This window comes from Rissa tridactyla, chromosome 9, assembly GCF_028500815.1.
Source record: "Rissa tridactyla isolate bRisTri1 chromosome 9, bRisTri1.patW.cur.20221130, whole genome shotgun sequence".
NCBI lineage: Eukaryota > Metazoa > Chordata > Aves > Charadriiformes > Laridae > Rissa > Rissa tridactyla.
The window spans coordinates 1,322,134-1,392,754 of NC_071474.1; the positions used below are offsets into that span (position 1 = coordinate 1,322,134).

Consider the following 70,621-nt stretch of genomic DNA (forward strand, 5'->3'; position numbering starts at 1 on the left):
GCCCTGGCGCCAGAGCGGCGCAGCGCCTGCCGCGTGCCTCTGCCCCGCCCGCGGCGCGCCCCCTGGCGGGCGGGCGGCTCCGCACGGGGTAAGACCCCACGCCCGTCACGCCGCTGCCACCCACACCCACCTCAGGCGGCCTTTAAAACGAGGAAGTCCCTCCCCCCGTCACGCCTGGTGATTGGCCGCGGCGCCCGCGCGGGCGGACGGCTATTGGCTGGGACTCCTGGGGTGGGCGGGGCGGCGGGCTAGGGGTGCTGCGGCGGGCGGGGGCCAGCCCGTCCCGGCCGTGGCGGCGGCGGGTGCGCGTCGCGGGGCCGGTACCGCGCCCGCCCGCCCGGGGCCGCGCCATGAAGAGCCTCAAGTCCCGCCTGAAGAAGCACGAAGCGGTCATCGGGGGCAGCGCGGTGGGTGCCGGCAGGGCTGGGATGGGGGACAGAGGCTCCCTCCCGGGGGCGGGGGCCTGCGCTGGCGGGCCGAGGGCCCGGGGGCTCCTGTGAGGGCAGGCGGGACTGGGGGCTGCTGCGCTGTGGGAGCTGGGCCCCCCGGAGTTACCTGGGATGGAGCGGTGGGGCTGAGCGCTGCGGGCGGGCGGTGGGCGTGCAGCCCCGTGGAGGGGGTGGGCTGGGGTGGAGGGTGGGCTCTGCTGGGGGACAAGGCTGGGGGAGCTGAGGTGGGGTCTGAGGCCTCCGGGGGGTGGATGGGGCAGGAGGGCTGTGAGTCTGTGGGGTGTCCGGGAGCTGGGGTGAGAGGAGCAGAAGGGGCCGGGCAGCTGGGCGTTCCGGGGGGACAGAGCACGGGGAGCTCCGGCTCCCTGGGGAGCTGAGGCTTTGCCGGGGGACAGAGAGCATAGAAGAGCTGGCGTAGCCTTGGGGGAGGAGAGCCTCTGGCATCCGTGGGGAGCGAGCTCTGTGGGGCAGCCGTCGGGCAGCTATGGGGCGGCGGCACACTGGCACTGGGGGCTGCTGGAGGAGTGGGTCTCCCTCGGGGTTGGAGTGCCAGGGCAGGCGGTGCGCCCCGGGGAGCAGGCACAGCAGAGAGGGCATCTCCGAGTGGGATGAGAACATGCACTACACGCGGCACCCAGCCCCCTGTTCAGCCTCCCCTAGGTGACCTGCAGCTCAGAAGACAAGCCTGCAAACACGTTACCTCTGCATTCAGTTTTGCTTTCTGGCTTCATCAGAAATGAACGCTTTTTTTCTTTTTTTTTTCCTGTAAGAGCCTTGTGAGCTGGTGTTGAGCTCCGACTGGCAACCTGCCCTGGGGCTTGCTGAGATATGCGTGCATGGCATTGTCAGTAGCTTGTTCAATATTAGCAATTCCTGTGTCAAAATTGGAGCACTTATCCCAGTGCACAGAAGGAGGATTTGTGTAGAAAGTGGACAAAAAGCTTTCAAAGTGGCTAGTGACTTTACACAGTTGTGATTTCTGATCATCCAGTCTGGGAATACTGGGCCTGGGGGAGTTGCAACCTCTGGAAATGAGGTACCTTTGTGATGGTGCAATTTGTCTGTGTCTCATTCTCTACAGCTTCCAAGATCTAGGCTAGTGTTAGCTGGCTTTAAATGACTTTATTTGGTTTCATTTTTACTTCATTCATCTCTGCAGATGACTTTTGATGAGAGAGGCCTTTGTGACTGAAGAAAGCTATATTGGGGAATTACTTTGTGTGGTAAATCATTTTTAATCGTGACCATTCAGTAAATGCTTCCTTGGGTGTCTGCTGTGGAAGTTGCACTCCTAAGCTGCTTGCTGTCTTGTGTGCTGATTTGCTAAACTTGCCACTGGCTACGTGAAATAGCGGAAAAGGGCAGGTTAATACGGTACTCTGACTTTTATCAGTTGTCTTTTAAGGTATTAACTATCTTCAAAATACTCCTGCACATTTGTCTTGGATCTGAAGCTATTACTTGAAAATAATAGCTCATTTGAAAGATATGTAGATATTCAGGCTTGTAAACTGCTGACTGAACTCATCTGACAAAATGACAGCTCAGTGTGCAAGTGCATCACCGTGCTGAACATTTCACTGTGCAAAGAAGTGATTCAGATGTCTGTTATGATAATTTGTCATGTGTAGGCTGGCATCCGTTTATGTTATTCATTAATTGTCCTATACTTTAGACTGTTTGTTATTTTAAAATAAGCCTACAATAATTAAATTTCAACAAACACTTATAGTGCCTGTATTTGTTTTTGAATGGAGATGGAGATTTTTTACTTCCATAGGTGGAGGCTCAACAAGCCTTTCTTTCAAAGTAGGTTTGAGCATTCTTAATACTTTTCAGAGATGAGGTTATTCTAAAAAACAAGAAGGGAAATCACTTTCACTGAGATCCCTTACAAACTGGGTTTTGTACCCATCATGTTCTTATTTCCTCTGTTTATTACGTATTTTGGTTACATCATCACTCCACTGGCTAATCAAACACCAACTTATCTTCTATATGGGGAAAAAAAATCCATCCGCATGGGTGGGTGTTAATAGTGAGGCCGAAGTGGGGGATGACTGGGTAAAGCCAGGTCTGTGTTTCTGAGGGGAAGTGGGTGGGAATCCTGCCAGCGTGAACTTTATAGATCCTGGTTGAAACGAGTGTAAAAGAGTTGCCTGTTTGAGAAACTTCATCCCTCTCTCCTGTCCCCACCCAGTGCTATTTCCTGGGGGGTGGAGAGAAACCTAATCCCTTCATGCTTCTGAAAATTTTCCTTCAGGTTAAGGTAATAGTTACATGCCCTCTGTCTTCTGATGGTGACCTTTTGGAAATTGCTTTATTACCTGTCTCACAATGGAGGGAAGCCATGAAAGGCAGCAGAAAGTAAAAACAATTGTTATTACCAATTCTGCAATTATCTAGAATGCTGTGTTTGAAAATGGAGTTATCTGGTTTTGCCAACTCCAGCTGGCGGATGGTGCTTGGAAAATAATCTGAGCAGCCTGTTCAGTAACTTCAGTGCTCTGAATAGTGAGACAAATGCTTGTCATTTGCTGTAGTGTAGGCTGGAAACTTTAACACCAGATTCTGTGGAGCAGAAAGCCTTGGGGGCATGGTCCTCACTTTCAGTCAGAGATGGTGCCCCATCCACCAACATTTACAAGATAGATTTTAATTAATGTAGTCGTTCATATTGGGGTGACCACAGCAGCGTGCACTGCTAGTATTTCTGAGATTCCAAAATACATGCTGATACTTTAAATGCGTGTTTGTGATCTAGTTTGTGTTTAGAAAGTGTGTTCTTCCAGTAAAGTTAGAAATTCTGTCTGTAGCTCTGTGTACAAGAAGGAAATATGAAGTGCTCACTGGTTGGTTTTTCTTGAGAAGATGATTGGGGAAAGATTGATTTATTGTTCTGCAAAGTTATTTTTATTTTAAGCCTTTGCTAATCGACTTTCACCGGTGAGATTCTAACTGTTGGCCTCTGAGGGGGGGAAGGTTGCCTACTTCTTTAACACTTGGGAAATAGCTGTGGAGGTGTTCTGTTAAATTTGAGGCGTGTTATTTTATTAATGTGGGGCTTTTAACCTTTCTGTCCTTTGTGAAGAGGTCTGGAATTCAGGGAAGGGTGCTTCTGGACTGCTTGCCAGAGGATAGCTGCTTCCTGTGAAACACAGGGTTCTTGGCAGCGCTGGAGCACAGCTGAAGCTGTTATCACTGAGCAGTGGTGGGTCTGCATCTCTTGAGTTGTTTGCATCCTAAGATACTACATCAAAGACAGAGCTGGGGTGAGATACACACACGCTTCAGAAATTAGCAGCACTGCCTGGAGCACCTGCCAGTAATGAGAATGAGCAGATGTAAAGCCATGTGAAAACTTCTGTCAATCCTTTCTCCTCTGGGGAAAAATGATGTTGGATTTATTTTATTTTTTTTAATTAGGAGAAACTGCACATCATCTATAATTAGCGGAAATCATTGTGCAAGACACAAAGGTAGACATCTGAGCACTTGCTCTGGTATGATGATCTGTGATTATTAAATTAATATCTGAACAAGTTGTGTAGTTAGTGACAGCTGAACTTGTTTAAGGTTGTGTTAACGCTTTTTCCTGTGGAGACTGCCCAATTCTGTTAAATGGATGACTGTTCCTCTGTGTAAGGAGTGGAACTCTGTGGGTTGACCCAATACACAATTAAACAACTGCTACTGCCCTGTCAGCAGCAGGGAGGGGAGGTACCACCTCTCGTTCAGATTTGACTGCTTTTATTAAAGGAATGGAAGAATACTGTTTGTCTGAATTTGTGTGTACAGCAGAATAACTTTGTTTAAAATGACTTGTAGCACCAGTGTGCTGTAGAATGTACATTAGTAACTGAAGGAATGAAGTAAAAGATGGATGTTTTTTAACCTAGTTTTAACCGAAGATTTCAAGGTCACTTGTGTGTTGAACTTCTGAAACAAAAGAAAAAACTTTCATTGCTGGTGTCAACGAACAAGATTTTCATGGCCATTTAGTTGCGATTCTGCTCTGCAAAGACAAAACTTTTTTTGTCAGCCACGCTGATCACAATGCTATGACCTATCAGCAGAACTTTTCCAGTGTTGCTGCTGTTGACCAGAGCAAAGATACTCTTCCCTCTCCCCTACCTCCCTCCTGTCTGCTGTGGGCAACCTCAGGTGACTTTACAATGCCATCTTCAGGCAACGCAGCCAAGAATCAGCAACACTATAATATTCAAATGCCAAGTCCTAGACTGGCTGTGGTTGTTCTTTAGAGTATGTTTGCGTTCCAGGAAGCTTTATTAAAGCTCGTGCTAATGTGCGTGTTCCTTGGGGAAAGAAAAAACAAAACAAAACACCAAACCCTTTGTGATTCATTTGCATTTAGCTAAATAGAATTGGGTGCTTGTTTGTGTGATGTTTGTGGTTGATGTTGAAGAAACAGGAGGTTAGTCAAGACGGGCAATTTGTGGTTCAGCAAAAGCTTTGTGGTGCAGCCTATTTACAGGTGCATTGTAATTTTCAGGCTCCTTAAAAAGGAGTGCTTATCAATGCTTTATCATTTTGGAATGTAGCAATTAAAAATATTTTAAAAATTGGAAGAACAGTGAGTGCCTGTGTGCAAGTTAAATATCCTAGCTGATTTGCAGGCATAATTATGCAGATAAGGCTGTCTGGTTATCTGTTAAGTTTTTTCTGAACTTTTGTTCAGATACAACTTATGTAGTACTTTGTCAGTCATTTAAATATTAATATTTATCAGCAAGCAGATGCTTATAACATCTGAGAGACTGATGTCTCCATATTTTCATTACTTAATGGAAACCGAACAGGGTCGAGTCAGACTGTAACACGGAATTCCCTTCTCCATGCGTGTGTGCTTGAGGCTGCTTCCCTGCATGATGAATGTAATAGTCATATGGTGTTTCATCACCCCCTAATATTTTTCTGATGCTTTGTTATTAATAAATAGAATTACACAAATCAATCGGTCCTTGCCTGAGAGCTCTGTAATTTCAAGCTAATGGTTTGCCTGGAGTCGGAGGAAGGCAGTGTGATAATGCTGCTTTTAATGGCAGGCAAAGGCAGCCGGACTCTGACCTTCCTGCTGCTTTCTCCGCATTTAAAGGGGAAATACTTTCTCCTGGGCACCTGTGGGGGCGAAGCCGGGCTGCAGCAGGACCCAGGCTTCCAGGGCTCCCCGTCTCCCATTATGTCTGTGGTGAAAGCTGTGTTGTTCTCCTTACTGTAAAAGGGTGTTATGTTCTTTGATGTATGTAAGTCCAGCCCCGGTTCCCATAAAATTAACTTATCAGACTGTTGTAAAATGCAGCTGCAAAAACACTGGTATGTTTCCAGAGTGCATAATTAGTTCTCATCACTTTTATTGGTGTCCAAGTTGGTCTGTATCTCAGGACTGAGAATTTGAGGATGTTTTATCAATAAAGTGCACTTGAGTGGTATGTTAGCAATGAAACATGAGGAAGTTGTGTTTAAAAACAAAATTGATTTTTTATTTTTTTAAGTGGCTTTGCATCCTTCAGGAGCTGGACACAGTTCTTTGACACTTTCACAGTATTTTGTGTGCCGTTGTGGTTATGCTGGTGGTTTTTTTTCCCCCCTACTCCAGCCAAGCCGAAAAGAAACTGGCTATACTGTTAGGTACATGTCCCTCCTTGCAGGTGGAAATGTAGTTTGACACAGATTAGAGCCCTCATGATGGTTTTGAGAGGACTATTTGACATGTCACATAGTTAGCTAGAACTAGATTTGAATACTTTCTCGATACTTAATAATTTGATCTTGATGGGATGTGCTAACTTGTAGTAGGAAGGAAAATGCCTTAAGAATAGGGTAAGATCAGGAATGTTTATGTTGAGGCTTTAGATGGTTACTGTTTGTTTTGCTTTAACCTGTTTGTTAGGAGAATATTACCTATATTAATTACAGGATGCAGTTACGTATAAACAAGCCATGCGACAGCATAACTGTTGTTATGAATGCTTGACAGGAGCATTTTGAGAGCAGTGCAAAACCAGAGTGGTCCTAGGAAGGCTGTTATTTTTGATCTCTGTTTAGACTAAGCCTTGCCCACTCTGTGGCATCCGATGGCTTTTCCGTAGATGGAGAAATTGCAGTAAATAAGGTGGTAACATGACAAGTTTCAGCCAGCAGGTTCCCACATGCAGCAAGAGCCCTGTGTTCAAGCTGTGTCTGTTTTTCCCTTACGTAGCCTGAGCAGTACATCTTACTCTAGAACATTTGTATGTGAATACAGACATATCCTGATAATCAAGATAGGCTTATAAAATATAGATGCCATTTTCCCCCGCACTTGAGCTAACACTTTCGGAAGTGTTGTATCTGCAGTATTTTCTAGGCAACTGCAGGCAAGCCAAAGTCCACAAGGTAGGTGGGTATTAGCTGATTTGTGCCTGTACTGTAGGGGGAAAATACACCTGGTGCATATCTTTAAAAATAGTTTAAATAGTCTAACCTAGTCTTTCATTTTGTCAGTCTATGCAGTCTTTAAATAAATCAAACTACTTCAAAAGCAACTGTCGTTTTGTGCCATATAAAATCGCAGGGCGTGTCTGTTCAGATGTTAGTTATGATCACAAATGTACTCTGACCTCTGTAGAACGAGCAGGAAAATTAAATGCATGGGTTTATAGATGTGCCAAGCCTACCCTTCTCACCTGTGCGTGGCTTACGTGACACATGTATGTTTTTCAAGTAACTCTCCTTTGTCAGTGAGTGTCTGCCTTTCTCTGTGGGAAAACTGCCTGAGACCTAAATTGAAAAAGATTAATATCTTGTGACAAAGATGGGCCTAAAATTAATAATTCTTGGTCTCTTCTTTGACAAGAATTGATTTATCTGATTGTCTTCTCAGACTTCAGAAACTGCAGTGTTAGTTTTATAACTGTTTCCATAAAAGTATTATGTTAGTGGTTTTTGTCTAGGACCATTCATATATTTGTGAGCACTTGCTGTAAGTGGTGATGGCAGTGTTGTACCAGAGCTCTTTGCTCTCAGTATGTTATGTGCTTATGTCACCCGCTAATGGCATTAGAGGAGGATGTGTCCCGTTCGGTTTTTTCCATTAATAGGATTATCTGCCTAACCCAGCAGTGACGAGGAGCTGTGTTCACTTTCACAGGTTTATGTCAGCTTTCAGGCTGAAAGGTTTAAGAGCTGCTTTGAATTACAACTGGTACTTCTGAAGTCAGTTAGATGACTGCTAAAGATTGTCCATGCTTTATTTAAATAGGCTGGTTATTTATGGAGTCGGTGTTCTGCAGCTGTGTAGGCAAAAGTGTTTAGAGACTCTGGATGAGTCCCAGTTCAGGTGGAAGTTTCTTGAGCAATACTATTTCAGCAACAAGTTAACTTGTCACAATTTTTTTCACTGCAATATTAAGACCCGTATTTCTCGTGTCCCTGGCCCTGTACTGCCCTTTTTAAAAAAAGGTCATTCTCAAATGGGAGTTATACCTCCTTGATTGTGCTCAGACTGGTGACCAGAAATCTCTTCTTGCTGGCATGAAAAGTCTTGTGAGTTCCCTTCTGGCTACTAGGTTTTCACTCCAGAGAATATTTGGGTTGAGAAAAATCTCAGCAGAAGAGCTGCTGGGATTAAAGGGTATTACGGATTGCTCTCCAGAGGCCTTCAGGGTTGGGATCTTCATTTGTCTGTCCTGTTTGGGTCCCCATAATCCCAGTATTACTTTTTCTTCTTGCATCTCTTGGGATCCCTAATGGAGCACTTTGCTCTGAGTCCCTCGGTGGGGACACTTGGGCGGCAGGGTGGGCAGTGATACTGTGCATGGCTTCATGAACTCTACCTGCTTTTCTTTTTTTTGGTTGAGAGGGAGAAGATGCTCAGTAGCTTCAAGCTCAGATTCCCTAAGTATGATGCTATGTTTGTTTATTGATAAATATATATCCTATAACAATAATAAAATTTAAACATGAACTTTGCTAATTGCTTCTCAGTTTTTTAGCTGTGTACAAATATATATATTTTTTGTAGCCTATCAGAACTACCCTTGCTGATAGCACCCCATGGCTTTCATTGCCAGCAACGGTGTGCCCTTCCACTGCCTTCAGTAACTAGAACATCTTGTCTTGCTTTGCTCGGAACAGTGAGAGTAATTAGGCTGGGTACCAAACGTGCCCTGAGTGTAAATACCTCTTCTGGCAGTCATTAATGCTCTTGCTGCTCTCATATTTAAATACTTAATTATAATGATGGATGATGAACAGGTTTGTTTTCAAAGGTTGTAGTTTTAGAGTCTCCAATAAACTTTGACTCTGAACTATGCCATATATTCTTTTTAGTAAACAACCGATAGTGGTGATATTTTTTTATCTGCTGCCTGAATCAGTGCTGGCTGAGAGTATTGCGGCGTGCAGCATAGGAGGATGTAATGTTATGTGATGGTCCAAAGATATCTACCAGACAAGGACTGCAGATAGGTAAAGTAGCTTAACTTCTGATCTGCTAAATGTCTGATAAGACAAAGGGTTTCGGGTTCAGAGGGAACAGGAGGAGATAATTGCTCATGCAATGTGTAGTGAAGTTGTACAGTCCCTTACCAAAGGGTACTGAGGATGCTAAAAGCTTACCTGGACTTGAGGAAAAACTGGGTAAGTTAATAGAGCAATTCATTCAGAATTACTAAGCATGTAGGTAGAATCCCTCTAGCCCAGGAAGTTTAAATCATTGATTGAAAGCTAGGAGAGCTTTTGGAAGAGTATTCTGCGCTTGTTCAGTTTCTTTTTTTGAGCATGCTGGTGTGTGTGTGTATCTCTGCACCTCTCCCGAAGGCGTTACGATACCAGATGGAGGTACAGAGTGCATGCAGACGCCTAACATATCTGCTCACTACAAAGCCCTTAAGCTGAGAGCACACCAGATACAAGCTGATAGGAACAAGTACTGCATTTGATCCTAGCCAGATGGTGGAGATGGGATGCTCCCTTATCTTTGGAGACCTGGAGTTGGGAAGAGCTCCTGGCAGGCTGAGTTTAGGAAAAACAGGTGCTCTGTGCTAAAAGAAATGGGCAGCATTGGCCTTAGCTAGGCGTCTGTGGTATGTTTGGCAATTTAGCACCTCCAGAGATCTGTGCTGCTGGTGGATCTGATGATGGTCTTTGTTCTGAAAAGCCAAATACGAATTAAGTTCCAAACTTCGGTTACACTGAAGGAATGCAACCCAAGTACACTTCATTGGTTTCTACCCTCTGAGCTCTCTGAGATACAGCCACCTTGGAGAACTATTTATTTGGTGTGAGTTTGTCGCTGGGCTGTGTTTACCAAAGCTGCTCAGGCTGCTGGAGCCATGAAGGCCGTGTTTCCTGAGCACTGCTGTCTCTGCCTGGACTGAGCTGGGCAGGAGCAGGGAATGCGGTTTAGCAATCCTAAATCTTGTGGTCGAGACTGTCATGGGAGGATCCTCAGCATAAAGGATGAGTGCAGCTCACGAGTCATGAGGAATGTCTGCAGGCAGATAAAAATGGAGACAAGTGAAACTTTTGGGATAAATAAATTGGAAAAGATGGTTCACCTGGAAGGCGTAGTCTTACCTACACAGTTTCTCACCGAGCTAATGTCAGTTAAGTGGTTTGGGTCTTTTTTTTTGCTGTTGCTGTCACTTGTGAAGCGTATTTACTTTTTTTCCAAAAAATGCCATTATTAGCTTGAGGAGCCAGACTTGGTTCTGGTCAGAGGATAACTTGAGAGGACATAGTCATTGCACTTTTTTGGAGTGGCTTTGTCACGTGGACACTAATTGCAGCAAAGTCTTGGAATGCTCTTTTGAGAAACATGTTAGTGCTGCAAGGCAAAGGGCTGATGCTGGCAGCCAGTGATGTGGAATAGTTTAGAAGTTACTGGGAAAGGGTGAATTTGTGCAAATATGAATGAGTGAGTGATTTCTAGAATCTCTTTCCTGAGAAGACCCGTTTATGAGGTTATTTGCAGTCTCTTGTGTGTGTCCTCCAGGGTGTGCGTGTATGTGGTTTTTCTGGCTGTGCACCATGTTTCTCTTCTGCAGACAGAACAGCGCATTGCTTGTGGTGTTGACCTACTCCTCTAAATACGGCACTCAGGAGATCTCCATTTAAACTTAAAACTTGTGAAAGGAGAGTCTACAGCTTCCCTGCTGTTAATCATTATGCTGTCTATTTAATGTTTTGACAGTCTCTGTGACTCCTCTCCTTTAACATGTTGGGAGACAGACTGGCAGCAGCAGTAAGCTGAAACCAGCTTCTATTCAGAATGGGTTTCATCACTGTAAAAGGAGATATTTTTTTTAAAGCAGAGGCATGTGTGTTTTCTAATTTAAAATCGGTTACATTTCTGTCAAAATAGGATCTTGCATTCCATCTGCTCGGCAGTTGTAACTGTCTGAAGTCTGATCGCGAGTCTGGTTTCGGCTTTGTGGTGTGGTGGAATGGGAAAAAATTACTCCTGCGAGTATTTCAGTCCTCCTGTGTTATTAGTGGTGATAAGTATGACCTTCATTAATGTCAGTGGACAGTTAATTTGACTAACATGTTTGTTATTTTAAAGTGAGTGTTTGCATGTCTGCTGAACATAAAAACACCATAGTAGAGTTTCATGCATACTTGTCTCGTTAGTTAACATTAAATCTAAAATGCATTACTCAGGGCATGAGCATGCAGAGAATGTATTAATAGCTATTGCTTTCTATCGCTTGGCTATCAAGTACTGGGTTATCAGAAAATAGATCTGGGCTGATGAGACTGTCTACGTATTGTTTACAAGATATTTCAGATCTGGGCAATATTTACTTGTGAGTCTGACTTACTCTGGCAGTCTGTCACAACAGAAACAAAACCTCTGGGAGGGTTTTCCTGGGGACTGCTGGGGACAGGCTGAGCGGGCGGCCGGACCCACCAAGGGCTTCACCGCCTGGGCAGCCCCTGGCCAGGGGCAGCCCCTATTGTTTGAAGAGTTATGAAGTCTGAAGATGATCCTGAAGAGAGGGAAAATATACTTGGGGATCCCAGCTAAGTGAAGGATGGACCAAAATGAATTCAGGGCGGTGGAGAGAATACGTTTCTCAAAGCAGCCTGTTTGAACTCTGGCTTGCTGCTTTGTGAGCTGCAGTGGTTTGTAACTTGATGCGAGATAAAGTGATCGCTTCTGGCAGCAAGAAGCTACGACTTCTATGATGACTTGTTGGTTTTCTTGTGCAGCAAAAGACACGGTAGGTATCTTAGATTTCATATCCATGGCAGTAGTGCAAAAATGTAAAAGCTTGAATTTTGTAAATGTTTTGTAACGGTTTCTTTTTAATCAATGTGTGTTATATCTGTCATTTATAACTCTTCTTGTGTGGAATTTTCCTTAAATGTGAAATGCTTAGGAGACAATATTTGATTTAGTACATCATAGGAAATGGATATAATTTACTTAATTTTTTTCCCTTTGGTTATAACACTTAAGATGATAGTATTTTTTTTTTTAAATCATGCTCTTGTTAATCAGGAGATTTATGAAATGGAAGGAAGGAATGGCTGGTGAAGGGTTTTCTATAGATTTAGGTGAGTTTGTGCTAGCAGGTACAAGCTGCAAGTATGGAACTCGGCAATCCAAACCCAGTGGCAGAAGTGCAAGGTGTGATTGCTTTCCTCTAAGGGTGTGAGATGTGTCATATGCAAAAGAATTGAGAGGGAGCAGAGCTTGATGCCCTGCATGTACAGTTTCTAAGGTATTTAAAAATAAAACTTGCATAACATAATGTTATATACATAACTTGCTGTGAACGTAATGCCACCACAATGCAATGACTTCACTATGCCAACCAGGCTGGCTTGGCTTTTAAGCTAATAAATGTTTTAATTAATTGACAAATTGGTACTGCGCTTTAGCTGGGCAACACTAGTGATTGTAATTTCATTAGTTGTCTATTTTTATTCCTTCATGTCACTTTTAGCAAGTATTGTACTGAATAAGCTATTGCTAAGACTTCATGATTACCGTGAACTTGTTTATTATGAGAATGGGGACTAAAGATAATCATGACTACAACTCCATTATACAAACCATTCTACAGATGTAGGGTGGCGGTAGTGGGCTTTTGGTTTTGTTCTTTTTTTTGTTTCTCCTCTTTTTACCTAGCAAACCCTGGCTCTGGTGCAAGGTGAGACCTTGCTGCAGCTCTGGGCTCTCACGGCATTCAGAACTGGCGAATTGGCACTGGCTCTCTTCATTGTGGATCTTCCAGACTTTATTACATTAAATCTTGAAAAATGTTAGTCTTTGCTCGTAAGACAGTCTTAAGGGGAGGGTAGTTCTATCTTGATAGAATGTGACTGTTTTTTTTAACATGAAGATTATATAAAGTTGCTTTTTTAAAATCTACTGTTGTTCTTGCTTTCACACGAAGACTGCCAAGACTTTTGCGTAGTGGGTTTCATGCTTAAAGGAGGTGGAGGAGTGTGTTGTGATGAACCCAACACGAAGGACAAGGCATTGATAAGCTGCTTTCTCACTTCAGGAAACAAAAATGTTTTCAGCTACTCTAACTGCTCTATTTTGGAAATTATTAGGTTTACCAGTTTTAATGTTCTTTATTCAGTCAGGCGTGGAATTTGTGATCCACTGTGATAGTAACTTCATGCACCTACAGGCTGCTTATGTCTCACTATTATCAGTAAATTCTTTTGCTGTATAGAGTTAGATTTGAATATAATACTCCTTTATAAGCCTTTTATCTTCTGCTGAAAGCTTCTTGAACATGAAGTCATCGGTGTCCAGCTTGGCCATGCTGGCTCTGTCACAGAACAGAATTTCCTGAACAGTGTAAAGCAATTCAGAAAGGGTGGTTATAGGCAACAGAAGAGAACAAGCTCCCTCTTTTGGGGTGGGACGCTTGGCCTGTGGTCTGAAATTCTAAATTTGAAGTAAACAAGGCAAAAGTGGAGGGGGGGATGAATGTCTGAGACTGAATGCGTGGTGGTCTATTTATAAGTGACATGTACTTTCTTTGCAATCTACGTTGCTTTGGTAGTTGCAACTTGGTAAAGCGATAAACATTGAATTTCTTTCTTCTACAGCTGAATAGATGTTCATCCCTTAAATATTACTTTTAGTTGAATTTTGACCCATTGAACAGTCTGACACAGGAGAAACTGTCCTGTTGCATATTTTTAGTGCACCCATTTGATGTTAAAATTTGAAAACTGCTTGGGACGTAGTGGAGCTGGTTGAGATCTATTTTTAAGAATGGCTGAATTCAGTGAGTTGAATTAGCAAGTACGTTTCTCTGCTGATGTCGTGGGTACCTACACTGACTTGCAGCACTTCAGCACTGGGTTTCATGCCGTGCAGAGTTGGGGTACTGTCTGGTGTCGTATTGGATCAGCTGCTGTCCCCTGCTGTGGGCTTGTGCCTTTCCTCCCTTGGGACCTGGCTGCTGGTGGCTCAGATCAGCAGTTCTCTCTGCCGTGGTTCAACGGCAGTTCTCTCCATGGATTTTTCTTATGGATGGGCTTGTCGGGCAGCTGTAGGGCGAGCGTGCTCCCTGGCCCCAGGTGCATGAAGCAGGGGGCAAGTGGTTGGGGAGGGGAAATAGGGTCTCTGCTTCTTGCTTTTCTGATGTTCTTTCATCAATTTTTGTTATGCGTTGGGCATGAAAAACGGTGTAACTTTCAGTAAAGCTGGGAAGCTCAGCTGTTCTTGATAAATGTGAACTTGGCTTAGAGATGGCTAAATTTAGTACATATTTCATGTGTTGCTGACTGCTGAATTCATGAAAACTGAAGTCTGCCATTGATCACATCTCATAATTGCCCTATTCAAATATCTCTCACAGCTCAGTCTCACCTGTTGAGTTCTCCGGCACCTTTTACTATATAAGGGTTGATAGAGGGGAAAATTGTAGCAGCCGTGTCTTATCTGCCCACTTCCTTATGAAACAGTTTTCTTATGAATACTGAAAAGCTTATACTGGAGATGATTACTTAGATGGGAAGTTGTTAGCGGTGCTATTTTGGGCTCTGTTACTTGCAATTCCTCGCTTATCTGTTCCTTTGTGTTGCATTTTGTTTATTAATTTTTAAGTTTTGAGACATGGACAGATATTTAATATATATAGGAATTAAACGCTTGATTGTTTTATCTAGCCTATGTAATTCAAATGATTGACAATAAAGATGGTCAAGAAAACCTCCAGTTTTCATATAATTAATGGAGTTAATAGAGTTGCTGATGCGCCCTCCCTGAAGGGCATGAGACTGAGAAGAGACAGCTTTTCAGATATATAGGTGCTGCAGAGGAAAGGAAGGGGGAGTTCTTAATGTGGCAGATAGAGGGGCCAGGAGGAGATGTCTAAAGACAACCTGATATGAGAAACTCTCTGAAAAGCTCATTTGAAAATGACGGTAGGGAACTACTGTCTGTGGCTTTAGTTTTAGTTCTATTAGAACAAAGCAGAATGAGGAAAACCAAAGAGGTTTGATCTTAGAGGTCTCCTTTAGGAGCAAAGTGACTTAACTAGACTGTCTCAGAGCACTGTACATTCAACACTAACAGCCAGATTGAAATGCTCCAGTGATGTTATCCATAAGTAACTCTAAACGTCTTAACAGGTACAGCTCTGTCTGTAAACAAAGATATTTTTTGTTCCATCCCTCCCAGGTGCATATGATTCAGCCTTTTATTGAAGTTCTTTTAGTAGATCAGTAGTGTACCATAAGCTCACTTGCTTCTGTAATGCTCTTTTATACAGCTGAACACAGACTGGAACAAATATGATGACAGGTTAATGAAAGCAGCTGAAAGGGGTGATGTGGAAAAGGTTTCATCAATTCTTGCCAAAAAAGGAGTCAGTCCTACTAAACTGGATGTGGAAGGGAGATCTGCGTAAGTAACTTCCAATACTACAATAATGGTGTCGGGAAGCTACTGAAAGTTATTCAATTCCTAAATCTTGCTGCTGCTCTAAAAACTGTTTAATGTATAAGTCTATATGATGCATCGTGTTGGATTCTAGCCTCATCTAAACTGGACTACCAGATAGCTAGAACATGAAATTCTCATAAACTATCTTCTCTTCAAAGTGAAGATCAGTATTTAAATACTTGCTCTTGCCAAATTTGAATGTTAGAGAGAAATGGAAAACATGTTGGTTTTTCACCTGGCTCGCTGATTCAAGGTAAATAATGATTCCTTCTCCAAAAAGTCATCTTGTTCCTTACAGTAAAATCTGCAAAACTCTTAACTGGAGTTGGACACTGTCCAAAGCTGAATTTGTGGTGTGTAATGCTTTCAGTATGTAGCTGTTTGCTTTGACTTTCCTGATCAATAATACCCCTTTTTTTTTTTTGTATAAAACAGCTATACTTAAGCAAGGTATTTTCTATTTTTAGATTCCATGTCGTAGCATCAAAAGGAAACCTGGACTGCTTGAACACCATCCTCATTCACGGAGTTGATATCACAGCCACTGATGCTGCAGGTAGGTTTCCTCAACTAACTGCAACTTGCAAAAGTTCTCATCGTGTTTTTTAGTTTGGAGTGATATTAAGCTAAACTATAGGAGAGATGTTCTTCCTTTCTGTGGATTTCCCTGTGGTGGGCAAAAAAATTATCTGTGTGACTTGTTGCTGAAATTAGAGGAAACTGGTCATGTCCAGTAGCATAAGTTCATGAACGCCCCTGACGTGCAGCAGAACATGGGAACTTTGGCTTTGTGCTGCTCTAACTGTGTATATAGTCTGCTCCAGGCTCACTGGAGAGATCAGTATTCCTGGTTGAGAATAGCAGTATAAGAACTGTTTTAAATGAATTCATGTTCATTTAAATACTAAGTGTATTTTACTGAGACTTGTGAAGTACTGTGTGCAATGGGGATTAGAATTAAATGGTATGGTAGGTGTTGTGCACCCATACTGAGCCCTCAAAACCTCAGCGTGCCTCTCTGCTACCTTCTTGGTTTGTGTGTGTGAGATCAGAGCTTATGTGAAAGTGTTATGAAAGAGGTAATTCAAAATGGGTGCTAATTTTGCCTCAGATTGTTTACCTCATAATTTAACACACTTAACAAATACTGCTTTAATTTCAGCTTCATTACAGAAATAATCTAGCCTCCTTTTGTATGACAGATTTTTTTGAATGCTTGTGTGGAGTCATTTGCAGTATTTTGAGATTAATTTCACTATTCATTAAGCTGAATCCTTGGTTGCAGGTTGTCTAAAATAAGAAAAGACTGTTTAGCAAATAGTGAAGTATATATGAGATAGATGACTTAGATACAGTACTAGCGGAGTTAAGGGGGGAAAAAGTGACCATTGTATCTAAAATGACGTGGATGTTCATCTAAACTGTCTCTTGGGAAATCAGTCCAGCAGTCTAATGACATGTGTCTTGATGTTTCATACGTGTAACGTGTGAGCAGTAACGAAGTGTATGGAATTATGGAGGAGGCAGAGGACAGTTTTTTGTTGAGATGAAATAAACTGTGCTAATGCTTTAGTGAAGTACAGATCAATTTCTTATGAGTTAGCATTATGTGATTAGTAATAGACTTTGAGAAACAATATAAGAGTGAGTTTATTTGCTATTTCTAACTGCATGTTCAAAATGGATCCTGAATTGATGTTGATCTCTCTTTTTAGGTAGAAACGCATTGCACCTAGCTGCAAAATACGGACATGCTTTATGTTTGCAGAAGCTGTTGCAGGTACTGGAAAATACAACTTGTCTGTTATGGTTTTTATTCTTGAGAATAAAAAAGGTACTCTTAAATATACTGATTTGAAAACAGGATATGCCACTCATCTCCCTTTTTTTCTTTTTAAATAATTACATTCTCTTGAAAAAGTAAGATGGTCATGGGGAAAAGGCCTTTTCATATTGAATAAGAAGTTGTGGCTGAAAGAGTGCCAAAATAAAGAAAATAAGCATCTTTTCCCCTATACATACAGACCATCAAATCAAGTTGTAGTTTCTACCTCTTAAAGGAAAATGGAGTTGAATGTCTTTGAAAGACTAGTGTTCCTTTTCTGAATGCATTTGCATTTAGGAACAGTGACACTGAAAGGTCTGCTCAGGAGTAGTGTTTTCTTCAAAAGATGAACATTTATATCCATAACTAATCTTTCATTAATGAAACAACATTGAGGGGTTGTCTTAGGTTTGTGTGATTTTTATTTTTTTCTTCATTTATTCCTGGACAGTTTATGCTAATTTGATATTTATTTATTTTGTTTAACTTCTGCTGGGATCTCTTCTCTTTATTCGATGGATGTCTCCATGCAGATATAAATGGCACATTTTCTGTGGAATGCCAGAACTAGTAGTGATACTGGTAGTGGAGGAGTAATGCCACGTAGCGGAGAATCTTAGCCATAGTGAATGAACACTTGAAAGTGTTTGTGGAAAGTCTGTGATGAATTGCACGCATTTTCTTGCACAGTCTTAATTTAATTCCACAACTTTTGATCAGTGTGTTTAGAGCACTGAAGTGCACGTACCCTTAGCTCTTTCTTTCACCTATGTTGCTATATTTGTAAACAACCACCTTACTTATTTTTTTCTTAAATCACTTTTTATTGCTTTAATTCAAACCTCAAAAGATTGTAATGTTTTGTAAGTGCAATCTGAATCGTAACTGATAACCGGGGTTACTTATTTTAACAGTACAATTGTCCAACGGAGAATGTGGATCTTCAAGGAAGAACTGCTCTTCACGATGCAGGTAAAAGGTTTTACTTTTCTGGTATCTGTAGTATGAAATCTAGGTTCAATTAATGAATGAATTTTCAGAGGGGCCAAATTATTCTCTTTTAATTTTGGTGACTGTAGTAGGAGAAAATGTTTTATGTTGTCATGACATTTGTCCTCAATAGCAAACTCATTAACTGACTTAGAAGGGGTTATAGGTCTCAAAGTCTCTTCTGATGCCCATAAATTGTCTAGTAAAACCTTAAGCAAGTCTCATGAGCAGTGTTTCAGAGCAATGATGTTAGTAGGTTAAGGTACCTTACTCTGGATTGTCTGCATCCTCGTTACACTATGCAGTGGCTTGAACAGTAGTGTTTGATTTCTTTCACAGGCTTTTGAGACGGTTGTGTGAGAACTAAGTCATAGAGCCTTGTCATGCTTTACGTTCGTTACGTGAATTTTTGTGAAACAAATACACCCGAGGAGGTGTTTGGGGTTTCATGAAGGCGGATTTCGGTAGTATAACTTGCTCTTTCTTTTCTCTTGAAAGCTATGTCAGATTGTTCCTCTAGCATACAACTACTGTGTGATCATGGGGCCTCAGTGAATTCAAAAGATGGAGTAAGTTGCTGCTTATAGCTCTCCTGTACAAACCCCATCAGAGTTCTTGTGCTTTCTCTGCTTTCTTTCCCTTTCCTTATTTTTTTCCCCTCTTCCTCTCTTCAGGATGGGAGGACACCTCTAGTGCTGGCCACTCAGATGTGTCGTCCCACAGTCTGTCAGCTTCTGATAGACAGAGGAGCAGATGTTAATGCCAGGGACAAACAAAACAGGTAACGCATGCAGAGAGGTGTCAGAATGCCTGCTGACATTTAAAGGGTAGAAAGCTGTCCCTTGGCTTTCAGGCTACAGTATAAATATACTAAATTCAGTGGAAACCCATGACTCAGTTCAGAAGTACATGTGCCAATTCAATAATGCAGATAAGCCTGGCTTTTTCTTATTGCTTGTTCTTGCATATAAAATACCTATAGGCTTGTTACTGCCAGCAGAGGAACAACAGTCGGGTTTTTTTTAAAGGTTTCTCTGTACAAAGCTGCATCTTGTACCCTTTGGGATCAATAAGCAAATGGAGCTCCAAAGGGACCTAAAGGCCTTGAAATGTTGGCTTCTATATGCATGGAAGGGGGTCAGGGGAGGGGTTTTCTATTTGTAGCTGCTGCTTCTGCCAGTTACTTCTTGGAGGATGGCTGCCTGGTGGCCAGGGCGCGTGGGGCCACGGGGGGACAGAGCACGGGTACTTCCATTGCATGCTCCGAAGCTGGCAAGCGTTTGGAAGGCATTGCCAGGGCTTCCAAGCACTCGCCTGAACTTTGGCTAAACTTTTTGTCTTTTGTTTGTTGTGTCTATTGATGTTTGTATCTAAGTAGAGAGGAAGCCAAAGGTCACATGAGTTTTCAAAACACTGGGTAGTACTCAAAGACAGTGGGGTTTATGCTGAATTTCATGAAAGTATTGCTATATAGTGTTTCTGTTTGCTTGTTAACAAATATTTAAACATTGACTAAATGACTCTTTAAAGCTTAGTTTCCTCTCTTGATAGAGGAAAGATTCCTTGAGTCAAGTTTGCATGATTAGACCTAAGTGTACGAAGGATTATTTCTGTGACTGCTCCATTAAAGCATGAGATCCCCGAGTCTCTGAATGCACTCTTTCTCCCCATCCTCAGGACTGCCTTAATGTTAGGCTGTGAATACGGCTGCAAGGATGCAGTAGAAGTTTTGCTCAAAAATGGCGCGGATGTTAGTTTGACTGATGGCCTTGGTCATGACTGTGCTTACTATGCCAGAATTGGTGACAATATTGACATTTTGGCTTTAATAAAAGCTGCCGTTGAGGATTCCAGCAAAGGTATGAGGAAGGTGGCTGTAACAGTTTAAAATGTTCTTACATTTGAATTGTGTCTTCAGGAGCTGTTCTTTGGAGGGCAGCTGTAGTGCTTACTTAGGCAGTGATAAACTGCCTGTTTGGGAGGGAAGAGGCGGCTTTTAGTTTCTGTTTGGTTTTAGTAAAGCTTTTAAGGTTAATGCAGGCTCTGATGCCCCAAGGTATTAACATTGCTGATCCTGGCATTGCAGTATTGATCATAGGAATTACTTAGCCTTCTTTATGGAAAATCTTTGTACTTGTGAATGCTTCCAGATTTTTGGGGGGGGAGGAAGGAGAGAGTCTATTATCTAAATGAAATGCATTTTTAACTTCCTATTTTTGTGCTGCTTTTTTAGCAAGAGATACTATGAAGAGAGGGCAGCCTGAACACAAGGTAAGGCTTATTATACTGTCTCCTAAGGCTAGTTTCTGAAGAAAGTGTGAGAGGGCACACAGCATTAGTGAAATTTCATTCTTTTGTAGCATTATGCCCTCTATTTTCCTGTTGGGGTGAAAAAAGAGTTACGATTCTTGACTAGGGATTTTTGAGCCTGGTTTGGGGCCAATGTTCATCTTCATTAAACTTTCTGCTGTCTAGAGCTGGAAGTGAGCTACTGCTGAACAGGGAGCTGGCTTTTCGGGGTCACTGCAGCACATCCACAGCTTGCTGTTCTGCAAAGGTGGCCCCCACCTTATGTTCCCAACATACTGGGGCGGGGGGGGGGGGGGGCACCCAATGTTTCAAAAACAGACGGGGAGAATAAAACGGAATAGTTTTTAACTGACCTAGAGAGGTTTTTTCCAAGTTGTTTTTTTTTAAATTCAAATGTTCAGTATATGTCATAGAAAGAAAGATTGCAGGTGTCTGGTGTAAGTTTCACTGGGCGTTTGTCTTTGCTGTGAAGCTGGCCTATAAAGGCAACTTAAAAATTACCTTCTGTAAGCTACTGATGAACGTGTAGTATTTTCTTTTCCCAACATCAGGGCCTCGTTTAATAGAGGACAATGTAATAATTGTGAAATATATCAGGGCCTCATTTAATAGAGGACAATGTAATAATTGTGAAATATTTCAAGATTTTGTAATGTCAAGATTCAGAATCCTAACTAAAGGCCTGATGCTGCTCAGCAGGCCTGTTATTTTAATATTGATGCTACATCTGTGTACTGCAGGTCAAACAAAACCTTAGTACTTCTTTGTGCATACTGGCTCCTTGCCCTATCTTTATCCAGAAATACAGCACTAACTCTGAGACGTGATTGTAAGGTCTATTAAATTTGTTCAGAGAGGCTCCTAGTACAAGAGTACTATCATAGCCGTATGAGATTGAAAGAGGTAAAACGTAAACTGCTTACGTCTGGCCACTGAAACGCAGTATTGCGCTGGCATTGTTGAGAGGGGGATTAAGATTGTGCCATGATGCACAACTAGTTCAGTATCTTTTGAATTCTTAACTTCATATGTAGCTGCGAAGATTCCCTCTGTAATCAGATAGTGTGTCTGTTTCTATTTGGAAAACATTCGATGATGCGCACATTCAGGATTAGAGTTTTGACAAGCATCCCATTTACTGTCTGGATGAGCTCATGAGTGACCTCTGGCTGAGCAGCAATCTGCCCGAATGGGGGGGGTGGAAGTGTTGCCCCCCAGTGGAAGCTGAAACGAAGGCTGGGAGCAGCCCAGTGTCCCCAGGAATGGATGCCTTCAGAAAGGACCAGGAATATAAATTAATACTTCACTCTTGCAATAACAGATTACTAATATGTCACAAAAGTGGAACCGGCTTCACGCACAGGAGGAGGTGAATGTCAAGCTGTATCAGAAGGAACATAATGCTCAGGTAGGCGAGAAGGATTTCTGATTTGCGTATTCCCATATGCATAATGAACCAGATGTACTAAAGATGAGATGCGCTTGTAAAATAAGCTGTAGCATTTCCATTAAGAAAGGTCATATATATTGCTGTTTAAAAACCTAATTGCATGAATCTAATGTGGCAATTATACAGATAAGCTGTGAACTTTTTCATGACAAAAAAAAATACTTGTTTGTGTAACAAATAGTTGCGAGTCCCTTTGTGTCTTAACCCCATCCATCTCTTAACCTTCTGTCTGCTACTTTTGCCTGCAGTAAAATCATTGGGTCACAAACCAGGAAGGTTTATTTTTTTAATATTATCAAGAGAGATGTTTGTTTAAATCTTACTCAAAACAACCTGTATCATAACTGTTCTACTAACTAGTATTCATTTTCTCATCTTGTTACTATGTCATTACAGTTTTCAGAAAGGTAAACAATGTTTTAAGTGATGGGGAACAAACCACTGAAAAATTTAGGCCTTTGTTCTGAAATGCTTTGTAATAAAAGGATAAAGATCTCTAGCTCAAATCAGGAAATTTATGTTTAAAGTAGTTACCACAGTTAAGGCAGTGATTATCAGGCAATGCTTTATTGTTTGCATGTGAGCACTGGATGGCTTGGTGATGCAAAGACCTACCATTTTCACGTGTTGGATTTATACGTTATTGGAGTGATTCTTGTGGCCGCAGGAACAGTTAGCGCGCTTAAAGGTTGCTGTGCTTCGTGGCGGTGAGGCTTTCTCATTACTCTTTTGGCTGCAGTGTTTGGGCTTCAGGAACTATTTTAACATTCGTTATTTTTACTTGTTAACAGCCAGCAGATAAGCAGCCTCTTGAGTGCTGTCAGCAATGAGTGTAGTCTTACTCGGCTCATATTTTCAAAACCTGTATGGACGCTTAGACGAGAATGAGCTATCGAGAGCTGGAAAGCTCGAAGACTCGAGCTTGTGCTCATATAATATAAACCTTCAGAATGAAATGGACCTGGAGTAAGGCCACAAAATCATTCGGGGACTTGATAGGCAAGACTTGATGTTAATGACTGTTAAAATTGTTGGTTCAGATTCATTAGTTTTTCCAATGTGCATGTAGTGTGGTGGTAGGTTTTTTTAATTTTGTTTTATACTTCTTTTTAAGGAATTGGAGTTAGAAAATCAAGATTTGAAAGATCGAATGAGAGAAGTGCAAGAGGAGCAACGGATGCTGCTGGATAGAATCAGTGGGCTACAACTACAACTGAACGAGGTAAACTTCTAGTATTGGAAGAACCTGATGTGAAAGCTGTAATAACTACCCAACGCTGACAGTGAAGGCTGGTAGAAGTAGAAAGGAAAGCATGCATGTGTAATTAGGATGCAATCTTTGCTGCTTTCCTGTGAATTATTTCTGTATGTGTCGCTGTCACTTTCTTCTGCTGCAAAAGCCTTTGGTTTTGTGATAACACTCGAAATGTGAGGGGACCTGTTACAGCGTCACTCACTGATACTCATAAATTTGAGCAATAACATTTGTGGCTATACTTCACAATGTAATCTGAGCCATGAGGTGATCTGGCATGTTATAATTTGGAGATTAACCTTCATCTGCACAATTAAGCGTAGGTGTTGTGTGTCAGGACTCTATCATAGCCACTGCATATTTTCCAGTTGTTACTGTAAGTGGAAATACAGAGAAAAATCTTAAATTGGCAAAAACAGAAACAAAGGTTTTCAATAGGGAATTTCTCACTTAGATTTGAAACCCTGGTTTTAAAATTCTCTCCTCTTCTTAGAGGTCTAAATATGACCAGTACAATTGAGGAAGAAAATAAAACCAGGGTTTTTTTTTATTTTTTTTTCTTTTTGGAGGCTCACATTTGTTCCTTCACTGTATTTTTGTAGGACTTTATTTAAAAAGTGTATGCTGCTTCCCCTAAATGTAGCACATGGATAGAAAGAATATTTCTTCTCAGAATCATTGGCTTGTCTCAACTTCTCTTAAGCACTGCCTTTCTAAAACAAACTCACTCCTTAATTGTCACTTTCCAAAATCAGCAAACTTCTACTGAAAACCTCTACTCTTCTGTCTCCGTAGCGTATGATCTAGAGAGCTGAAAAGTTGTTGTAGTTTCCTAGAATGCATGTCAAGGGACGTTGCTCTGTCAAACATCCCTAACTTCTGTTTATCTTTATTTCTTTTGCCAGAGGTTAGACGGTAAATGAAAGGGGAACTGTCAGAAGCACATAGCGTTAGGAACTGGGGTAGACTTGTCAACTAATGAACTGTGTATGAGCCCCTTAAACATTATTGAAAAAATGATTTGTGGGGGAATTTTTTTGTTATTTTTGCAGGAGCAAATGTTTGCAGATGATCTTGAAAATGAGGTACGATATATCACCTTAAAGTGTAATAGAACTATGAAATAGGGGAAGTGGCTATCATGTTTAAGTAATGGTGTTTAAAACTATAGAGAAAAGAAAAACTATCTATAAATGCTGAATTAAATATCTCCTGATACGTACTCCATTTATGCAGCTGCACAGCATTTCTGTTACTACAAATAAATATCTGTAATCCCTATGGCACCTTTAAAGCAGACTTCACAGTATAAGTATCTCTTTGGTGACTTTCAGTAATGCAAAACGAATGAATGTAAATAAATTAATAGCAAATTATGTTGGTGACTATTTCCTCGACTCATTCTTCAAGACTTTTCTTGTAGAGGAGCAGTGCTGTAGAAGAACTTAAAACCCAAGAATTTAAGGATTCTTTCAGTGCTGATCTTAGTTGAAGTTCTCCCTAAACTTTTTGAAGAGTTGCTTGAGATCTTACCAATCTGGCCATTCTTGTGGCTTTGGCTATTTGGCACTCTTTCTCTTTCAGAAAGATGAGTTGAAGAAAATCCTAACTACCAAGGAAAAGCAGCAAGAAGAAAGCTTAAGAACTATTGAAGCTCTCAAAGCTAAACTCAAATATTATGAAGTACGTTAATTGATTTGAAATGTAATATAGAAGTTGATATTTACAGCAGTAAATACTTCAGCAATTTTAAATTCTTGAAATTCTTAAACTGTTATCTCATTGTAAAAGCTTTTCCCGCCCTTCAATCCGTAGCCTAACATATAGTAAAAATTTGAAGTGAATTTTCATCTTTATTTTTGTGTTTCTTGCTGTTTGCTTTTAGGTTGACTTTGTGGGATCTGGAAGTAACTTTGGTAATAGTAAGTATATTTAATTCTTAAAAGTTGCCATGCCTGATGCAGTGTTAGAAATAGACAAAGGGTGGGGTTTTTGCTGCCCTCTCTTCCTTTTGTTGGTCTTGACTCCAGCCAAGTGTGTGTGTGTGTCCACGCTTCCAACCTCACCGGCCCCAGCTGTGTTTGTGCCTGAGCGCTGGGGCACTGCTGATGAGTCTCGCTGACGCATGACTGTCTTGTGAAATGTGCATTGTAACTCTGCTACATCTTCTAATAACACGAAAAACAAGCTGATCGAGATCCGGGCTCCAGGTTGAGTCTTTCCCCTTTCCAATCTTCGTATTTTAAACAACACTTGTGTCGAGCTCATGACAAGAAAACTATGGTCATTGTGAAAACTGGGTGTGGGCAGGTTTGAAAGAGACTTTAAACACAAGACCTCAGCTTACGCGTCCATTAGGAATGATTCCATTTCCAGAAACTGAAATCTTTCGCATCCAACTTGGTTACAGGCCTGTCTTGCGCTTGGGTAACTTACAATGTTACTTAATCTGTCCCAAGCCGTGGTGAGAGCTGTTTGGCTGCCTGTCAGGAGGGGTCACTTATTTGGGGTGCAAGGGGATGCTTTTTCCTGCCGTGCTCCTGTGCAGACACGCAGCTAGCTCAGGGTGGCTTTCATGACTGTGTTGCGGAACAATTTATCTAGCTTGGTAGCATAGTAGGGGTGTTTCTTACTCAAAAGGAGTTTGTCCAGACTTCCTATGTGACTTAATTACGGTGGAGTTGTTTTAATACCAACCTGCAGCCTGGTGCGGTGCCACCGAACGCAATAAAATTAGGAAGGAAAAATCGTAGTTCTTGTGATTCTGTGTTACTGTTTTTAAATGGAGACTAAATGCTGTTTGCTTTGCAAATCTAGGAAAAGAAGATTTATTACTTAAACAAGGCCAAGTGTTTGCTGTGGAATCACAGGTAATAAATATTTTGCCACTTAAGATAATTCCAAGATAGTTATGCTTGGGAAAGCTAAATATACTTGTAAATTTACATATATTAAACGTTGCTTCTGTGTAGATTTTCAATACCACTTGCTTTGCGGTGTTTATTTTTAACTGCTAGTGCCCTCTGGAGTTACGTATGTGACATAGCTTTAAATGTGGTGGAATTGTTGGATGCTGAAGGGTCTGGTTTATAATGACCATTCTTAAAACTGAATCAACAGACTACTGGGTCAACTGTCACAGCGTCAAGTGCAATTGTATTTTCATCTCCATAATTTTTTTTCTGCTTTAAATTCAAATAAAATTCAGAAGACTTTATTTTCCTGCCAGCTATACAGTAATTTCCTGCCAGTTTTGTTTGCCAATAGGCAGCTGCCTTTTAAAGCAACAACTCAGTTATAACCAAGGTCCATCTGACCCTCACAGTGAGTAATATACGACAGGGATTGGTCCGAACTGACAGGCTGTTGTTACGCTTGAGTATTTGAGCTGTAATGCTTCCAGAAGTGAGTGATGGCTAGAAATCAATCTGTACCTCCTATGCTTTCCTGCCCGTTTTCACTGGCGTGTGTATTTGTGTGCTCTGCTGGTAACACAGGAAAATCTAGTCTCTTCTGCCGTGGTTTACATAAGGTTATCCCAGTGGCCTGAGGATTTTCTTTTTTATTCTTAGTTGAAGTTTAAAATGAGTTGATGTGCAATTCTTTTTTTTTTTACTCCTTTTTTTTTTTTTTAAAAGGGGGGGGAAGGGGGAGTTGTTGGCACAAAAAGCCGACCAACTCAAAAACGCCAAACCACGTCGCAAGCAGGAATTAAGTGGCTTTAAGCTGGTTGTGTCTGGAAGCTCCCTGCTGCTTTCTGGTCCTTGGAACATGAATGAGATCATTGGAGCAAGCCCGTGCCATGTAATAGCCATCGTGGCTGGTAGTGAAGAGCACATGGCAGGACACCAAAACTGTTTTGGGTGTTTTGTTTTTTTTCTTTTTTTATATAGCCTTTACTGGACAGTAAATGACTGTTTTTTTCCTTAGTCTTTTCAGAGAAAAGGTTCTGTTAACTGTGACATACTCTGGTCTGATTCCTTTTAAAATTATGCTCACGTGCCTGAGGGATGGGGGAATTCTCTTAAACAACTTCTAGCAGATGAGTGATTAAATATGAATACCAAGAGAAATGAAATGAATATACTATACTTGCACTCTAATCTCAGCAGGGTCTGATGATTGGGAAAACAGACTGTAAAGCTATATTCAAGATTTTTACTGTTAAAAGCTGAAATATCACACATTCTGTAATATGGGCACGAGTAGATTAGTGTGTTTCTAAGGGGGGGGGGGAAAGAAATCTCTCAGACAAATTTTATGCTCACATCAAGATAGGTTTAAGACAGTTATGTGTATGAAAACTCGTGTGTATGTGACTTGTCAAATTTCAACATGTATCCTTTTTTGTGCCAATTTATCTTCAGTCGAGGTCTATGCTGAGACCCCTGGAGCTCTCCCTGCCTCACCAATCATCCAGTTCAGAGAAGGAAGCTTTAAAGAAAGAACTTGACAACATGAGGACCTGCTATGGTGCAGCGAAAGAAGAAATTAGCAAATTGCAGAGAGAACTGTCTCACAAGGTATCCGAATGTAAAGCTTTGGCATCAGAGTGTGAAAGAACCAAGGCGGAATCTGATGGACAGATAAAACAACTGGAAGATGCTTTAAAAGATGTGCAGAAAAGAATGTTTGACTCTGAAGGCAAAGTTAAGCAAATGCAGACCCACTTTCTTGCTCTGAAAGATCACCTGACTAACGAAGCTGCTTCGGGAAACAGTAAGCTAACAGAGGAGCTGAAGGATCAGTTGAAAGAAATGAAAACAAAGTATGAAGGAGCCTCTGCTGAAGTGGGAAAACTGAGGAACCAGATTAAGCAGAATGAATTGCTGGTGGCAGAATTTAAGAGAGATGAAGGAAGGCTAGTGGAGGAAAATAAACGGTTGCAGAAGGAACTTGTTAAGTTGGAGATGGAGCGAGATAAAAGGGGAAGAAACGTCATGGAGTTGGAAGGGCAGCTCAAAGAAACAGCAGCAAAGTTAGCCCACTCTGTAACTTCAGAGAAATTTGAAAACATGAAGAGCTTGTTATCAAACGAAGTGAATGAGAAAGCAAGGAAGCTAGCAGAGATGGAAGCAGAGTATGAAAAACTGCAGGCAGAGATTCTGCTTTTAAAGAGGGAATCCGAGAGTCAGAAGGCTAAACTTGCTCAGCATGTAAAGCCAGAAGACCACGAACAAATGAGGAGTGGATTTGAGCAAAAAAATGAGGAACTTGGGAAGACAATTTCTGAATTATCACAGAAGAATCAGGCTCTGCAGAAGGAACTTGAAAGACTGCAGAATGATAACAAGACACTTAAGCAGCAAATCCAAATGCTGAAAACTGAAATTAAGAGCCAGAATGTGCCTTTAAAAATTCACGAAGAATTGAAGAAAACAAATGATTTGGCTGTTGGTGACCTGACCAAAAAGCTTTTTGAAGTAACGAAGAAGTACAATGAAAGCAAAGCAGAAGCTGAAAAGTTGCTGTCAGAGAAGAACACCTTAAGTGAGACCATTAGCCACTTCCAAGCTGTGTACCTGTCTCCAGAGCAGCACAAAAAAGAAATGGAAGCTTTAAAATCTAATGGTATTGAACTTGAAAAGCAGCTTGCTGAGCTTCAGAAAAAATATGATGAAGAACAAGCAAAAGTGTGCAAACTAGTCTCTGAAAATGCAGTCGTAAGAGAGACGCTCAGGGATCAGTATGTGTTGGCTACAACCCACGAGGAGATTAAAACGGTCTTGAATAACACGCTAGAAAAGACTAACAGGGAGCTGTCGGATCTGAAGGAAAAAACGGAAGAGATAAAGCAAGAATTCATGAGGGTAAATGAAGAAAATGGGACTCTGAAAAATAAGGTGAAACTCTTGCAGAATCAATTACAGACTGAGTATATAAGTTTAAAAGATCATGAAACTACAGTGACTGCTCTAAATAAAAACCTGCAAGAACTTCAGGAGAACAATGTTGCGGTTACGGCTGAATATAAGAGGGGTCAAGAAGAAATCTTACAGTTGCATGAAGAAATTGAAGCCCAAAAGAAGGAACTTGACACAATTCAAGAATGCATTAAGTCAAAATACGCACCCGTTGCCTCCTTTGAAGACAGAGAACAAAGCTTTGAAGCCACAGTGAAAGAATTAAAAGCACAGTTGCAGGAACAGGTGCAGAAGTGCAGAGAAAGTGAGGAGGAAAACAAGAAGTGCAAACAGGAGAATGAAAAGCTCAAAAGTGGTGTTTTGTCCATCCAGAACGACTTGCAGCAGAACTATATCCTTGCTGAGAAATCCCGCGAAATGGAAAAAACATTTGCAAGCAAAATGGAGGAGTTGAATAAGCAATTGAGAGAATTGCTGCGGAAATACACAGAGGAAAAAGAAGAGAAAGATGAGCTGCAAGAGAGTCCCAAGCAGCCCATAGCCACGCAGGCTCCGCATCTGTCGGCTGAGCAAATTGAAGCCTTGAAGAAGGCTCTTGGTCACACTATAGAGGACCTAAAGGAAGCCCTCAGAAGTAAGAAGGAATGTTACGACAAAGAAACACTACAAGTAGGAGAACTACAGCAGGAATTGTCTGGTCTAAAAAAGTCTTCGATACCTTTGGTAGAATATTCACAAATGAAGGAAACACTAGAACAAGAAATTGTAGCAATCAAAAACAGCTTGAAAGAGAAGGAAGAAGAAAACCAAGTTAAAAATGAGGAAATCTTGAAGTTGCAGTCTGAGATTCAGCTTACTCGGCAAGCTTTAACAGACCTGGAGAGCAAAGAAGTGATTGACATATCAGAATACAAATCCATGAAGAGTACTCTGGAGGCCCAGCTTAACAGCATAGCTGAAAACTTGTCCAATATGAATAAAAAGTATGAGGAAGCATGTGAGGAGGCTTTGCAAGCTAAGAAGAGCGAGCTTTCTTTAAAGGACGAGAAGGAGTTGCTTCAGTTACGGAGTTGCAGTATTGAGCAAGAAATTAAAGACCAGAAAGAAAGGTGTGATAAATCACTGACAACAATTATTGACTTGCAGAAGAGAATACAGGAATCTGCAAAGCAGGTGGAAGCCAAGGATAACAAGGTAGGATGTCGGATAGTTCCTTACCGCCGAGCTGCAGATGTCGGGAGCATTAGCTAGACTTCAAATGTAGCGACTGGAGTATACAAGCATGACTGCCGGTACTGAGCGTTGGGTACCCTGGACTGGCCCAGATCTGCGAAGATGAAGTCCTAGTTTCGTTAGTGTTATACTAAATTTTTCTAATTCCTTGTATGTTTCAAATGTCATACGTTGTACTTAAACTGTTAAAACTTCCAAGCTGGGTTTTAGACTTTTGGGGTATCGGCTCATTCTTCCACTGGAGCTGTTTAGCATCTCTGGCTTGCCTTCTGGTGCTTCATTGTTCTTGTCAGAAATGAGACCTAGAATATTTCTAGAGCACAACTCATTTATGTTGCTGCCCGACCTCCAGGGTCCGTACCTCGCGGATTTCAATGCTAGGAAGCAGAATGGGAACCAGTGGTAGCATGTCAGGAAAATGAAGTCCTGTCTTTGTGAAGTCTCTTAGCCAGTGTCGTGGCAAGCTAGGCCAAAGACCCTTCAATGCTTCCTCATCTTCATCAGTCTTTAAAGAATGTTAAAGAATATTAGTTTTTGGTGAGACGTCCTTAAATGAGGGGTTTGTGTGCTCTTTTTTTTTAAAAAAGATAACAGAGCTGCTTAATGATGTGGAGCGGTTAAAACAAGCTCTTAACGGCTTGTCTCAGCTTACATACACCACCGGGATTCCCTCGAAGAGGCAGAACCAGCAGGTTGAAATGCTCCAGAACCAAGTGAAAACACTGCAACAGCAGCTAGCTGTAAGTACTCATGCAAGGTATTGTCTGAAATGCAGTAGCATTGCTCACAGGTTCTTGTATAAACAAGGAAATATGTATGTGGCCACTGGAGCCCCGGGGTTGGCTGTAGACTTAGACTTCAAAGTAGAGCACTCGTGAAATTTTTTTCCCGTGCTTGCTTCTCTGTAAATTTGCCTGCTTCCTTCTGTACGTTAGAGTTGCAACATTTGGGAACTTTTCCAGATAAAAAGGATGCGATTTAGAGAGAATTTGTGCTTACAAGGTACGGTGCTATAGTTCCTGCCAAGCCCTTTTCTGTGTGCACGTTCCATGTTAATATTTTCTTTCAACAAACCCCAGTTGTGTATTTTCTCACTTTGAAAGAAAGTGAGGTGGTCCTTAATGGATTTGACTGTGTCCCCTTGTCTGCGAACGTTGTGAAGTGTATTGCTGACCGTTAAGTACTAACAGTAAAGGGGAACACTTTATGGCAAGTGCTCTGAGTTTGGGCACAAACATGTTTGCGGTCCCTCCAATGAAGCTCATAATTAAAGCTGTGTATGCGTGCAAAGTTAGTTGTTTGTAAATCTGTACAGAAGTAGACTACATCTTTAATAGTATTTGCAAAGTTGACCCTTATGAGGCAATGCATTCTTAAATGGGGTGGTTTTAAACAAACAGCTAATGCTGTTGATGAAACAAGATTTTAATCTTAGCACCTGGGCTGACACACTGCATCAGCCTCTCTGATAGCCTGTCAGCAAAATTGCTTTGCTACAAGTAAGCAATAAAGAAAGTGAAGCAGTGGCTTTTTTCTTGATTAATGGAGGCGATATAGCTAACTTTAACCTTGAAATTCTGCTTTGGCTAGTCTATAAGTGCACAAAACCAAGCCTACAAAGCTGGAAATAGGTAAGAGTAGATGTTAAAAATTTGATGACTTCACCTGCTCTTCCTGTCTTCTTTTTATAGGATGCTAAAAGGCAGCATCAAGAGGTAGTTTCAGTTTATCGGACACATCTTCTCAGTGCTGTACAGGTATGATAGTCCCAAGTTCAGATTGTTTTACTCTGTCATTTCAATGTAGAGATTCTTGAGACACATTTCTAACTGCCACACTGGAAGACCTCAAACTTGAAAGTAGCATCGAGTACCTGTTTTCACGTTGAGAGTTTTTTATTTAGAAAGGACTGATCCAACAAAAAAGCAAACACACACCAGAGCTGTAGTCTGATGGTGTCATCTTCTTATTACCATTTGTCTACGTGTAACTATGTGTAACAGTAACCTGCTCTGAAGGGCAGTGCTGTCTGGTGATGTGAGCGTGTTATTAATTCTGCATCAGCCCAGGTAATGCTGGAGAGAAGTCGAGTAGAAGTTAGAAACTTCATGCGCACTTATGCAGTGGCTCTCACTGAACAAAGAGCTGATCAGCTAATTCAAGTCTTAAGACTTCAGATACTTAAGATGCAAAAGAGGGACCGTTACTACAGCAGCAGCTGTGGGGTCCAGAGGATAGGAACAGTATTTTTTTTCTCACCCTGTATTTTCATAAAGGAAACTGCTGTGTTAGAGAGGCAGACCCTTCTCTCTCTCATGAGAAAAAAAGTAACAGGATTCCTAAAATATTGCAGCCTTTCCCAGAGAGTGGTGAAAATACAGCAATGAGTTAAGACTTTGGGGTCATTTTGAAGAATCTTCAAATGTTAGTGATGGATGGTTGACACTTTATGGGATTTTTAATTTTTCTTTTAACTAAGTGTTTGCTTGCTCTAGGGTCACATGGATGAAGATGTCCAAGCTGCTTTACTACAGATCATTCGAATGAGACAGGGACTGGTTTGCTGATGTGCTTAGTGCCATTGCTCTTGAAGGCTGCTCGTCTTGTAGGAGTGCTGTGATGACGGTAGTGATAACCTTCATGAGATTTATATAATTCTGATAATGCAGCTGCAATTAGAACCTCCAAATAGGAAACAATTTAGAAAGCTTCAATATTTTCTTCCTGTAAAACAGTAAAATAGGGCTACCAAGTTTCAAATCTGACACTACTTTCATTAGATTAATAAAAGATGCAGAACGTCTTTTAAAATTGGTATGCAAGCTGACTGTCAAAATGATGACATAGTAGTTAAATTATTTTGATGTCTGATTGACCACTTATTAAAGCAAGGCCTATACCCAGAAACTCCAGTTTATCCTATAACTTGAACTCTCATGGTATGGTTAAAAATAAACTGTGTTCAAATGAGCTTGGCTAAGTATTGTAGCTGTATATCTCCTTTAATGATTAAGAGAAAGTGGCTATTTTGTCACATAAGCTGATCAAGACATACTAAAACACACTTGGTAGATCAGCTGCAAAGGTAGATGAAAGGTATGTAGGTATATGTTGTAACTTGGCTGGCCAAGTTACAGACTTTATTTAAATATAAGCTTAAACTGTAGTGCCTTTGCTTTTTGCAAGACTTAAAAATAGGGTCTTCAATCAAAACACTAACACTTATGTTTGCCTCCCCTTTCCCCCTCCCCCAAGGTTTTTCATGAATGCTTTGTAATATTGATTACTGTAGGCTAAAGTAGTGGGACTGGAGTGTCACGGTTTGTAGAGCAGCATTTTGATCTAAATGCAATAGTCCTACTTCTTATAATTTCATTCTTCATTAGGCCTAATATGGGTGTAGACTGAGCAGCTCATTAAGCTGTACGCTAGCTAATTCAGGTATTGGATTTTCAAACACTATCTCATGGAAGTTTAAGGTATTTTCCTCTTAACTGTAAATGATGTACTATAATCTTATTTATGGGGAAAGATGCAAATAGTAAGGATTAATGAAATGAGAATTTTTATTTGCTTGGAATCTACCTATTAAACAAGACGGGGCTTCATTTTCAACTGAAGGATGATGTTCCCATAAGTAAACTTTATGAAAGAAAACAAAATTTGGGACTATTCAAAGGAAGTAATTGAGAAATGAGTCTGATAACGTATGTAGCTGTTCTACTAAAGCAAACAGCGTAAGTGCTGTCGGTAGCTGTGTTAACTTCAGTCTACTTGGTTGAAAGCATTTGCTTATAACTAGCAAGTAGGAATCTGGCATCCTGATGCAGAAAAGACTAACTTCGTCTTCCACGTTCCTGAAAAACAAGACTTAAGTCAGAGCGCAGTTCTCAGCTTTGTGTTACCTGGGCTTCCCAACAAGCTGTACCCCCCAGGCTTAGGTCTCATTTTTTAAAGTAGTGTTTTGTTTGTTTCCTTTTATGTTTTTGTTCCTTTTTGGGCAGTCTTGTAGAACTGAAGAGGCAACTGCCACATAGAGGAGGATGCAGACATAGTGATGAATGTGCAGGGCAGTTTTTAGTATATAAATACAGTTAATATATTTACTAAGTACGTGTCTGTAGTTAAACAGATCTACTGCTGCTTTCCTTTAATTTCTTAGAGGACTATTACAGAAAACATCTCAGTATATATATGTTACTTTTTAGCCAAATTCTTTTATGATTGCATTACTTGAAACTCTTATTAGAGAGAGTTTGTTTTGATATACTAACTCTGGCATATTTTGATATTGTATGTTTCCTTATTGAGGGAGTTCTACGTGTGTTTTTCTAAATTTCTCCCATATTATATTATCAATAAAACATTTTCTTCTTTTTATTGTCGTGGTTAATTCTGTAAAAGGTAAAGTAAATAGTTTGGCAAAATAGTATGTGTAGTGAGGGATGCTGAACACGCCTGAATGCTCTCAAATGTCAGGTAACACGTTTGGTTTTCAGATGCCTGCTGGCATTACTGGGGGGTTCTACCTATTTTCAGAGTTCACGGCTGGTAAAATTTTGGTGTCATTGATTGAGACTCAAAGCTTCTACCAGTTAGTTCTTCAGAGTGAATCCACTCTGGCCGGTCCTATGCCAAACAGGGCAAGCTGTCAGTTCTGGCAGTCGCTAGGTTTGGGGTGAGGCAGTGAAGTCTTCCCACTGCTTTTAATGGAAGCATAGTCACCTAACAGCTCACGCTGCGACCTGATTTCATGCTGAGCAATCTTTGCAGAACCATTTCTTGGCACTAGCAAAGTCCATTCACTTGGTGTGACTTTAAAGTGAAGGTCTCTCTAATTTTACCATTAGCTTAATTTAACTTTTGATTATTTGGGTATCTCGTCCAGCCAGTGGGACACGAAAATGAATAAGGCTGTTAAGTTGTTAGGGCATGAACAGTATAAGTGAAACTTTACTGATTTAAACAATGACCGGAACAATGGTTTCTTCCTTGGATCTGTGAAGGAGTCGCTTGTATTCTGCGTTAGTAAGCAGGAGCTCTCTCTGGGGCTCTAGTAAAGCTCTAGTTTGACCTTGGGGGGGAAACAAAAGTATATGAGTATATAAACATTTGAGTTTTTTCTGAAGAGGAACTAGCACTTAGGTAGAACTGTTTCAAGATTTGGTGTGTCTAAACCTTCCCTCTGACAGTGGATAGGTTCTGTCAGCTTTACTGAGTCAGTTAACCTACAGGGTATCCTGAAGTGCTTTTCGCTGATAATTTTCTGATAGCTTTATATGTTTCTCAGGTGTAGTGTAAGGGTATTTTGATCTCCAACCATGGTTTTTTTTGTATTTTGTGGTTGGTTTTTTTTTGCAGAGTGAGGCTAATTATTTAAAAGCTTTTTCAATTATATTTACATCCTGGTTTGGTTTTTAGTAGACAAAGTAATTTCTTTCTGCTAGAGTATTTTACTTTTGCCATCTTTGTTTTAAAGGGAGGGGGGGAAGATTAACATGCCACTTAAACACCAGCTTGAGACATCTTCAAAAGCAAGCTGCTAGGTGAAAATGCTCACTGGTATTCCATTCCTTGATCCATGCAGGAATAGATACCTGGAAATGCTGAGGTTGTACACTTTAAGTTTCTTATTGTGTTGAGACTTGATTGTTGAAACTGCTGTTCTGGCAGCTGAATTAAAGTGGCATAGGTCTGAGGTTTCTCATTATGTTAAATGACTTCAAGATCGCTTTTGCAGCTTCAACCCAATGTCGTGTTACTTGAAGCATGAGTACAATTACTGGCTTCATCCGTTGCAGTACATATATATATATTTAAAAGGAATAATTAAAATTACCATTTTTCTATGAAATGTGAAACCCACCAAGCCCAATTGCGTATCTTCTGTAGTAACGTTTCAGTTGCATGTCGAAAGTGGCTTCCTTTTGGCGGAGCAGTGCCCCAGAGCTTTTGCCAGCTTGGCGGCAGTTTTAATTGCGGTTACTTTGCCTTTTGCATAACACTGTTCTTAACAGCAGGATTGCACCTGGGAAGAAGGTCCTGCCTGGACCTTCAAGTACGCACCTGGGAAGAAAGTCCTGCTTTAGAAACAAATGCAAGATGAAGAATGTCATAGAAATGAGAAACTAAATCTGAATGTCCTTGAGAATGATGTAATTCAATATTTCGTGTAATACATTGTGGCTCAGAATCTTTTGTTACCTCAGTATTGGTGACACTATAAAATCATAGCATGCAAGAAAGTAAGCGTAATGTTTTGAGCTTTAATAGGTGGGGATTGTTTAAATACTGTACAAAGAGGGATGTCTCCAGGCGCAAACTGAATGAGCGAGTCCCTTGGCAATGCTGTATAGAAGTTTGGGGTTTTTTTGGCTTGGTTGATGCATGAAGGTGAAGGTTAAATCTGGTCTGTGTCCGCATATCGGGGAAGTTCCTGTGGCAGTGATAATCCATGTGTTTGGTAAAATCAGCCGTGAGGTATCACCTGCCGGTGAAGGAAGCCGTCAGTATTTATGCGTTCATGGACAAGCATCGCTGATAAGTGAAAGGAAGAAATGGGAGGTCACAAAAATGTCAACTGTAAATGAGATGCATCTTAGAGGTCTGAGGGGTGCTTTGAAGAGGTATTTTGTGATCCGTTCCATGAAACAGTAAAGCAACATTAATAAGGTAATGCGGCTTATAATTGATTGTTGGCACAATGTTCCTGTTATGGAATAGCACTTTTCAAAGTGAATATATAACTTCTTTTTTTGTTTTGAGTAGCTGACTTGGAAATATCTCTGAATCCTGTAAAGTTTATAGAGATTACTGCTTTTTTAATCTAATGCTTGTATTGCTCTGCCAACTCAGAAAATTAACTTTAATAGAAAAAAACATACATGTAATTCAGTCACAGCTATTAGATCAGATGGATTTTACATTAAGTGAAAAAGATGTTGAGCGTTTAAGGGCCATTAAATTGTGAAGCTTTTTATTGTTGGACTCGTAGCCTTCAAGCCAGCACTCTGCTGTGAAGAATATTTATTTTTACATTTGCGAAGTATGCTAGAGGATGGGAAGGGAATACATTTTAAAGGAAAATAGGACATGAAAATGTGATGTTTTTCCACTTTGTGAACAGCTAGTTTTATTTCATAATAATTAGTTTTACACTTCATTAAATGTTGGGGTTTTTGCTTATATGCTTTTAGAATACAATGGAGAAGACTAAAAATTCTCAGCAGGGCATCAAGTTAGAGTTTTATTATCTAATGTTGGGGGTATTTGAAAGTAAGACAGGATCTTTCTAAGGGTTCCCCTCATCTTGAGGGTCAGGCGTAGTACAAGAATTACTTTGGATGCAAAGACGCTTGTAGTTGGTGTCGTTGTCCTGCCATACTACTTACTGGAGTTCAGGTCTTGTAAGATATTGAGCAATGAACAAACTTAGAGATGATGAGTGTAGATGAAGTAAAGCTGTAGCGTCATCTGGTCATGACAGACTTGGACAAGTGACTCTCTGTCTTCAGGCAGCTCTGGGGCTCGATGGATAGGAATACTTCTGCCTTTGGTTTCAAAAAGTTGTCTATAAACATCACAGCTATGAAAAAGGGTGATGTAGTCCAACTTGCAAACTCCTCTGAAAGAAGTAGCGAGGGATTTTTTGAGCGAAGAAGGGATGGGAGAGGTGAAGTAGATGAGCTTTTTGTCAACGAGCAATTCACTAGGAAAAAGTAGGAATAGAACCTTGGGGGTTGGTGGGGAAGTACCAGTTGTGGGATACCAGTATAAGAACCCTTCCAGAATATGAACATGGCTGGAGCTTCAGGGAACGGCCAAAGCTGGTGGGTTGGTTTTTTGTGTGTCTATAGGACGCCAAGGACTTAAAAGGAATACTTGCTGCAAGCAGGAATAATGGGCAGGTTTTTAAAAGAAATGGGTTGGGAAATACCCATTAAGATTTATAGGCCTGAGTTGAAATTATGAAACTGGAATATGTTCCATCTGGTGAGCTGTTACAGGAATATACTGGAGATGGCAGAATGGGTGGTGAGGTATGATATTAAAGCTGCTAGTGTGTGGCCTAAAATCAGAGAGAACATTGCCCTCTGGGCTTGAAAGCTGCAGCAGGGAGAGCTCTGCCTGCAGGTGGACTCTTGCAAGTTACATCACACTTTGAAAGTTTTAATTTTAGCTCAAGAATGAATTAAAAGGCAGCGGGTCTTTCCTGCTCTGTCTGCGTCCGTGCAATCACAGCTGAGGTGAACCTGTGAAAACGCTGATTCCTGTTGGGAGTGGTTGGGTTAGGAGATATCAAGAGACCTGTCAAATTGTACTGAAGTTGGCAGCCTCTGTCTCTTGGAGAGGGCAGTGTTGGCTTGTCTGGCGAGAAAATGCAGCATTGCTACTAGTGTGGTCAAGCTGGAAAACCATGGAAATTCTCAGCTGAGTTTTACCCAGTAACACATGGAGACATACTGAAGTCTTCAGTTTCTTTCAGTAAGACAGGGAAGTACGTATGCTTGTCTTCCACTTCAGATTTGAAATACAAAAATTACTCCAGAATATCTGCTTCTGCTCAGAGGAGGATGCTGAAATGCTGCATGCATGAGCACTTTCTTATGCTTGTAGGACACGTATTGAAAACAGCTACAGACCAAACCGGTCTGCGTCATGCTGCGTGCTGGGTCGAGGCACAGAGCTGGCGGGCTGCGTTCCTGGGCGCTGCGTTCCTGACGGGCTGTGCCGCCTGACGAGGCACGGAGCTCCCCTCTCCCACAGCCGCGGTTCTGCACGGCACAACCAGCCCCATGTCTGCAACGCCTCTTGCAGCAGGGTGTGCATTATCACGCCTCCTGATGGGGGAGAAATGTGAAGAGCAGATTCTGGTTTGAAGTAGAGCAGGGAGAAAGCATACGGATAAAGAGGGAGCTGTGTTCTGATCTCCTGTGCCCCTACAGAAACCGGATACCTGGAACAACAATTCCTTGCTGCTGGCTGGGTGGGAGATTTGAAGCTTTTGCAGTGGATTGTAAGGGGACGTGTTTGGCTGCAGAAGTGCAAATTGTAGGTGGTAGGTGCAAGACCTTTAAATGCTGATCTCACAGGAGCTAGGAACTCCAGCGCCGACTGCAGTAGGGCCTGGATTTTCAGATGGTGATATTCATGTTGTCTGCTGCCTAGAGGAAGATGACCTTGTGTCCTTCTAGGAATCCTGCACTGCTGGCAGCTTGCTCTGATCTGAAACTCAACAGAGTTGTCAAATCCCTATAAGTCAGCATATAAGACAGCTGTCGTGTATGGATCTCAGCCCCGAGTCTGACGCTCCCAAGCTGTTGGAGGTTTTTCTGGAGGTGCTGTGTTGATATCTCCCACGCATACGAGGAGTGGGTGTGATGCTCTCGGGAGACGTGGGACCTCTGGTGTTCATGTGTATTTTTGTACGAGAAATCGGAGGCAGAGATACGGTAACCCTATTCCAGCAGTCTCCTCCCAGCCTCAGGCAGAGAAGTCTCTCGCATCCTGCTGTAAAATCAGGGGGCACTGAAGTAGTGACACACTGATAAGAGGGAGTTCTTTGGTAAAAAACCGAAAACTTGCAGGAGGTTAGGGCAGAGGGGAGAGCAGGGTCTGAAAAAAGGGTAACTGCATTCTCCTAGGGTTTCAGATTTTCCTGGGGAGAGTGAGGGAGGTACAAAAATACATTAATTTGGGCAGCTTTGAAGAATCCTGGCGGTCTTCTGCTGTTTTTCTCTGTTCTGAATGAGGGTATGAAAAGAACTGAGGGATGACGGTACACAGGAGAGGGCCCTTGAGATTCCCTGCTTCCCCTGTGTGCCCACTTTTGGCTGATGGGAAGGACAGACAATTGCTCACCTTCCTTAAGGACCCTCTTGGAGGGGAGAAACACTTTGCTGTGCTCTGTTTAAAGATTTGCCCCAAGTGGAAGGATGCAGACTTGCTGCTCGGACCTACCATGTTTCCCTGCCCTGATCCCGGTTTGCTGGCGTGGGGACAGTTTGCCCGCCTGCCTGTAAGGGGCAAGAGCAGGGTGACCGCAGGAGCTGGTGGCAGTGTCCCGGCAGCACAGGGGCTGGCCCTTCCCAGGAGGGCTGAAAGAACTCTCGATTTGCAGCAGAACAAAAGAGCTTTCACCTTCTTGTTTCTTCAGGTCTGAGTTTTTAATTGCTATGGGATGTGCTGTTGGGAAAAAGTCTTCTTCCGCGGTGGCTGACCAAAGCTTGCCATCCTGCGAAAGGGCTGCCTTGGGACATCAGTGACAGCTTTTCCATGGGGCAGAGGAGGTGCTCCGTGCCATGGCCCAGTCCTGTGGAGGGGTGCAGTGTGCTTCATGAGCCCCGTACGAGGGATGTTACAGTGCCCCAGGCTGGAGGGGTGAGGGAGAGCACGGAGATGTGACATTGCACAGCAAATCTGCAGCTGGGTATTAATTTCTCTGCAAGTGTTAGAAGAGTATTTAATCTACTTACTCTCTTGAGCTGTTCTAGAGCTAAGAACTTTGGGGATAAAGGAAGGGTGATGTAGAGCTTTAAACCTATTGGTGCTTCAGTAGATCACCAGCTTCAGCTTCCACGTGTCTGTCTTGTTCCGCTTCATAGATGCTTCCTCTGAATCTCAAACAGTCAAGGCTGGCTGCAGACATTCGCTGTTGTCCTTGCCAGAAATGTGACCTTGGAAAGCCGGAGTGGGATTATTTAAACCCCCCACCCCAGGGAGCAGCACAGCCCCCATGCCCTAATCCACACACCGAACTCCGGCTGGCCGAGGCCTCGCCTGTGGCATCTGATAGAGCGTGTGATTTAAAAACTTCCCAGGTCACCTTCGCAGTATCTCAGATGCAATTGATGGGGAATCCAGGGACACATTTTAAAGTAAATTACATGGAACAAATAAACCAATCTGCTTCTAAAGTGCTCTTGTGCCTTTGAAAACACTGACACTGACGATCTGCTGGGGTTTTTAAGAGTGTTTTTATTCATTCTAATTGAGTTGACCTTATGAAAAAAGGCAACAATGAACAAAAAAACCCACCTGTGATGTGGGTGTCTGTGTAGGAGATGTTTGTTTAATCTATGCCAGCCTGCTCAGACAGCCACAATGGTACAGACATTGCAATTACTCCCTCACAAAAGGCTTTGCCGTACCCCAGGACCCCAGTTCTGGGGGCAGCCAGCGCCGGCCGCTGTGGTGTGCGGGGTGCGCGGTCCTGCGCTGGGCCTGAGAGCAAGCGAGGAGAAGTCTCTTCAGGGCCCCTTCTGGCAGTTGTCCCCTTGCTAGCCTGGAAGGAAAGGAAGCCCATCGTCCTGGTCAGGGCAACCTGCTCTGCTCTGCTTTGTCTTCCTACCTGTTAAACCCACCCACGCTCTTACCCTGCGTGGTCTGTAGCAGAGGGGTCCGGTGATGTACACGCTTGTTAGTGGTGTCTCCTGGGATTAGGCAGAATTCACAGCAATAGTTTTGCACCGTGGGCTGTGTTCCAAGTGTTTCTGACTGCGGGGTAGTGATCATTAACAGCGTGCCTGTGTGCCATCAGATCACCTGGCAGGACAAATTTGTCTACCTCAAGCGTGATCCTGTCATCATATTTGTCAGACGAGCTAGAACAGGCAGTCCCGAGCTCCTGCTGGCTCTGTGGTTTTTGTGCCAGCTGTGGGATAACAGATGGTACCTGCTCTGGCATAACCTCTCCTCCGCAATCAGATAAAGCCGGGCTGAGGACAGAGGTTACCTGATCTGGCACAGAGCCTGCCAGGACAAAGTTGATGTGCCAACACTTCAGGAATGTGTTTGAACTGGCTCAGGGTGTTTATACTGGATCAGCACTTCTGGGCTACATGCTTACGGCATGTTTTCATCCTGTATCGGATACCTCGCAGCTGGAAAGTGGTTAAAACATTTAGGAGGGGCTCCAGTATGGTTCATCTCTGTTGTGTTGCGAGCTGGTTTTATTCCTGTTTTCTTCTCGAAGCTGGGTGCGATTTGGAGATGAGTTTTCTCCTGTGCGGGTCTGGGTTTGGCCACATGGTTATTCAGATGAGACTTTCTTATGCTGATGGCAGCTGGCTTCTCAGCATCCTCTCTGGGACAGCAGGAGGCTGGGGGGGCAGAGGGAAGGCTGTACGGTTTTCTAGGCAAGGTAAAGAACCAGAAGCGGCTGTAGACCCTGACTAGCAAAACTGCTGTTTTGGCGAGTGACTGCTGGGCTGTTAGGGGAGAGAAGGCATCTTACTTGTCATGTCAAGGTTCCTATCAGATTTGTCTCTGAAGGATGCGTACTTTCCCCTGTTAGTTTCAAATGCATTTAATTGCAGTGCACTTACAGAGCTTCTGCCTGTAGGCTCTGGCAGAGATGATGTTCTGCCCTGTGGTTCCGAGGTTTTTTGTGCCAGCTGACTTTCCTAATTGACAGTGTTCACTCTGCGCTGATACGGCAAGTCATAAACTGTATAACAAGTGTTACGGGGGAGGGAACACTGGTGAGAGGATTCTGGCTCTACCTTAATACAAAACACTTACCCAGGAACGTGCTTATCTGGTGTATTCCCATCTCCGGCATGAGATGCTCTTGTATCTCTGTTGAAATAGAGATGTGCAGGAGAGGTTCAAAATGCTGCGGATCGACTTTCCTCGAGCTACAAGAAGGTATAACATTACCTGTGTCAGCTGGCTTGCCTTATCGGGACAAAATATATATGTGACTGTCCTGGAATCCTGGGAACGTGCTCTAGGGGGATAGGAGAAGAAAAAATGAACACCACGAATAGTCAGGAGCTGGACAGTAAGACGGCTTTGAATTCTTAGGTGGGCCAGTGCTTGATGTGTGTCTGAATGTGGGACCCCCTGAGGCTCGATACCAGGGAAGTGCTGGGTGTTGAGCGCGCAGCACCCTGCCCTGTGCCGCTCCCGGTGCCGGCCTGGATGCGGCTCAGCTGCAGCTCGTCTGTGGGGCTGCAGCTCCTCCGCCTCCCCTGCCCCAGCGTAACGCTCAAACTGGGCTGCTGCCCTCCGCTGCCACTGAGCCCGTAATCTAATGGGATACCCCAAACTGTTGGGCCATCAAAACAAACTTGTATGTTAATACTGTTCGTGGGAGTGGAAAGAAAAAAAAAAAAAATTCTGTTCATTAATTGTGGGTCACGGGAAGCTCAGAGGAGCGAAGGCCTGGCTGTGCGTGTGGTTTCCTTGCTTAAAGGCTTCTGAAAAGAGCCAGGTGGTTTCAAGTGCTGTAAGCACTGCCGATTATGAATATCAGACAAATAACAAGGTGGCAGGTATCCTGACTTTTACCAGCATCCAGGGTGAATGAATAGGAAATAAATGCTGTTAGGCAGAGGCATTTATGTAGGAGGAAGAATGCCTGCTACATGGCAGGTTCTGTACAGCTGGTCAAAAGGTATTGTGAAGAGACATTTCTCCTCTGAGTGTTTGTGTGGGCACTACTTCAAAGCTTCCCCATGTTTGCTATGGAAATGTTGCGTGGCATGAAGAGAAAGAGGTGGAGAGTAAGTGGGAGATGCATTCTTTTAAAAGAAATAACTAATTCTAAAATTTATCTTAAAATAAGGATTTCCATAAATAAGCAATTTGGGGAAAGAAGGACCTCTAAATACTTATGCTTAGGGGAAGACGTTGCAATTAATTCTAATTTAAAGGTAGCTTGCCCTATCCTGGTAGGATTGAATTGCATTGAAAAATGAGGGTAGTCGTGCACTGAGTTGGCAGACGCGGAGCTGCTCAGCCCTGTGAGAAACCTTGTGCTTGGGGCTTACTCATGGTTTTTAACATTTGGACGTACTTAGCAGCTGAATTGCGCATGCTGTGACACGCTCCCCAGGACTGGGATTTGGACTCCCACAAACCCTGGAAATGCTGCTGGGAGGATCTCGCGGCTCCGATTCTGTCCAATAAACTCCGTACCGCTCTGATTAAGCCTCTTCCATGTGCAGTTTTCATTTGAACATCTCACGTGGGTAACTCTGCGTGGGGAGAGCTTAGGAGAGAGGCACTTTGCAAGAGCGGTTCCTGGCACCTTTGCCAGTAGGCGAGGAGCCCGTGCAGGCTCTGCTGGGGCTTGGATTTTGGCACGCCTGGCAACGTGACCATCTCCCTTGCAGCAGGAGCAGGTTGGGTGCCTTTGTCAGCTGCTCTCAGGAAGAGCTTGGTCCACTAAGCCTTGCTGCTTGCGTGGCGCTGGTGCTCGTGGCCTGTGGCCTGAGCTGGTCCATGGCCAGCATTGTACCTGTCGTGGTCTCACGCCAGTGTTGTCCTTCGGCGTAGACGCTGTTCTGCGTTCTCAGTGCTTCTGAACAGTGCTCTTTGGGTGGTGCGGCTCTTCCAGACTTGTGAAACTTTGTTCTCTCTGGGCGCTGGCAGGGACTCAACACCATCTCCTTGGTGTCTTGAGCGTGCACCAAACAACCTGGTCTCCGTTAACTTCTGTTGATCCTCAGACCGATCTGTGATGCTAGCAGCAGTCTGACACAGCCACTGCAACGCCTGCTCCCTGCTCCCCCCTCTTTTACGCATTCTTTATGCTGCCTTTTCCATCAAAGGGAAGTAGTTCCATGGAGTATGGCATCAGGTGCCTTCTGGAAATACAGCTGAGACTCCCCGCTGTCCTTTGTCGGATCAGCACACCTAAACCCGGCCCTGCTGGGGGGAAGCTCAGCGTGGCTCTGCTCCGCTTTCCCATTTATCCCCATCACATCCACTGGTCTTTGAAACTTGCTCTGGAGTCTCACAGGGGGGCTGCCCTGACCTCAGTACTTTTTCTCATGCTGTCACTTGTGGGTTTTGCTGTATAGGCTGGGCAACAGAAATAAAAGTGCTTTTTTTTTTTCCCCTTTTATTTTTTTTTTTAAATAACCAAAACACCCGGATTCTGTAATCTGCTTTGGAATCTGACGAGCAGCAGATGGCTCCGTGCTCTTTGCAAGCACCCATCCTCTCCGTACCAAGGAATAACTACGTCATGTTGTTCAACAAGCTACGGAAAATAATATTTTAATCCAACCTTGCTTCCCCCTTCTTCCGCCCACCCCCCCGCGGTTTGTTGTTTCACTCAGTAGCTTGCCATAACGCATTTAGTCCTGCCTGCCTCTGATTGGAAACACCAGACGTGGCTTCATTACAAGCTCTATGGCTTCCCCCTACACTTAACATACCGTACAAATTGTTTGCTCAACTTTGGCATCTTGCCTCAGAGGAATTTTTGTCATTTGAAGGTTTTAAATCAGCTATTTGAGCCACTCACAATTGTAAATAATAGGCTATTAGTTTATAAGAGACATGCTTGCTGGCATTTCCAACCTCTCGGAGGGATCGCACTGTCTTGGAACCCCCGTGATGCCTGTGGAACCGAACGCTGCTAAAAAGAAACCCCAAAACACTGCCCTGGGAAAATTCATTTATAGAAAATAAGTGAAATGAATAGATGTTTTTAGCCACATGTTACTCATTTTCTTTTTATTGCTTTAACATGTCTTCACTGGAACATGTTACCATCGGAGGCTGCTGGTGCCAGCTGTACACCTGGCTCAAGCTGGAAAGAAACGGAGTTTGGCCTTTCATCTTCTCTGTTTTCTGTTATGATTGGAACCAAGGATTGGCCCCAGATCAGACAAAGGGTGAGCTGAAAACCATCCTCAGAGCTGCTTTCTAGAGGAAGCCCTATAGGGTTGTGTGTGTGGGGTTTGGCTCTTTTTTTTTTTTTTTTTTTTTTTTTTCCTTTTTGGAGCTCTTGTATCAAGTTTATGTACTGGCAGAGGCAGGAAACCATTGTGTACAATATGGCAAACAGAGCTAGCAGGCAGCCAGGCCAAAGGCTGTAAATTATTATTTTAATTTCTTGGTTTATGGTTTCTTGTTGACTCCAGATCAATAGGAAAAAGGTGCATTGAGCCACCTCTTTTAATTAAAAGGCTGCTGTGATTAGGCTTCAGTGAGGGATGGAGAGAAGTGTGAAAAGACGTGCCCGGGAGCAGACGCTGGTTTCCAGTGTGGGGTGTGTTGCTCTTTGCTCTCGTAGTCGCTGGTGTTTTCTAGGGGCCAAGTTTCTCGAGGAGGAACCCAACTGCAGGGCAGCACGCTTTACGAAGTTTCCTTCTAGCCTGTTTTGCGTTTGCGTTCTCACATCCTGAGCCAGTGGACCTTGTTTCCCATAGAATAAAAAGGCAGTCTATTTTAGTGGCATCTTCTGCTTATTTTAAAATAATTCCAATTTCGTTTCACCCTAAACTTGGGATGCTTTCCCTGTAGTGCTGAGACACGATTAGCATTTTGCACCTAACAGGTGCAGCAATATTTTTCTTTCCGAAGAGTTTCCAGAGTGAATTGCACATCTGTAACAAAGCTTGTATTTTTCTGCTCATCGCCTTCAGACATGGCCATAATTAAATGCAGATATTAAAACTGAAGCCTAGTTTATGTTCCATAATTCTTAGGAGAATGACCCATCGTATGATACTTGTTTGAAGTCTTAGTTAACCTTTAATCATTTGATGCTGAGTCTGGCTTTGATTTTGCTGCAGGGAAAACAAAAAGTATATTTTGCAAAATCTTCAGGAAGGAAATATGCCAATCCTGCGGCATTTCTCATTGTGCTGGGAACGTTACGTTTGAAATCTCTTAGGTGATAAAGTCTGTGGAATAAAGGCTTCTTCTATTCCCATGATTGGGCTCTGCCTCTTCTAAGGCTGGTATCCAGCATCAGAATAACTTATATGCTGCTAAAGCTGCTTGGTGTGATGGGGACCGGGGACGGCTGAGCAGGGCGCGGGTCTCAGATACGGAATTTCCTCAATGCTAAGCTATGCTGAGGAGATACTTGAGGAAACACTTACAGGTGTTCAGAAAAGCAGAACTAGAAATGTTAAACCTTCAGCACATTCCGCGATAAAATCGGAGCCAAAAGCTCTTCAGAAGCATGTCTGCTTGTTTGTTTTTGCCTTATGGGAGGTACTGTTTAACCGCCGTGGAGCTGGTAGATAAGGCAGCCTCCGCCGTGCCAAAGAGCGAGGTGAAGAATTCCCCTGGCCCGCTCCCACCCAAGTGCTCTGGCAGCTTGGACCGACGTTCCGCAAGGCACTGCGGAAAACCTGCCTTCCCCGGTGGGTTTGGCCCCCAGCCCGGGGAGCCGGGCTTCCCCTCCCGGGTGGGAATCCTTCGGCCGTGGGGCTGCTTGGGCAAGGGGGGGCGAGGAGCCAGGTGCCCGGCGTCAGACCAGCCTTGCTGCACCCCTCCGAGCACACCTCCCACCTCCTGAATTCTTCACCCTGCTGCCAGCGGTTGCTTTTCGCCGCAGTTCCTCCCCTGTAACTATCACCGCTGTTTCCTTCTCCAAAGAATGAGAAACAAACTGCCCTGGCTCCAGCCAAAACCTGATAACTGCTGGGAAGTGGCTTGTCAGCAGGGCCCGCGACAGGCGATGGTGCAAGTGAAACGGCAGCGTGTGAGTGCTTGGCCCCTTCACTTGCAGTTGGGCAGGAGAAGAGAGAGGAGTACTGGGGGGCTTGGGGCCGGGGGAAGCATGCTCGACTTGATTTGGGGAATTCAGCCTTTGGAAGTTGGTACGTTCTTTTCTCCTGGTGCTGGTTGAACCTCGTTGGGGCGTCTTTCAGCCCTGGCTTATAAATACTGTCATGGGCTTGCTTTGGCCTGCGAGCCCTTCTACTGCACCCTGGTGAGAGCTGGCCGTCTGCCCCAGAGCACGTGGGGCCAGATCTGCCGTCCCCAGAAGCCACCTTAAGCTCACCAGCTCCGAAAACGTTTACTTACCCCATGCTGACAGATCTGCGTGGGCAGTCCTTCTCCCATCACAAAGGACGTCCGCGCGGGAAGCTGGGAGAGACGCTCGGTGTTTTGGACTCGCTGGTTTGGACCCCAAATCTCACTGCTTCAGGTTTCTGTCTGCGTGCTGATGCTAAAAGCACTGCAGCGTCTCTCCGGGGGCTTGGGAGGATGAACACACTAGAGATTTGTGAAACATCAAATGTAATAGAAACTGGGACTGGCTAATGCCGAGAGAGCGCTCTGCTGACACCTCAGCACCACGCTGCCCTTTTCATAGATGCTCTTATTAGTTTTCTTTTGCTCCCCTGGGTGAGCCCAAGGGAGTGATTCTCGCGTTAATAGGAGAGACTATAACATCGCGTATTGCAGCGTTCTGCGCTGGCCGGGCTGTGTGTTCGCAGCCGTGTGCTCTTCTTCTGTGGTTAAACACACGATTTGGAAGATCCTTCTGCTGCCCGTGCCCCCTTGGCCCGTCCCTTTGGGGAGGGGGGTGCGGGAGCTGTGGGTGGCATCGCAACCTGCAGATGGTGCCAGAGACGCGGACAAGAGCAGGCTGGTCGCTGCTCCCGGCCCTCTGCCCAGATGCTGCTTCTGGGGAATGCTGGGCACAGGGGTCACAGGAAGGTGCCACCTGGGCAGTAAGTGGGGATTGAGGGGAAATCTGTACCAAGAGTGCTCTGAAATTCAGGGAAAGCTGTTATAAAACCTACTGCTTTAGGTGGTGGAGAATATTACCTTGAAGCAGGAGAAGCATTAAAAACAAAACTAAGATGTGGAAAAGGTCCCCCCACTTCTTTTTATAAAAAAAAAAAAAAAAACAACAAAAAAAAAAAACCTTCATAGCTTCACCATTCTTCTGCATTGTATCTCTTCTAGCAGCAGTTAGGTCTGGTCCTGGACCCTGTTTGTGCAGAGAAGGATGATGGGTGCAAGGAAAGCAGCAAGGTCTGCTCTTTAAGTGCCCTGTGAAGGAGAATATCTAGAGGAGATGCTCATCCGCGCTCAGCCTTGTGTGCCAGAGGTTGCATGCCACTCGCTTATCCATCCTCTCCAGTGTTTTGGCTGTTCCATGAGCATCTCCCCTGGCTCTGAATATCCTTGAAGATGCTTTCATTCATCTCTCAATCTGAGAGCATTTAACACGGTTTAAAAAAAACCAAACCAAACAACTAAGGATAGTCAGGCAAGCTATTGAATTATTCTTTCATTGAGAAAACAAGGATGTCTGGAGAGCAGCAGTATATCTGCCATGGCTCAGAACTATCACAAGGCTGAAATACTTGATCTCGTAATTTCCAAAGATGTCAGATTGACTGTTTGTTTCCCCTGTTAAAAGCACTTGTAGTTGTAAGAATTGGGGGTCAACTACAGGTTCTAATAAAAGAAATCCCTGGTCCCTCTTGCTGCGGGGGATGTCTGCTTCCACACAAGCCTGGCATAAGAGCTTTGTTCACGCTGGAACCAGCTGGACCTGCTCAGCCGAGCACAATTTCTCAGGGAAGCATTGATTGTATAGAGTTGGGATGCATCTTTCTCTTCTGAAGGAGGTGTAGCCTCCTGCCGCGTCCCCCGAGACCAGGGCCTCTTCCTACTGATGTCCAGGAGCAGCATCCTTGGGGGAAGCTGGGACCAAATGGCTGCTGTACGTGGCACTGGGTGAACTGGTCGTGGGTAGCGCCCAACCAGCCTCTGTGGACTTGGCTTTCTTAGTCAAAGCACGCTTGTTGGCAGTGCTCCTGCCATGCCCCATGTGTCCACCGTGCCGATTCCTCAGCCGAATCCTCGCTGGGAGCAGGCCACGTGTGAAAGGGATGTTAGTTAGAGACAGGGACTGACTCCTGTCTGGCTTCGCCTGTGGACGTCATTTGTTCTCTGTGGACAATCCAGCTGGTTGCCGAATGGGGTAGCATGGATGGCATTTCCCTTTTCAAGTTTGGTTTCTGTGGAGACTAGTTTCTTCATAGGTGATAACTTTACAGAGGAGACTAATGACCACATGTTGATGAAACACTGCTGTGCGCCCATCTGGAACTGACCTGCGGCTTTGGGTAACAGCTGGTGAGCAAAGACAGCAGAGGGAGCTGCCCTAGCAAAAGTGGAAGAGGTTGACCCCTTTTCTCTCTGACAGGGCTGTTTGTTAGCTTTTTTAGGATCAAAGCTTTTCACATTTGGTCCCTGTACTTGAAGAAGCTCAAGTGTTTCCACTGCAGACATTAGTGATTCTGGCTCCGCTCCCTGCCACCCATCCCCAGATCCACTTTGTGAGCATTCTCCTTGAAACTGTAGTTTACAAAAATAAAACCTAGATTAAAGCCAGTACAGCTGCCCTGAGGTTTGAATCAATGCTGGTATGATGTGTTGCCAAAGAGAGAATTACTCAGGAGTGTGGATTAGAGCTGTTTGTCTCCAGGAAGACCTGGTCTTCAAAGCCAGGGAATTTTCCCAGCTATAGCTGGTGCATCTTCAGCTGCGAGGCTTTGGTGCCCTTCTCCATGGGCACCAGGCTGCCAGCTATCTCGTTTTTATCTCAGCCGCTTCATCTCCTCTCTTCCTATCTGGTTCAGTGTTCTCCCATGCTCTCGCTCTGGCTAGAATTTGCTGGCCAGGACTGCCCTCCAGCCTTCCCCGTTCCTCTCTCTCACCAGCTGTGAAAACTTTGAGACTTTAAAAAATATTTTTCTTCCTGTTGGGAGAGAGGTTAGATTTTATTTTATTTTTTTTTTGTTTTGTTTGCTTGTTCTAAACAATCCGCGCTCCTGCAGCACTGCTGAGGGTCCAAACGCTCAAGGAAGGTTTAGAAACTCCAGTTCCGAGCAGCTGCTGGGCCGGGGGAGAGGTGCTGCTGCTGAGCTCTTGCAGGAGTTGGCTGCGCAGCGCTAGTGCCATATGGCAGCAGCCCAAAGCAGCAGCGCGCGGGCTCATGCGCTGGCCTGCACGCGGGGAAGGCAGAGGGTTCGGAAGAGCAAAGGGCTCCAGTCAAGGCTGGAGTTCAGTCAAGCACTTGGGGCCAAATTTTCCTCCACCCAGTGCCCTGACTGCGCGCGTTGCCCCTGGAAAGGGCTGCAGCAAGTGGTGGTCGGTGCCCTCTCCCAGCTGCAGCAGGAAGGCAGCCCTGGCTGCACGCTCTGGAGCAGCTCCTGCCATTCCCCGGTGAAGGCAGGGAGACGCTGGTTTCCCTGCGCACCTGCACGGTGTGCTGCTCCTCCGCACGGAGGCGGCTGCCGTGCTGTCCTTGTCGCAGTGGCACGGGCTGGGCTGAGAGCAGGCCTGGGTGGCTCTCCTTTGCTTGGACGGCATCAGCTTTGCGCAGAGATGCGCCTGACCGGGACCTGAGCTCCTGACCTGGCTCTAAATATCCGCTCTCTGTAATTACCAGATGTGTAGTCTGCTTCGAATCGGGATGGGATTGTTCAAGGAGCCCTCGGACCATGTGCAGGAGGGGAGGCAAAGCCGAGAGGGTCATAGTACTTGTAGAAGTGATGTGAGGAGGCGAGCCTGTCCAGGGTCACCTGTCCTCTGCCAAGGCTAATCTCAGCCTGGTTCTGTAACGTGTGTAACCCAGGACCTCGGGCTGTACCCCCTGCCCGGCGGTGAAGAGCAAACCGATGAAGGTCCCAGGCTTGCAGGCGCTCAGCACTGGCTCAGGTGCTCGGTCTTCACGCTCAGCTCCTGGGTCTAGAGCTGGAACCCTGCATGGAGGTTTGGAGTCCTGCTTTGGATTGACGCTTGTTGTTGGTATCGAGTGCTGGGTGCACCCCGTAGGGGATTTCCGACTGCGGGTCAGACCCGATGCTGTTAGCAGGAGGGCTGAAGGGTGGCATCGCTGCACTGAGTGAGTCGTGTTGCTTCCCAACTCTGAACCCAAATCCCCTCGCTGCCAGGCATGCCGTGGAGCCTTGCCTCTGTCTCAGGGACTCTACACTCTCAGTGTTCTCCTGGGACTCTACACTCTCAGTTTCTAGAGCCAAAACTCTCCATGGCTGCGATCGCTGCCTTTGAAGCCAGCTGAGCTTTCCATGGGTGGTCTTTGGACAAGCTTGGGCTCTGGCTCAGCACTTCTGACGTGAAGTGTTCTCCACCCCTTGTATCACCTGCGTTTCTGGGGATTTGTTTCTGAAATACGTTAAAGGAAGGGGAGGAAGATAGCAGTCCCAGGGGAGTTCTGGATGGTGAATCCCATTGTACCATCCATGGCTAACTCCAAGCTGAAGCCATCGGAAAGAAACCGAAACACGTGTGGTGTCTGGTGGGCAGGGAGCTGGTCCTTTGAGCAGGCGGGTAGGAAATGGTGGAGGGGAAGGTGCTGGGGAGCTCTCTGTTGTGTTTTCGGAGAAGAAACGATTGCGGCGGCAGTGGATGTTTTGATGGGTTCAGGCTTTATTTATTAATGTTCCATTTTTGGCTTGTTTGTCCATCTCCTTAACAGGGTCATGGCTGTAAAACAAAAATAGCATCCATGATGGATCTCAATCTTGCCTATTAAATCTCTTCTAAAAATGCAGTCTGGATCTTTAAAAATAAAAATCCAGCCTGGCACAGAGGAAGGGTGAGCCACCAGATTCCCCACTGAATAGCGAATTTCTTCCAACAAACGAGGACCTGCTTCCTTATGTGTCGGGACCCCAGGATGGTTTAATTTCTGTGTCAGTGCTAATTGATTGGAAGCAACAATTTTGCCAGACAAAGCTGTAAATTAGTTTCAAATGGGGGAAACAGGCCACCCACTGCCCAAATATCATATTGCAGTAACAACATTAAACGTAGAGCAAACCATAACCCAGGGAAGGAAAACCCAAGTGAAACCAGATTTCCACTCGTTCCCTTTCCCCAGGAAAGTGGAACCAGATGGCTTGTGGCTTTGATAATAAGAGAGGCTGATTCTTTCAGATACAGCTTAAGCTAAGTATCACACAAAGGGATGGGCTGAGAAGCAAAACCTCACAGGCATGAATTCTGCCTCTGGAGACCATTGGCATGTGAAACCCTCCCAACAAAAACATTACAGAAAATTGTCTTCCTAATTGCAACTGAGCCCTTCTTGCTTGGCCGGCCCCTCTCATCGCCTGGTGCGAAATACCAGCACCGCTCCCACAAGTTTCAGCCACACATGCAAATCCCTTCTTGCGTTTCATGCAGGGCAGCGGGTGCCCGCCCTGGCTGGGAGCGGTTGGGAAGTGCCTGGGCAGAGGTTAGCGCTGCTCCCCGGAGGCAGCCGTCTGAGAGCCAGCGCCTGCCCCCCGCCTCCGCAGCCGGACCCTTGGGCCCATCCAGGGACTGTCAGGGCGAAGAGGACCCAGTGGCTCCCCGCGGGGCTGGGCCACAGCTTCGTGGTGGAGCTTGAGCTGACTCAGAGTCCCGGCTAATCAGGAGCTCTGCCGCTGTACAGCTGTTTCCCGCATGCCTTGCAGGGTCTGTGTTAACACCCCGTGCGCGTGGGGGTTTCGGCCGCGAGTGCCGCCGTCCAGCGAAAACTGAGGCGTTCTTGGCTTGCCTGTGTGAAACGGTCAGCTCTGTCGGTCCTCTGCTTGTGTTACCTTCGGGGCTGGCTGGGAACAACCGGCGGGTCCTTCTAGAGGCATCAGCGCACCAAAACCCTTATCTGATCCAGGTCTGGTACCTTGACATTCAGGAGGTGAAATTTCTTCTGGGTAAAGATCTCTTTTAGCTTATTGTCCCCATGTGGAGCAGAAGGAAGGAACCCATCATGGGGAGACTCTCTGTCATGCCAAAGAGCGCCCTGCCTGTGCTGTGCTTTGTCCGTGTTTCCTGCCCTAACAGGGATACTCCGGCAGCAGCAAATGCTCCAGTATGTGAGGAAAGTCCCCACAGGGACATGAAAGCGTGAGACCTGGCTCCAAGTTCAATGCTGTTATCCAGGTATTCCTATAGCACCTAGCGCCCCGTTCCTGGGGCAGCATGTTGGTGTGCTGTGGACAGCCGAAAAGCCTGGTGTCTGCTCCAGAAAAACTTGTGGAAATTCCTTATGACTTCTGTGGAGCTTCATCTCCTCTGGGAAGTCCTCCTTTCTCCAGGCTGGTGCCTCCTGACTGTCACGGTAGCTCTGGGGTCGGGGGGGCTAAGGGGAAAGCTTTCTGCATTTTTCCCTTTTTTTTTTTTTTGCTTTATGTTTGGTTTTGAAATATTACTTTTTTTCCAAGCCAAGTCTTCCCACAGCCGCCCTGGGAATTGGCTTGGCAGGGCTGTTTCCTTGTGCTGGAGAGAAGCAGGTAGGTGGTGAAGTGAGGAGGGGTGGCGCAGAGACAACGAGCTGCTGTCGGTGCCTTTTGGGAAGTCTATAGGCTGCCTGGTGCTGGGTTCGGGGGAGCTGCGTGTGCGTTGTGCTTGGATGAGGGCTTTGAAAAACCATCAACAAATAATTGCAATTTCCTCTTCGCCTTGTGGTGAGGCTAGATCCGAGCCTGAGAAAACCGCTGCTGCTTGCCGTAATGATACACAAAACAGAAATCTCCACCTAACCCCGTACAAAATGCTGTGCAATCACTTCTAAATCACTGTGGGTTGCTTTAGCCACAGATGCAAAGTCTGACATCCAAATGCACAACAGAAGGTGGGTAGGAAGTGCTACACAGACCTACATATGTGTGTATGCTGGTCTCTCCTGCTTGCGGAGGGGTTTTTCTTTCTCCTCTTTGCCCGGAGTAGTCGGGGAGAAGTAGAGTTGTGTTTGTGTGTGGCTCTGCTGGGTTTTCCGCCACGCAGTGCGGTGCTGAGCAGTGGCTGAGGCCGGAGGAAGGCTGCCCGACCAGCCCCTGCAGGAGATGGAGTGGGTGCTGCTGGCTGGGTTCTGCCCTCGGCCGCGCTTGTGCTGCTCTGCCGGCTTCGCTTCCGTCCTGCGTGGGGGGCAAAGGCAGGACGCGGCTTTAATCCGCAGCCCCTGAATATCCCGCGAGCCCTGTGGGAGGGTGGTCTGGCAGGAGGGACCCACGGGACGGGTGCTCGTCTCGGGTGCTCGTCTCGGTCCCCAGGTGACCGAGGCATTCCATCTGCCCGCTCCTCTGAAGTGGGGCAGGACGTCCACTGCCGTCACCCCTGTCCAGCCGGAACCTCCTCCCTCCCGGCCTCTCCCCAGAGCTCTCCCACTGCACACACGGGCAGCTTTTAGCAGTTGCCCGTCTGGAGGCCTGGCGATGCTCCGGCTGCCGCACCTCCTGCACCTCAGCCGCTGCATCGCAGCTGGGTCGTGCCCTTGGAAAAGGCGAGTGCGCTCGTACTCGTGGCAGCCGGGCCGGGCTGCGCCTGACAAGCGGCAAAGCCGTTTCTCTGTTCCTTTGGCAAAGCGCTTGTGAAACACAGGATGACACAGCCTCGGAGACGGATAGGAAATTCCCATCACAACCGGAGAACACCCTGTGGTCCTTGAACTTGTGAGGACTAGCAGCTATCATTATGCATGCGGCATCTTCCCCCTGGGTGCTTACGGAATTACAATGCCGGGTTCTCCCAGGCTAATCGCTGTTTTGAACAACAAGATTGATTGCTTTCTCTTTTAATTATTTGCAGATCACTGAGACTTTGCAGAATGCTCTAGGTGACATAAACCGCAGTTTAGAGTGTTAGCGTTTGCCCATCTTGGGGATTTTTCAAGCTTAGCCACCAGCAGAGCTGTGGGAAAGGAGGAGTGCAAACATCTATGTCCTCTGATGACCTGACTTCATACGTGCTGCGTTATAGTCTTAACGTGCAGCTTTGGGGAGCAGGCTGGGTGTCTCAGCCCTGTCCCCGCTCCCTTTCCAATTACCGTGCATGAATTCAAGCACTTAACAGCTTTTGGCCGCTAATTTTCAGCTCGAAACTGTCCGTAGCAAATTGTGCCCATTTGTGTGACGCTGACAACCTGGATTCAGGCTCTTCCCCACGCTGCTTCCAAGCGGCAGCACCTCCAGGACTATCTGCCCGGGGTTGCGGGGCCCCTGGTTCATCCCCGCGCCCCGGCCTCTCTCCTGGAGGGTCACTCCTCTCCCTGCATCTCTGCTGACCTGGAAGTTGTTTCTGCGAGTGCTTTGCAGATGAGTTGTCTGGCAGAGGCTCTGCCCGGGAGTCTCCGTGGCGTGCTATTTAAACCTCACAGAGCTCTGCCTTCTTAAAAGGTCACAATATCTGCATAGACTTTTACAGCTAAAGCTGCTGGAGGGCTGGGGAAGATACTGTGGTTGTCGAGTCACATTGGGAGGAGAGCAGCTATTCCCGGCGTCGCACAGAAATAGCTTTTCTTCTCCTGGGGAGGCTGCTTCGCTCTGGGGCTCCTTCGCCTGCCATGGGGCGCGCAGACGCCAAGTCAAAACGCGGGGCTCATCTGAGGCTTCAAAGTCACAGCGATGCCATCTCCTCCAGAGCTCCTGCTGAACGGCACGGTGCAAGCCCGCTAGTTACTCAACTGACCCAGTCCCTTCCAGCGTCTCACCTCCATCTTCTGCCTTCTGAGGGCGCAGGAAGGAGCCGTGCTGGGGACTCGGCTGCCCTTGGGGTGGCCCCAACTGCCCTCAGGAGCGGGAGGACCCGTCCCAGGCCAGGTGGGAGGATGCTGGGTGCCACCTCATCCACTTGACTGACAATTTTTTGTGCTGAAGAAACAAATGAGCTGTGGGGAAATGCACGTCTGCTACATATTTCCAATTAAAGCACAGCTTGGTGCTGATTAGATCTAGAAGTTACATCAAGAAAGGGGAAAAATGTAAATAAGCAGTATTTTTTTTTTTTGCCCCCTCCCCCCCCCCCATCCTTTCGACAGATGGAGCCGCGCTGATTAGATTATCTGATCTCTTTCTGAAGAACAAATTGTTGATGGGAAGCTATCGCTGTGGGTTCGCAGCGCGCCCGGCGCTGACTCGGCTCCGGCTGCAGGGATGACGCTGTGTTTGTTCCGCCGCAGCCTGGGCTCCGGCACCATCCCCGTCCCCGCGCTGGTGGCAGCAGCCACCTGCCCTTCCCACTGGTGACGGGCTGGCTCCGTCTGCTTTCGGGAGTAAGGTTTTTCTTAAATGAAATCACTTCCTCGGAGTAATTACATCAGCTAATTAGGGACCTAATTGGCTAATTAGAGCAAAGTGACAGTTCTTTCGCTGCACGGGGGAAGGAACACCGTGTAACGGCAGGAAACCTGCACCGCTCCTCGCTGCCAGCGCCCGTGGTGGTGGAGATGAGCGGTGGAGGTGATGCTGGTGAAGCTGTCAGCAGTGCTGTCCTTCGGCGGCCTCCCCAGCCCCGTCTGCACCGACACGAGCTCCAGGCTCCAAGAGCTGCCATGGCAAGCAGGCAGCCTGCCCTGCCGATGGCCGGGGATGCGGGAACGTGGGCTGTAGCGGCATTGGATCGGTGCAGAAGGTCTCATGGGGAAGCAGGGCAGTGGGTGCCGTCAGCCTCCAAAGGCGTCGGAGGCAGCGCCTGGAGCGTGGCAGAGTGCTGCCTGCTTGAGCCCAAGCTCCCTTCTTCTGGGCTCGGCTTTGCTGGTGTATCTCCTTGGCAGAAAGGTTTGGGAAGGACCGAAGGGAAAGGATGGATTTTACTTTCACCATCTTTTTTGTTCGCTTCAGACAAACCGAGATGTGAGCGCTGCCCAAGTCTGTGGTTTGGTTTGGCTGCACCTTCGGGAAGCCGTTGGATGTGGTTTGGTTGTCGAGGGCCTGGGGTGGGAGCTGGAGACCTGGATGCCATTCTCTGCTCTGGCACTGGTTTGGTGTGGCCTCGAGCAAGTTTCTCCACAACCCTAGGCCACTTTTTCTACTCTTTTGCCAGCCTTGCCTTATAAGTAATCCTCTTGGAGCAAAAGCACGTCTGTGTGTACCCACAGCAGAGCTCTGATCTTGTTTGGAGCCACGTACGCTCCATTTCAAAATGACTTGGGCACCTAAATGCTGCCTCACTCTTCCTGTGAGCATCCAGATCTGAAATGTAAGTCCTCGTTCGAGTGCGATCTCACCCGGGAGGGCCATAAAGGCTGGTTGGCACCTGTGTTTCTGTCAGCAGGGTCCTCGGGCACCCAGGTGTCCATCACCTGCTGTTCCCAGCACACCTGAGTCTCCCATGTGTTGAATAGCTTCTGTCTGCTCCATCTCGGCGTTCGCAGGCGAGGTGCTCCTCAGCTGTCACATCCAGGGACCTCAGTCCAGTAAGATCCGTGAGGGCCTGAGCAGCCATCTGGGGTAGCTTCTGGGAAGGTGGTGGGAACCTTCTTACCAACGACAGGTCACAACATGCCCCCGGGGCAGCCAGAGGCTGGACGTACTGGCCTGAGACGCCTTCAGTCTCCTGCTCGAGAAGCTCACCCTTTGCATGAAGTAGTTCTCAGCCACCAAGGCCAGAGAGGCTGGCCATGTCCCGCTGTGCAGGGCTCAGGGGAGCCCTGGCCCCAGCCCGTGCCCGGCTGAGACCCTCCACTCGGAGCTGGGACTCTTTAGCCTGGAGAAGAGAAGGCCGAGGGGAGACCTTATTAACGTTTACAAGTATCTAAAGGGTGGGTTTAAGGAGGATGGAGCCAGACTCTTTTCAGTGGTTCCCAGTGACAGGATGAGGGGTGACGGGCACAAGCTGGAACATAGGAAGTTCCAATCAAATATGAGGATAAACTTCTTTATGGCAAGGGCGACAGAGCCCTGGAACAGGCTGCCCAGGGAGGGTGTGGGGTCCCTTCTCTGGAGACTTTCAGACCCACCTGGACGTAGCCCTGAGTGATGTGCTCCGGGCAATCCTGCTTTAGCAGGGGAGTGGGACTAGACGATCTCTAGAGGTCCCTTCCAACTCTGAGATTCCGTGATTCCGGGGGCTGCCGGCGCCACACGTGGGGATGGGTGCCTCTGCTCGAAGCACCAAATTCTGCTCGTGGTCTTCTTGGCGTTCCCTACAGAGCATCTCTGCAGGTCCTGCCCGGCACTGCCCTCGTTGGTTTGATGCCTGCCATCGGGCTGCGGCAAGAGCCCCGTGAGCTTCCCCTGCCGCCCTGCGCACATTGCGTTGGGAATAGCGAGAGCAGCCTGTTCCGTACCTGTGCATTCCCCCCGCCCGGCAGGCTCGTTCCCATGGCTCGTGTGTGCATGGTCTCCTCTCTGGAAGCACTGAGGATTTTCAGGTCGTGTGGTACAACCTCACGTCTCTGTGCATCGATGCGTCCTTTCATCCTAAAGCTCTAGAGAAGCCGAAACCACGGTCCAGCAAGAGCCAGAGGCGCTCCCAAAGTCCATCCTTCCACCCCTGTCGTTTTCCACCCTTGTCCCGAGCTGTGTGTTGGTGCCAGTTCTTGCCCCGCAGAGGGGAGCCCGGCCAGCGGGGCAGCGAGGAGCGGGACCTCGGCTGTGGCCCCGCCGCGTTCTGGCAAGCCCAAAGCTCCGGGTAAACTTAGTTGCAGTGACTGAATTTCGTGTGAAAGCACTGCGATGTGGGATTTCTCACGATTTTCATCCGACAATAAACCCAGTAGGCTGAGTTCGCTCACAAACCGACCCCTGCGTGCCCCGCGACGGATATAACCTGAGATGGGAGTCTGGACCCAGGGCCAAAACCGAGAGTGTTTTGTACGGGTTTAAGTTTATTGTGAACATTTCACCGCGTTCTAACATATAGTTACTTGTTCTGGTAACTGCTTATTCAGTATTTAAATTACAGCAAAGGATACTCCCTCTGACGCTGTACCGCAGCCTGCAATCTTCCGCTTGCTTTATGTATTTGCCACGAGGTACCGCGCAGCGATGCCACGGTCCTCTCGGGGGAGAAGCCGAACCTGCTCCGAGATGTTTTTGCAGCTGGAAGAAAAAGGTCTTGTAACGCTTAAGGATAAATTGGTTTCAAAGTATTTTTGTAGCCCATAAAATAATATTTTATATATAGAGAACAAAACAGGCGAGGAAAGGATGTAAATTCCTCCAGTAAATTGCTCGGGGAATTTTTGTTCGACTCTGTTTCTACCGGAGGAAAAAAAAATCTGCCCGTGACCACGGTGTTAAGTGCCAAGCAAAGGGCTCGGCCAGGAGCCAGGGCTGCCCGCCCTCTCCGGCGGCTCGAGGGTGAAAATGGGCGCAGGCGGGTGATGCTGTGGGTGCGGGTGGCCCAGGGGACCGCGGGTGAGGCGTCCTTCGGGCACGCGATGCCCTGCTCCCCGCGGCACAGCCCTTGCAAGGAGCGGGGGGGTGCAGAGCTTCGCCCGACCCACCTGGGGACAACCCCTCCGATGGCCCCCTGGGCTTCCCGTCATCCTCGCAGGACGATGGGCATTAGCTCGGGAACCAGCATCTTCCTGGCAGAATGTTTTTTTAAACGGAAAAAACCATCCTTAAACCGGTTGTTCACAGAATTTGAGTTTCCTGGGGAGTTTGCTCAGCTAACTTAGGAGAAAGCAGCGCTCCTGAACAAGCCTTTCTCTTGTCTCTCTCACTCGAAATAGAATTTTCGTTTCTGAAGTAAAACAAAAAAAAAAATCAGTTTCGAATCGACGTTTTGACTTGAAATGTCATTTTGTTTTTAATTGAAGAACCAGAGTGAAATGACATTTTAAGTCAAAATGTTAATGTTTTGTTTAGACATCTCCCATGGGAAAATTTAAATGTTTCATCCGAGCTGACATTTGCCTGTGAAAGAGTCCCCAAACCCAGGGTTTTCTCCAAACAGGGGGGAGCAGGTTTTCTGTGCTGGGGCTTTGGAGGGGCTGCGGGGGTGACGTGCTGGGTGGCGAGGGGCGGCGGGGCCGTCCTCAGGAGTGTCGTTAACCAGACGCGCTCGGGCTGCTCCCGATGGCGGAGAAGGAGCGGATTGAACACTCCTGCGGCGGAGGTGAGCGGGTCACCAGGCTAATGCCACGCTGTTAAGCTGCTGCATCTCAACGAAATCCTCTGGCACTTGAAATAATGAGCTCTGCTAATTCAGTGTGGTTTATATGCCCTTGCTTAGATGGAGAGATCCTGCCTTCCCTCCGCTCATCAGGCTGAGCGGCCCATCCCCAAAACTGTGGGTTTCACTAATTCCGTTTCAAGGAAACGCTCAATTACTGCAAAGTAAAGGTTTGCTTTGCTGGAGAGCCCCGTCCGCAGAAGCACCCACTTGTGCAGCAGCGAGACCCCCCTGCCGCGGGGCTGCAGCCGGACCTGGGGGCGATTTCCAGGGAGAAAGGAACAGAAAATAAAACGCGCTGAAGAGGATTTCTCGCCTGCATCACCTGAGCCGTGTTAGTGGTGAGGTTTCCTAATCCCATCACGCTCCCGTGGCACAAGGGCATGGGACGTGTCCATGGCTGAGGGGCTGCGACGTGCGGGAGCGGGACCTGGGCTGCCCTGGGAAGGGCGAGGGATGGGGTGGGATGGGGAGGGACACCCCCTGTCATGGCAGCACTGGAGCAGTTCCCTACTGCCTGGGGTGTGAGCAACACCGTGAGGATGGGGAGGGCTGGGAAGGTCCTTCCCTTTGGCCGTCTCCCTGGGCTGCCCCTTGCAGGAGAGGGAGAGGAGGAGCGGAGGCAGGAGCTGCCCCAAGCGCAGCGTGGGGGGAGCGTGGTGGTCTGTGCCTGCTCCGTGGTGTCCCCGCCGTGAGGGGCAGGTCCCCAGCTCCCACGGAGTCTGGACCGCAGCTCCACCTCTTCTTCCTCCCTCTCGGGGGGAGGCAGCTCAAGGTCAGCCAGAAATTGCAGGACCAGAAAAAAAAAAAATCTCAAAAGAGATTTTGGCAGAGTAGATCATCTCGGCGGCAGGATCAATGAACTGGAAATGTTCAGGGACAGGAGAGGGAAGAAGTGCTCTGGGGGAAGGGGGTCTCCATGGGATGGAGGGCTGCGTGTGCCTCCGGCAGGCTCGGGGCAGGGCTCAGAGCGGGGAAGGATGAACCCTGCTAACGTCCACCAGCACGAGCTGGTTCGTGGCTGCGGTGCCGGGTCTCGCTGCCTTGTGTTTAATGCCTTTGTGCAGGCGCTGTGCTGGGGGGCTGCTCCCCCGCCATGGCCCAGCGTCACCAGGGATCCGGCGTGAGGGCAAAACTCCAGCCAGAGCATCTTCAAACCACCAGCTCTGGGTGGTGTTTGCTCACAGTATCTCCAGTTTGATACATGCATCGGTATCAAATAAAGCAAAAAAAAACCCCAATCCCAAAATAGAACGAAAGATGACCCTTCCATGCCGCCTGCTTTTCTTTCTGGCCAAACTTCGAAAATGCCATGAGTCTCTGCAGACACCGGGCAATGGCTCCAGCAGGCACAGAAGCAGTTGACAGATTTGCCTGAGCCTCCCGAAAGACCCAAGTCCTGGCCAGTTCAGGTGGTTTTGGCTTCTCTGCACCCAGGGATATGTGAGCCCGCAGCACGCCGGCTCCCAGGAGCCAGGGACAGTGCGGAGCCTCTTGGGAGGAAATTAAAAATACATCGATTCTCATTCTCAGACATCTTGCCTCGGGGTTAATGCGGTGTCTGGTTTTTCCCCCTTAACCAGAAAGAAAATATCTTTCAAAAAAGCTTTGGTGGTTGCTTCTGCCGTGGTAGCATCTCTGGGGGGAGCGTGCTGGAGGGTCGGGCTGGCAGGTGACAGCGGGGGCTGCCGGGGGACGGCGCAGGGCTGTCTGAAAGGCAAGACGGGATCTGGCCCTGGGAAAGGGCACGGGGACAAGGGACTTCGGCATGGGCATCACTTCGAGCTGTTCAGGGCCCATCTTCTGCACAGAAACACACTTGTAGCCTCTAAATGACATCCCAGTTTGGAGCTAACAAATGCTGCCCGCACAGAAAAACAGCGTTTCCCACGCCTGCTTTCCAGCCTTGCCCCGGCTGCGCTGGTGCCCTGGGCGATTGGGTGCTTCCCGACGCGGTGGGAGCATCACGGCTCTCTGCCCTTCCCAAGACACAGGTTTTCCACTTCTTTTCCTGTTTTTGTTTTGTGACAACAAAATCCCTGTGGCGGCGCAGAGCTCTGCAAGCAATCCCTGCTGGTAAAAACACATCAATCCGCATAGCATCCGCTGCGGGCCAGGGAGACAGCATTGTTCTTCGTCTTCATTGTTTAGTTTTGAGGTGTTTGCAAATACTAAAATTATCTTTAATTATTGCTCAAAACCCAACAAACAACATCTCCCGTGCACACAAAGCCCCGCCGTGGTGGAGCGCTGGGCTGGAGCGGGCTGGCAGGCGCTGCGGTGCGCCGGCGTGCGGTGCATCCCCGCTGCCAGCAGGACCAAAACCCTGGAGGGGCCATCAGGAGGAGGCTTTTGGCTTGTCATTTTGCTCTTGTGGGTTGTCAGGCTGCTTTGCCTGCCTGTTTGCCTTCACCGGGGTTTTCTCCCCCCGCCGTCTCCTTTCGGTGAAGCTTGTAGGGAGGAGGCGGCGTTGGTGTGACAGTGCCGGGCGAGCGCGGGGCGCTGGGAGGAGAGCAGGGTGCGCTGATCAAAGGTTGAAGCTGAGCAGTTGGTTCCTTTTGGCTATAGCACACGGCTCTTAATTTCACTTGAAGGGCGCTGCGAGCGCGTGCGACCGTCACCTCCTATTAATAACGCGGCAGGGCTCGCCCAGCCTCCTCTCTGCGGGGGGTATCGCAGCTCGCACCGCCCGTGCCGAGCATCCTCCCGAGCTGAACGTCCTCCCGTGCCGAGCATCCTCCCCCTCATAGAACCATAGAATTGCCTATTTTGGAAGGGACCTTTCAGATCGTGGACTCCAACCATCAACCCAACTCTGACAAAACCCATCACTAAACCGTACCTCTAAGCACCGCGTCTGCCCGGCTTTTAAATCCCTCCGGGGATGGTGCCGCCACCACTTGTCCCCGGCGTTTTGGCTGGGGGAGGCCGGGAGGGCGAGCTTGGGCGAAGGGCGAAGTTCCCAGCTTCAGCTGGACATTTCAAGTTTCCCATTACCCGGAGAAACCACAGACCCGTCTGTACTTTAGTTTAATTGCTGCTTTTCTGAAACACTTCAAAGAATGTTTCTAACCGCAGTATGTGGCACATATTATTAGATTTGTTTTTGGAATATAATGATAAACTGTTGCCATTATGGAGGTAGACGTAATTATCTGAAATCTATTTTAATCTATTCTGCCTTTTAAATATTCTATGTTCCCTTTTAATAAGAGGTAGCAGCCACCCTTTGATGTTATAGCGGAGGTGTAGAAAGCTCTCCTCTCCTTGCTGCAAATGTTAATTGAATAGCCTCCCTTTCTCTTCATTAGCTGCATTAGCTTGCATTAACACCTTTTAATATCTCTTTAAAATCTTGTTCAATTTACTTTCTTTAATCTTTTCCTTTCCCAGAGTGTTGCATCACTTTGATCCTCATCTTCTTCTTTTCTTTGATGACAACTTTGAGTTTAATTTGTATTTGAATTGAAATGGAAATTTACTAATTCCCCAGAATTCAGCGTGCATTTTACAGGGTTTTGGCATCCGCATTAGCATTTGGTGCTGCCTGTGTGGGGAGGGGGAGCCGGGCGGGAGGGAAGAGCACAGCCGTCGAGATGGCTGCCCGAAAAGGCAGCGGCTGCCCTGACATCCCCACGTCCCCTCGCACACACCGGCGGGCGGGCGGCGGCGCTGTCAGATGCCTTGAGGATCACAGACAAGGTTAATAAAGGGCTTTCTGCAATGCCGCCTTCTCGAGGGCCCGGCTCCCAGAGTCTGGGTGTTCTCGGTCGTGCCGTGCCAGGTCAGGGTGTGCTGAGCTGTGCCAGTGCTCAGCACCGTGCCGCACACTTCCACGGGGTGCACTTCGGGGCGATCCCTGCTCCCTCCACGCCAGCCGGGCAGCAAAGTCTCCTGGGCACCGGCACAAAGCCATTTATCACCGCCTGCCCCGCAGACACAGCAAGGTTAAGCCTCCTGGGGGTTTTTGGGGGGAGCAGGATGGGTGACAGAGTGCTCTCCTCCTCTGCCGGCCCCCTCCTCGCTGCCGGCTGGGCTGGTGTTGGTGGGGGTTTGGGCAGGGGAATCGGTGTGGGCAGCACGGCCGGCCCCATCTGCCCATTGCAGAGCCGCAGGCTGCACCGCGGAGCCCTGCCAGGGATGCACGAAGAGGGGCGAGTGCCACGTGCGTCGGGTGGGAGCGTTTTTGTGTTTGCCAGTCAGTGACCTGGAGATGGACGGTGTGACGGAGGGCGCTGGCTTCTCCCCTGCCTTCTTTTCCCAGGCAAAGTTGTGGAGTAGGACCTGGGAAGCCCTTCAGCTGCCTCAGCCTTGCTCATGAGTGAGGAATATCTCTACTTATCTCATAGTTCTGCACGTGGTGTTGGGAAACAAGTGGTAGCAGCTGCTGGTTTATTGCTCAGGGATCGATCTTTGCTGTTCCCCTGGTGCCCGGGCCGTGACTCGCAGTGGATTTCTGCTCCTGTCCTCTGAATGGTGGAGGATCCTCTTCGTTGCAGACTGGTCCCGGAGCTGAGAATGGCTGCATCCCGCCCCATTCTCCAGGGGTGGACGTGCTCATTCTAGGTATGTTGTAGACCTTTAATAGAGGGCTTGGTGTCCTCTCTGCAAGTCACCTTAGCATCGCCTTAACCTCAGTTCTTCCCAAATCATTTGGCCTTTTAATCACAAACTCTCTCCGACGTTGATGAGCAGTCTTCAGCCTGGACCGAAAGCCGGGACGGCGACGCAGTGATTTCCCCGCTCCGCGGCTGACGGGTCGCAGCACTGGGTGGATCTCGACGCCCGCAAGCCCCTTTCTGCTGAGGGTGGGTGCCGCGAGCTGCGCGAGGACGAGGTCTGCAGGGTGCAGCGGAGACCCGGGTGGTCGGCAGAGTGGGTGAGTCTTACTGAGGGCTCTTGGCCACCACAAACCGGCACCTTTCTGCCTCCCACCCCTTACACCGACGGGTGCCCGTCGACAGGGAGCTCCTGCAGGGCACAGGCTGGGACCCGGAGGCTGCCGGGGCTGGCAGGGCACTCGTGTGCCAGCTCCTTGGAGGAGTCTCCCAGTGAGTGGTGTCCCTGATAGTCATCTCTGGCGTTTGCTGGTTTTCCCTCACGTTTTTCACATGCACAGCGGTCAGGCTGGCGAGGCTGGCCGTGACGAGAACGGAACGAATGTGTTTAGAGGTCAGGAAGGTTTATTGCTCTCTCTGCAATTAAATTAAACGCCAGCCATGGACGCTCAGGGTACATATGGGCGGTTAATTGAGTTCTTCATGCCCACCGCCTCCGCTGTGCTTTTGCCCTACAGATACCTGCGTAGTCCCCGGGGCCCCGCGGCTGACTCCGTCCCCACCGAGCCTGTCGCTGGCAGACGTGGAGCCCTGCTCTGAGCCGCTGCCGCGCCAGGAGCTGCTTTGGCAGAGACGCAGAAAACGTTCTGATTTTTTTTTTCTTATTTTAGGCTTAAAGCGTAATAAATCAGCTTACTCTTTAGAAAGATATATGAATTTTTAAAAGACTTTATTCCTGATGCTCTTCATCAGAGCACTTGATATCCCTTAAAAACAAATTGGTGTAGATTTTAACAATAACATCAGAGATGAATCACTTTGTTCTGAGCGCTTTGAATAGTACTTGTTGAGTCCACAAGAAAAGGTTGTTGATTGATATATTATTCACAGGCTCGATTTCTTGATTTCTACAAACATTTTCTTTCTTTGTGTACATTGGCCCAGTCCTCCAGCTGAATAACTTTGCTGTGGGGAAGGCTGTTACCACGGGCTGCCGGGTTACGTGGCCTGGGGCTTGTTCTGCAGCGGGTCGCTTGGCACGCAAGATGGATTCGGAGCAGGGATGAGCCTGCGATCCGCCCTCCTGCCTCCCCCAGCCCAAGAATCGGAATGGTGGCGATAGCTTCTGGCACTGCCAGGTGATGCCTTGTCTCCGCGTTACCCATCCCTGCATTTGCCCTTGACGCAACGAGGGACCAGAGGCCACAGCACCCCCAGGACCTCGGTGTCACTGCGTTGTCCCTTACGTAGAGCCGGCGCAGGAGGGGTGTATCCAGCTGGATGTGCTCCAGCCCACCCTGCTGCCCCGTGTCCCCCCCCTCAGCCCTTTCATCCACCTTCCAGCCTCCTCCCAAGCCTCCCAGCCCCTTCCTTGTGGCGTGGGGGCGGGGCGCTGCCGGTGTCCCCCAGACCCTGCGGGGCTCGACGCCTCCATCGCTGCTCGCTGGCGCGAGGACGTGGCGAGTGCTTTCAGCAAACCCGAAGCCATGCTTGCTTTTCAAATGAAGCTGTCCGTGTTTTCTGGGGCTTGACAGCAGGGAGACGACGTTGTCCCTCTTAAAGCTGACAAACGATCTCTGTCTCCAGTAGGGAAATGAATTGGTCTCAAATCCCTGGGGAGAATGTGTTACGGTCACGGAGGACTGTGCCGTACCGTGCTGCCCTTGTCAGACGACTGCGTGCTCTCGCTTCTGTGGCTCTGCCTCGGAGAGATGGGAATTTATAGGATGTTTTGCATCTTTTTCCTTTTTAATCCCTGTAAAGGAAGCTCTGGTTTTTGAAGCATTGCTCTTTTCCTTCTTTTCCTTTTCTGGGCAGAGGAGCTTTGCTTGGAGGCTCGCGCTTTGCAGATGCTCCTGGGGAAACGGGAGATTTGTCACTTCCAAATAGCTGTGTTTTCCCCCGCTCCGTGTGATCCTCCATTTAAACCAGAGGCAGCATCTGAAAGCACCTCCCAGGCTGGCGGAGAAGAGCTGTGTAAGATGGAAGGATACAGGGAAGTGTCTTTAAGGGATCACAGCTTATCAGTGAGAATAATAAATTCCCCGGCTTGGGAGGTACCTTGATGGCAGGTTACGGAGCACGACCTTCCCCCAGGCACCTGTCCCTGAAATGGCAGAGCAGGAGCGTGTGGCAGATGCGGTTGTGAAAGACCGAGACAAACGGTGTCTGCGAGCCAGAACTTCCAGCGTTTTCTGTCCTTTCTCAGCCAGAGACCTGCTCCTCCTCCTGCCGCAGCTGGGGTGCCCACTCTCCTGGGCACCCGTGTGCCTGCTCTCCTGGGCACGGGCGGCCTCTCGGAGGAAACGGCATGAGATTGTCCCCGTGTCAGGCGGGGGTCTTCTCAGCCCTTGCGTAGTTTTTGGACTGAAATGAGCCCGGGGATGTCACCTACCTGGGTCTCTTCAAAGGGCTCTTGGCAAGTGCTGGCTCTTTGGGACGGGCAGCGGGGACGTGCCATCACGGCTGAGCCTTGCACCTTGCGGCGTCCCCTCCCCAGCCGGGTCTGTGTGAGGGCGAGGACGGGCACCCAGCGTCACCTCCGGCAGATGAGGCCGTCGCTCACCTGGGTCTCGCTGCTCCACGGCCAAGGGTGTGGGGTGAAGAGGCAGGCGTTGTATGAGGACAAGGCAAAGTGCTGTTTCAGTCCCAAATTTGGAAGGAACCTGGTGTGTTCCGTGCTGTTTCGGCTTGCTGTGGTCCTCTGTTGAGAGGGAGAGAGAAAAAGCCTGGAGCGTTGTTGGTCGTCCTCCCTTCTCATGTCCCGGGAGAGATGTGTCTGTATGCTGCACTTGATTGAAGTGGACTTCTACCTTCCTGCTTATTTGTCCTGTTTCCGAACCCCTCAATAAACCTCATGCACTGGTGAAAACCGCCAGCCCTGAAACCCCAGATGAGCCCCCGCCGCTGTGCCTGGGTGGGATGGAGGGTCTGGGGACGGGTGGGTGCTGGTGCTGGGAAGCATCAACCTGTGCCCACCTTGGGCTGCCCTGCCCGGAGCACCAGCGACGGGGGATGCTTTATGTCCCCTCTGGGAAAAAAAAAAAACAAACAACCAACCAAAACCAAAACAAACAAAAAACACGGCTGATGGAGCTTGCGCAATGCCCCGTAACAAATTACTGCAGATCCCAAACCCCAGCCCAGGAGTCTCCCGTTCCAAACACATGTTGCTGCCTGATCCTGCCCGCCGGGGCTGCGGCGCTGCGCCCTGCTCTCGTGGGAGCTGTGCGTTAAGGAGGCCGTGGAATCCAGAGCTATTTCATTATGAGCATTAAGTAAAGGTCTGACGACTCCATGTCGTGAGAAGCTTTCCTTGCAATGTTTACATTGCTGTTGAGACTGTACTGTAGTTTTTGCGCTCAATGGTATTTCTCTCATGATTTCCAGTAAAAAAAAACAGAAGACACAGAATCTGAAATCCTTCCTCGGTCAGGTTTAATTAGTTTCTAGATTTGACAAACAAAGAGCTCCGAGGTGTCGAGGACCACATCAAATTAAAACTTCGCTCGCTGTGGAAGCGGTGATGGAGAGGTGGCGAATTGGCTGTGCCGGGGATGCTCTCTGCCTGCACCGCCTTTGAGATTTCCACGCCACCGCCTCGGCTGGCGGCAGGGCGGCGCTGAGAGCGGGCGCAGGATGCTCTGCGCAGAGGTTACGCGTGTTCGCAGGCTCCGAGACGGTCCCTCGCGCGAGTGCGATGGTGAGGGCTCCCGGCGGCCGCGCTGCCCCAGAGCACCGCTCTCCCACCGCCCGCCCTCAGCTGCTTTCAGCGGCTTTTGTTCCTCTCGTTGCTGGTTTTCACTGGAAAATAGAACAGGATCCTTCTGTGCCCGAGGAGTGGTGGCTGGGATTTTGAATGCTGGTAGACCTGAGGACCTCGCTGCGCTGGGGAGCTTTTGGGGGGGCTGGCTTAGTGACCTCTTGAAAAAAGGCTGCAACAAAGCGGTTCCTCGATAATTTTTAAGACTATAAAGAAAGGAGATCTGAACACTGCCGTGAGGTTGTGCCCACATGAAGGGAAAATAAACACGGTTTTCCATGTGCTTTGCTCCAAACAGCAGTGAGCATCCAGCACAAACTGCTCTACTGGAGAAGGATGTCTTCTACGAGGGTGGTTTTACTTCAGAGGCCTGTGCACAAGAATGATGAATATTTCCCATTATTAAATCCAGTTTTGTTTGCTTATAACTTTGCCGTTAGCTTGGGGGGAAAACTTTCTGTGGGCCATGTCTGCTTTAGGTTGAAACTTTGTATTTGGGAAGTTTTGGCGAAAACAATTCAACCACATCTGAGAGCAACGGGAGGGAAACGGTCTGCTTTGACATGTTTAAAAAGCAAAATAAAACGCACGCAACAGCACCGCTGACATGCTCGCCTGCACGGAGGGTGCAGCGAGGCGGGCGCCGGGCTCCCCGCCGGTGGGCTGGGGAAAGCTCGGCTCGCTGGCCCCGTGGGCTCGGTCGCCCCGTTTGCTGCCCTCGGTGGCCGCATGTGCCCCGGTGCGAGGCTGATGGGTGAGATGAGGTGCCGGGGGCTGCTGAGGGCAGGCAGACATGGCAGCAGCCCTCCCCTTCAGCATCCACCCTCTGTGCTCCCTGCGCGGGTGCCCAGAGGCTGCGTGGAGGGGAAGGGGAGAGCAAAGCAGGCGGAGAGCAGAGGGCTGCAGAAGAGCAGGAGATGGGATGCCAGGAGGAGCACTCAGGGAGTCCAACTCCTCCTCCACCCTTACCACAAGGCTCCTAGAGGAAAACGTAATGCTCTTGTATTGCTCGGGCACGTAGCAAGGAGAGAAAGTTGCTCCCAAGTCTGGGTTTCCATCGGCTAGAAGCCAGCGCCACAAATAGCCAGCCCGTTTGATCGTTGGGGGTTAATCTCAGCCTGATGTGCCCCACGTCCTGCAGGCTCTGG

General features: G+C 46.7%; 1 protein-coding gene across 1 annotated transcript; it reads left to right on the plus strand.

The window, feature by feature from the left end:
• Positions 1-274: 274 nt before the first annotated feature.
• On the plus strand, positions 275-34,680 carry UACA (uveal autoantigen with coiled-coil domains and ankyrin repeats). The gene is made up of 19 exons (XM_054215183.1): positions 275-407; positions 15,203-15,336; positions 15,843-15,931; positions 17,091-17,155; positions 18,115-18,172; positions 18,689-18,759; positions 18,865-18,971; positions 19,868-20,049; positions 20,424-20,461; positions 21,822-21,908; positions 23,065-23,172; positions 24,258-24,290; positions 24,790-24,888; positions 25,091-25,127; positions 26,023-26,075; positions 27,573-30,263; positions 30,890-31,042; positions 31,994-32,059; positions 32,798-34,680. Exons 1-19 carry the CDS (start codon positions 351-353, stop codon positions 32,867-32,869), a joined length of 4,200 nt encoding a protein of 1,399 aa, XP_054071158.1. The 5' UTR covers positions 275-350; the 3' UTR covers positions 32,870-34,680.
• The last annotated feature ends 35,941 nt before the right edge of the window (positions 34,681-70,621 follow it).

Coding starts and splice junctions, on each gene's coding strand:
- UACA (XM_054215183.1), top strand. CDS start 351: ATGAAGAGCCTCAAGTCCCGCCTGAAGAAGCACGAAGCGGTCATCGGG. Junction 15,932..17,090: donor CACAGCCACTGATGCTGCAG/GTAGGTTTCCTC, acceptor CTCTCTTTTTAG/GTAGAAACGCATTGCACCTA. Junction 24,291..24,789: donor CAGATGATCTTGAAAATGAG/GTACGATATATC, acceptor TTTCTCTTTCAG/AAAGATGAGTTGAAGAAAAT.